Below are 66,899 nucleotides of genomic sequence, written 5' to 3' on the forward strand. Positions count from 1 at the left end.
ATTATTTTAGTATATCTATAAATAATTTAGAGTATGTATAGATAGCCTATTTTTGAGCTTATTTACAAAAAAAAAGAATTCAACATCTATATAAATTGATATTGATTGTGTATTACTGATATAGAAACATGAAATTCGAATGTATTTTTAATGACAAAAATGGTATTACATATGATTACACGCTGTTTTTGCACGAATTTATGTTATTTGATGATTTGCTCAAAAATCAGTTAGTTGATCGAAAATACAAACTATGGTGATTTTAGCGATGGCTTAAAGAAAAATTGTCCATCAGAATGGGCAAAGTTGGTCATTTTTCTACTCTATTAAGTATTAATAAATAACGAAAGCTTATTTCCTAAAGGATGTTAAAAGCAGCCTAAACCCCGGATCATATAAAATTTGTCAATTTTCTACTGCTTTAATAAATAAATAGAATAAATATTCCAATAATATAACACTTATCATCAATTTAATAATTTCCGCACGAATTATAGTGTTTAATAAGCTATATGTTTGTTATTATTTTCGTATTTCGCGTAAATTTTCAACCCTCCCGTATCTAGTTTTAGTGTTTGTTTTATTTTTTTCATAAAATATACTTAATTATCTCCTAACCAAATGATAGCCATATATATATATATGTATATGTTCGTTATGAGTCTAGCCTCGTCGTACAGACAGTTTAACATGAACATCATTATAAATACACGTTTTACATTACAAGAACCAACTACAATATTTAATATTCTGTTGATAGCTAATGCTAGCGATGAAAATATTAAAGGATGATAAATCATTCATATATGTAAGAGAGATAGAGCATTAAAAGCCATATGTACTGTCCATGTTTGATAGAAAGTTAAAGAAAGGAATAACATTAGCATGTATAACCCATGTGACAATATCCACTATATACAGCTTATAAGCAATCACAATTTGGTCGATGTATAAAAACAAAGTTAGTTAAATCGATTGTAAAATCTTAGTTGAATACAACTGAAACCAAGTTCGTCCACTGCCATAGTTAAAAAAGGACGATATACGCATGATGAATCCATCGTATAATTAATAGTACTTCCAATCATAAAACTGCGAATCAAAGATCTAGACTTTTCGACCAGAACAGATTCAATTCTGCATATATATTACATATAATTGAAGAAACAAGATCTAGACTTTTCTGACAAAAATAATTTAAGAGAACTATTATTCATAATTTGTTTTAAAATGAATAGTCTAAGAAAAAAAACCTTATATGCAATTATATATGTCCAAACACCAAAGGAAAAAAAGATTAGTTGTTGGCGAAATCACAACAAAGTTTGTCTCCCCGCATAACCTTATAAGCTCCTTCCATGGACGTCGTTTTCTCTCCTGTCCTCATTTTCCCTTTTCCCACGTCCACTCTATTTAGTCGTCCAACTTTTCCTAAAATGTAATTAATTCTTAATTATAACAAGATATAAAAAGCAAAAATTATGTGTGAAACAATCAAACTTTATTAATAGCTATACTTGTAAAAGAGTAAATGACATATAACGGTATAGCAAAGCAAACCGAGCCGAAGTTACTTCGGTAGGATTTAATAGACTTGTCGAATTCCTCAAGGTTGATGCTATTGGAACGTGGATCATAACCACCTGATGCAATGTAGGAGTCTCTTTCTATCTTCTTTTATCTAATAGACTTGTAGCTAATGTTTTTTCAGCATCCAAATTGCAAAAAGAAGCTAAGTAATTTTAGGTGATTAGCAAGCTTAATCAGTGTTTCAAAACAACATAAGTTTCGTATTAGTTACATATGTTAAGGATGGTTCTTCATGTTATCTAAACCTCAAATCATATGATTAGTCCGTATGACCCATTTCATATTTTTATTCGTTTAGTGAATCTTGATTAGTGCTTCGTTGCTCTTTTGTCATATTGTGTTACTTTAACTTCTTCTTTTGCATGTTTACTTTTTTACTTGGTTTATTTATATGCATTTGGTGATCCAAAATCAAAAGAAACACATTTTCTACCGCTTTACCTTAATTCTTAATCTTGTAATCCCACTGTATAATTGAGTTGCATTGGCATCTAAAGATTCAATATCAGTTATACCACTGCGCTTTTCACTGTGCCGTCAGTTGAGGGTTAGTTCTTTGGAGTTTCAAAACTCAATGCATCATTGCTAAACAAAAAAATTTAGGTGATATGTTCTCTTAGAATGAACAAAATTGGGGATGCTATGGTGGATAAGGATGCAAAATCTATAAAGCATGGATAAAATTTACGGTGTATTAATCATTAGATGAAGGTGAATATGGTGTAATTATGTCTTAAAGTGAAATTTGAGGAAGGAAACAGTCAAATGATACCATGCTTTGTCACCATTTGTGCCTCTTACGTATTCTTCAATATATATACGGTAATAATGGTATAGACATATCATATGAGCTTTGTTTGCAAGGATCACTACTCGCTAGTGTTTGACTAGTTTTTTTGGGTTAAAGCAATGACTGACGAGTTCGATATAAAAGATAGATTCATGTAACTTCTGATAACTTCGGCAAATGATTCACTAAAGAGATAGAGACTGTTCCAATTCGAATAAAGTGGCATTTTGTTTTGGTAATAATTTTGCCATTTTTCACTAGAGGTTGTGTTTTATGTTATATTTTCGTAGAAAATTAGGTCATTAAGTAATTTTTAAATCATCCCATTAAAAAAAAATGTCGGTGTCCAAATTTTTTTTGTCCAATATAGTATAAAGATGTTCTATCTGTTCAAATAATTACAATCTTTTAATACCCGTTTTGTGGTCACTCCCTTGCTTAAAACCAAATTTGGACCATTTGTCATACAAATAATTTGATATAGTCGCCAAGTACGTCATCATCAGTTCTGGTTTTGTGTGTAATGAGGTTGATGTAATGAACATATGGTGGTATAAATAATTGTGGGAAAGAGAGAGAGAGAAAAGAAAGAGGAAGAAACAACATAAAAGTTGTCCTCTCATGAACTGTCACTACGGCTAGCGACATAATCACGTTGCAACCGGAACCCTAGCATTCATCATTCATTGTTTGTGTTTTGGACCCTATCTATCTAATATCTATATTTGTACATTATTCATGTCTCCACCTCTACATATATACCCTCTCTTCGTATCTCTGTCTCTACTCATTTTGTTTTCTTCTACAACTGTCTATCTACTTTACTATGTATTAATTTCACTTCGATCGGAACTAACTAATTTACTATTTCGATTTTAGTTAAACATCATTACCTTTACATATATTCTGCTAAACTTACTTTAACTTTTTTTTTATATGATCTTCTCGGTGGATTAACCTATACCATCAAATTAACAAGTTTAAAAAGATGTGTATATATATATGCACTCATGATACATATACGTATATCATTCTAAATGTGTAACTTTATACAAGCACATGTGCGTGTACGTTATTGCAAACAGCATGCATACGTACATGTAAAAAGTTCCAAAAACAAGACAAGAGAGTGATTATTTAAGTTTCCCTTGCTTGTACCTCATCTGATACCGATGTCTCACCTTCTCTTCTATGTTTCCTTCACTTTTTAGTTTTTTTCTTTTGACTCTCTTTTGTTAAAATTATTTTATTCGAGTAAAAAAGTTAATTTGACTGGAATGTTGGTCATTATTAAGGTCGATTTTGTATATCTATATACTGATTCTATAAATAGAGCCGATTAGTGGTATATGGCGCCTGTAAATAGAGTTTAATGAATTATTCTTAGCTAGCATATAAAACATCTATGAGATTCCGAGAAGTATACTCATTATGATTACTTAATGTTTCGTTAAGTGGGCATATACGTACGTATAAAATATTACAAATAGTGTCTCTATCACTCTATGGTATTAAAGACTTGTAGAAACTTACTTGCATGATCTCTATTCTGATTGTACATGTTTATACGATTGATTGTTGAAATTTAATTAATATAACTAGATACAATGTTACATAATGGAAATTACAGTCAGAAAAAAGGCGAGCACTAACATGTAGATGCTAGAAGAGGAATGACATCCAACTAAAAAAGAAAGACAACAACTCGCTCTACTGTCAAATTAATATCTCACACAAGAAGCAATAACTCGCTCTATCTGCCTTTTCCCTTACAAATTATTTAAACTAAATCAAAAGTTATTTTCTAAAACTCTGCAATCTAGTTTGGTTTATTATAAGAACCTTTCACACTATCATGTTTCTAAATGTGTATCTTACTTCTCTGGGACCTATAATATCCTCTCTTTTTTGGGTGAAATAGACCTAAAATATCCTTTTCCACTGATAATTAGAAATCTCTTACAAATCTTTATTCCAAAACGACCCAAGCTCGACCTCTTGACGTTAGTTTGGCTATGCTATTGGCTAATATTTATTTTTTGTTGTAAAAGTTCTAGTTTAATTTTATTCATTCCAATGGACTTTACATAAACTATTGCATGGCTAATATAATATTAAAACACGAAACATAATATCTTATATAGCTTTATTCTAAATGAAAGAACATTAAACTGAGGTGAATTATATAAAAAAAAATCTAAAAGAGGACTATACAATTTAGGTAAGAAAATAAATTCTATCAATATTTAAGGTTGTCTAAGTTTTCTTCTTGTGGGAATTACCATTTTACTCGGTTGGATGAAAATAAATAAATATACCTCACACTTAAAGGGGACAAGAGCTGCCAAGGTCCCAATGGTACATTTTCTTCATTTGTTTTTCAATTATTAAAGTAAAATGCTAACACAAAAAAAATGTGTGTAGTTTTCTATTTCTTCAATACCCCTCGAAAACAAGTAGAGAATTACGAGAAATGCCATGAAGTGATTTTGAGGAAGCCTCAAGTTTCTTTCAGTCATTTTCTTGCTCCATCTCTCATTGACCTGAAGCGTATCATAATCTATACTTATTTAGAAAATTGCCCTTTATGATAATCTTATAAATCTAGTTTTACAAATTAAACTGGTGGTCACACACACCACCCAGAAGCCTATCAACATCCGTGTCGGCAAACATTCACAAAACGACCCTTTTTTTCCTTCTTCTCGACGTGTAATGTCCATAAAAACACATAATGTAAACTATACAGTTACAACTTTAAAAGCTGTGTAAAATTGAAATTAATTGCAAATAATTAAATACGGTAGAAGCTTTTTGTACGTATATCAAAAAATATATCGAAAATCTGAAATGTACGTGAGACAAGTTTAGTGGAAACTGGAAAAGAGGTCCATGGCGGAGTTGGTGCGTGCGCTAGGCTGACAATGCCACGTCACTCTCCGACGTCCGTATTCTCGTTTCCCGATTTATACTAGGGCTGACGTCATCCTCGCATCTCCATTCTCTTAAAATAAAGGAAGAAAAGTCAATCGGACAAGTTCTGTAGAATATTGCGTGTCAATAAAGATAATGTACCATTTTTATCCCAAAAAAAAGATGATATATATGTAACAGTTTTTATATAATAAAAAGTATATCATGAAAGGAAATAAAGAAAATTAAACAGTGTAATTCAGTGGACTTTTCGAATGAAAGAGGACTTGACTCGTGTGCTACTTTTTGTAATAAGGTCGAACCGTCCAAGTTAAACCACGAGTCAAGTGTATGTTAATTACTTGGTAAACAGTAAACAAAAAAAAATTGTGTAAGCGCTTAATTTGAACTAAAAAGGAAGGAGGAACCCAATACATCATCATCAATCATCAAAAATTCAAAACAATAGATAATGGTTCTCTAACGCACTGATCATTTCTACATGTTCACTTTTGGATCGCGTTAGAGACGTGCATGGGCCTAGGCCAGCGTTTTTTTTTTTATAAAGAAAATGCTGTCATTATAATTCTGCTTAAATTTTATTTTATTTAAAAACCAATCATTAGGTGGTTTGTTTGCCCAAGTTCAGCTTTTGCATGTTTAAGGTTTTGTATTTTGATTCGTTGTTACTTGTCTTGGCCAGTAAAGATAAGACTACATTTCAACCCCAAAATAGTTTAAGAAAATCCACACGTGATGTGATGTAATTAATTATTGCATAACCTTAGTATAATTTTTGCTCTTACTTCCATATAGACTAGACTAGAGCCTAGTGATCTACCTCTTGCTTCATTGGGTCGACCCCAATTTTCCGACAAGATGTCACTTGATTAGAAATTTATTAGAATAGAGAATTGAAACAATAACAAAAGCTTTTTAATAGTAACCTATGAGGCTATGAGGCATTGATGGGAAGCTTACTACAAGATTCTTCGATCAAAACCTAACTATTTCCTAATTGTCAAGCCTAATAAATTATAAATGGTTTTGCGCTCCTACCATCTAGAAATAAGAAAGAATGATCAACCCATGAAAAACAATCAACTGAATTATAGTTATTTTCAATGATATAGTATATATAACTGATAGAAGTATTATCACAAGACAAATTATTGCTGTAGTTTTTTTTTTCTTTGATTGAATATATTTTTGATCGAATAAATCAATTCTTTATTTTTTTCAATTGATAGAAAATTTAGAAGAGAATTTCGTCCCTATTATTATTTATTGTTATAATCCGATGGCGTAATTACGTAAATTAACAGCTTGGTTTGGTATTTTTGATGCAAATATAACACAAAGGTACTACGAAAGTTACATTTTGTTTGCCACTAGTTTATGCAGATATGGGAAACCCATATTCAACAAGAAGAAAAAAAATTAAAAGTTAAAAGCAAATTAAAAAAAAAAACAGTGTTACCAAAACTCTTTTAACATGAATTCTTGGATTCCAAGACAAATCCTACTTTTTCTTCTCGAGTTTCTTCTCAATTATTTGCCTTTTGTTTTTCTTAAGAGTTCAACATAATGTGAAGAAACAGGGATAGAGAGAAAAGACATAGAAGCTCTCAAAGCAAACCACTTGAGAAAAACAATCGAGGCCATTTCTTATAAGCCTCATATAAACTCGTTTTATTTAATCAAAAGCTAAAGAAGAATAACAATGCTTAAACAGAAGAACTCTAAACTTAGGCCTCAAAGACTCGACCACTTGAGAAGCTACCTTAACCAACATAAATGAACTTCAAAATTAAAAAAACGAAACCGACATAACAACATCAATTGGCAGATTTTCATCGTTTCGTTTTTGGATGATGAAGCATACACTCAAGCTGAGGAGGAGCCGAAAAGACTCCAGTCATTGACTTTGAAGGTAGAGAGTGACTGTTTAATGACATCACACATTGGCATTATTCCAGATTGTGAAGCTGGCACAGCTAAACCGGCTCCTACAGCATTCGCACTTTCGCTCAGAGGGCTGCAAGAAAAAGCAAACACATGAGACCATAGACAATATCAAACAACAACAAGAACAACAACAAAGCTTTGGATTTTCAACTTCTGTATCAACGTTTCTGGGACTTACTTAATGAGAATAGGTTCATATGCAGTCACTAACGCATCAGTTTCAACTCCCTTAAGACGAAGATTTGCCACATAAACCTGCAGAGGAAAACATCATTATATATAGACCAGTTGAAAAAAAGAGAACCAGATTATGGAAAAAAGTACAGAACAAGGGAAAAATGAAATTACCCTCACTAGGTTTTGTGCTTCTCTTCCCTGTCTTCCTTTGGATATAGCCTGTAATCATCGTTATTAAACAAATAAGAGAAGGTAACATACGAGCAAACAAAAAGGCCAGCATCGAGTAAATGAAATTACCATCTCTCCAACAGCAGTTGTCACAACGGCAGGGATGTTTCTAAAAGACAGTCCAGGCGCCTCAACGACCTCTGATTGCTCAATTAACTGAAATTACATGACACCATTACTACATTGTCTTGGATCATAAAAATAGTTTCCAGGGCATGCACATACAACAATCCTCAAGGATATCAATCAATCTTGGTGAAAAAAAAAACAAACACTGCACGAGTACTAGTCCTAGTTCGACCTGTTTCATAATAAACTTTCTAAACTAGTTATAATTTAAGGCTTGATCTTAGAATCTTGAATCTTGACAATATAGGATCCGGTCTAGCCTCAATAACACACATTGCAACTTGATGAGTTTTCAAAACATTAAACAGGGAGAGGTCAAGTGGTTACCTTGAAACCTTCGGCATCTTGCTCACGAGCAAGATCTTCGAGGAACCAAGAAGCACTGCCATTGTCACCAACCTCAGTCTTGAAATCTAAGAGCTCAAATATCAAACTCTCATCCCTTGAAGGATCCACAAACAATTCCTGCCAAACCAAATAATTTAAAACAATAAAATAACAAGTGTATTAGAGATTCTTCTATATGATCTTTCTAACAATTATGCAAAATTCTTGATAGAGAAGAATCTAACCTGATGATCTGGAACTTGTCGGATATTACTCGCATCCTGAATAATCATGTAACCGTCATTGATTCGAACAACGAATTAGCAGCTAAAAGAAAAAGAAGAAGAGAAAAAAGAAAGGATCACAGACCTGGAATCTTTGAGGGAAGGCGCTGGAAATTGCGCCGCCAAACAAAGGTCTCTCCGGACAAAACTCAAGGGACATGTTTCGGCTACATTTAAAAAGAAAAAAAACAAAAAACTCAGTAAATAATACAATCTACAAACAAAACAGAGAAACCCAAAAAACTACAAATTTGACAATAACTGTAAACACTACGCTGATCGTCTCACAGAAACAAGGATAAAATTCCTGAACTTCGGGATTAAAGAGAAAAGAGAAGATTCGAAAAGAAAAAGAACAAAAGAGCGATTTTACCAATCAATTTGTCTGGCAAGTGAATGCGAAAAAGGATAATCGAAGTCGCAGGAATAAGATAAAACTCAAATCAAATCGAAAATTAAGGTTTAAATAGTTAAATCACTCGACACGAATGGAAGCAAGAACCAAGAAGCGTTCTTTTAACGCGGGCGTTATTTCAACGCAAACGAATAAATAAGCCAAAGGGTTTCGGTTATTCAATATGGTTCGGATAAGAAGACATTTCCGTTCGGTTTTTCGTTTTGAAAATAAATACCGTACCGGAACCGAGCTTCGATTCCGGTTTCTGATTATTTCGGTTTAAAACTTTGACAAACACGAAAGATGTAAGAAGAATCGTAAAATGCGAAGAAATTGAAGAGAAGAGACGGACCTTGAGCTGACGAATTAGAGAGAACCGGCTCATAGGATTCTCCAAAACTCTTTCAATTCAGTGGATTCGCTTCTCAAAGATGTAGATTATTCTCGATTGCGTGCAACTGGGTTCCAAATTCTCCGTCGTTGTTAAAGCTCTTTCTCTTCTCCTCTACTGTTACCAAAGAATCGATTCAGGGGTAAATCGGTTTGTGTAACTTGGGCTACTTCATTTTACTAAACCAAGCCATGTTGGGCTTTTCTATTGATTCGGTTACGGTTCTAATTTTGAACCAACATTCGCAACTAATTTAACTAAACCGGGCCTCCAATATCTAAACCAACTCTTTTATCGTACGTTGATGCAACGCAACGCGCACCCAACGCAATTAATTTTACTTTGATACAACGCTACGCGCCCAAAACGCAATTTTTGCTAAAGCTTAAATATTATTGCGCGCTTCTCGAAGTTGCGTCTTCCCATTCGCGGCGGTGGGGAATATACAGAGAGACCAAGGGACGGCGAGAGGAAAGCGGCAATAATGGCTTCTTCTTCTTCTTCTACATTTTCTTTTCGTCTTTCTCGTCGATTCTCTTTTTTACTTCCTCTTGTTGTCTTCTTTCTCTTGTCTTCCTTGGTCGCATCGCACGCGGCGGAGCTGAAAGGTGTGTTGCGATCTCCTTCTCTGCTTAAATCGTGTGTTGCTCTTTACTTGAATAGAAAGTTTTAATTTTGATCCGTTGCTTAGGTTTAGCGGAAGAATCCATTTCGTGGTATTAATTAGTAATGAATTTTATTTGCTAATTGTGTATTGTAGTGAGAACAATTAAGTTAGAAAACCATCATTGAACCTAGGGCTTGAAGTTCCCTGGGTGATTTTTTGGGAATTGGGTTTTGTTTACTTTTGAAGTTGTTTTTTTTTTTTTACATTTTTAGATGCAAGCTCTGTGATCCTTATATTGAATCAACAAGTTTAAAATTGTAAACCAAAAAGCAATTTGAAGAATGTAACTTCTTGTAGATTGAATCCGCTAATACTCATGTTTTGTATGATGTAGAAATTTAAAATCTATACATGTGTATGTTTTTCTTTTCTTTTCACGTTTTCATGCTTCTATTGATGACAAAATGTTATCAGGGTGTATACATGTTCTTATAGTTGGCACTTGACAGAAAGCTTGAACATTTATGTTTTTCCCCTGCATAGTTGCTTTCATGCTTTGATATTCCTTTGTATAGGATGTGTTTATTTTTGTATTGACATATGGATTTTAAATTTCAGGTGTTGGTCCTGACCATCCATCTCTGAATGTCAGCCTTACTTCGTGTGAGCGTATTCACGTTTCTGGCTATTCGAGAACCAAACTAGCAAAATATGCCCACTCTTATAGGGTAAAACTAGCTCCATTGGTAACTGTCCCAGAGAGGCTACACAGCAAAATTCAGGTTTGTGTTCACCGGTAAGTGCAGGAGCTTTTATATCCATGTTTTCTAGTTTTCACACGTTAATAAGAAGTCAGTTTTGAAAGAGCCTTGTTTCACCATTCTACTATGGTTTTTTCAGGAATGCTTCACTTGGAATGTGCCAGTGTGAGAAAGCTGATTGGAAAAATCTACAGAGGGGGCTCTGGAGCACTGTCATGTCCCCATATGATAAGCAATACATTGATGTGAAGTTCAGTGGTGAATCGTCTGGTTCAGTTACCATCTCTGTTGCAGAAGGTTTGCTCCTTGTTCTCTCTCTCTCTCTCTCTCTCTCTCTCTCTCTCTCTCTCTTTCTCTCTCTGTGTCTGTCGTCTTTGGAGACTTTTTCCTATTCCATATCTTGGCTTTAGTTACTCTTTTTCACTTTTTTGTTATGTCTTCTTTTCTACAGATTTTCAGCGATGGCGTATTCTCTGTTTTGTGGCTGGACTGGTCGTGATCTTGATAGCACCAGTTGTCAGCAGCTGGCTTCCATTTTACTACACCAGTTCTATGGCTGTTGGGGTTTTTCTCGTCGTCCTGATTATCATTTTCCAGGTAAATTATTCTCATTCCACTAAAGTGTAGATTTTTTGGGATCATGATACTAAACTTAAAAATGCCACTCTAGAGTAGAACATGAGATGAATTGTTGAAAGAATTTTACTTGATTTTTTTGTATCGCTGAAGGGTTATGCTAAGATGTTGTTTCTGTAATAAATTCTTTGCAGGTTATGAGGCTATTGCCTACAGGGAAGAAAAATTTCATGTATCTTGCATTCTATGGATCCGTGGTGAGTATGTTTTACCTACCGCATTCGCCTCTGTATTTTTTCCGAGCAATCAGTTACATAAAAAGTACTTACTTTGAAAATTACTGTTGCAGGTAGGGGCTGGATCATTCATTCTACATCAATTCTCGATGATGGTGAACATGATTCTTGTTAATCTCGGGCTGAGTGACGACATGTATAATCCAGTAAGTCATTGTCCCTGCTTCTGCAGAAAACTACAAAACTCTATTTCTCTCAATCTTGCTTTCATAGTTCATCTCTTTACAGATGGGACTGTAGGGACTCTTTTGATAATTTAAAGAGAACAATGTTTTCCATATTGATTTCAGTTAATGTGGTCTGGAAACTGATACATTATGGGACTGTTGCCTATTGCAAGCTAGTTAATGTGTATGTAGCATAAGCATAACAATTGCTACTTGATTTTCCACTCAGGTTGCAATACTCGTGCTCGTGGGAATAGCCATTACAGGAGCTGCTTTCGGATTCTGGACTGTGAGGAAGTTTGTTGTTTCGGAAGATGGAGGTGTGGATGCAAGCGTTGCCCAATTCGTGAAATGGGCTATGCGTTCTGTTGCCGCCACATTTATTTTCCAGGTAAAAATGCATGGCTTTATGCGTATGTTCTGGTAGATTTGAAGTGTTATAGTAATATTCTAATGCGTTACCGTCTCTTTAACTTCAGAGCACCCTGGATGCACCTTTGGCGATGGGAGCTTTCGTTTCAGCTAGCTTGCTCGGTTTTCTTGTCAGCAAAATAATTCACAGGTGGCATAAGTAAGTTTGTCCGGCTTGTCTTTTTGGATCAATTTTTCCTAGTGTTGGAAAGCTTGATCGGTCTTTGAGACTGAACTCAGCTAATTGCATGGTTTGTGATTGAGCTTTTTACAGAACGAATGTTGCATTTACGCAGGAAAAAAAGCGTTGTGGTTCAAAGTCATTGGCTGGTCTCTGCTGGTAAGGGACGTGCAATGCATGGACGAGCTGAGTTTCTTAGCCGCCCTGGAGGTGGACTGTGGAACAGTGCTAGGAGTTTACCTTCATCTTCCGGCTCTCCTTCTAACGGTATGATTTAATATGCTTTTACATTGTTGATCTTTAATGTGAAGAGTCTCTGTTTGTTACAGCTTATTTACTTGGTTTTTCTTTCTTTAACCACAGGTGTTAAACATGTGATGTCACCGTCTTCAGTTGGCCGGAGAATACCAATTGAAAGGCAGGATTACTATTCTACATACCACAGGACGCCGAACCGGAAGAAGTTGTCCAAGGAAGAGTATGAAGAGTTGAGACAAGAAACGACGAGGGAAGCAATGGCAGGACTCGCAGCTTCTCCAGGTTTCAGTGATTGGTTGATTGAGCGTGCTGATAGAATCAAGTTGCTTCCCACTGAAAGTTATGATGACGAATATGGTAGTGAATCAGATTCAACCGGTGAACAATCCTGGACACGATTTTTCTGGTAGACGAGCGTAAACATTAACATGGCATGGGATCAGAGCGTCGTCAGGCATTTTCAGCTTCCTGAGAGTTTAGGGGTTTAGAAGTTAGGAGTTAGAATTAACCTTTGTACAATCATCCAGTTTTTTCAGTTTAAGCAGCTTAGGTTTCTTAGTTGTGTAGTGATGAAATTTGGTTCTTTACCGTAATGGCTAATTCCTCTTTGAAATGGAGAAAAGGACGGATATATTGATATGATCATATATTTTCTCCAAAACATTGGTGTGTAATACATACATAAATAGAAAAACACATCTCTTAATTTCTAAATTCTCCGGACAAGCCATTTTTGTGTTGTTGTATTGGTTAAATTGTACTGGAGATAAAAAGAAGAATCTAGAATTGTTAAAAATCAAACGATGAGATTGTCTTCTCTCGAATACGAAATGCGGATATTGATAATCTAAGTTTAAAAATTGGAAATTTAATTCATTGGGAAGCTAATAAAGGTGAATTTATTCGTCATTCAAATTTTCAAAGTTCTAACACACTAATCAATGTCAAAATGAACAACGGAGACGTAATTAGTAACCTATACGCTAGTAGTGCCAACGCTTGGATTCACGAGTCATGGCTCTTCGTATTCTATTAAAATCCTTTTTTTTTTGTCAAATTAAAATCCTTTTTTTTTGTTCAAATTAAAATCCTTTTTCTTTTTCACTTTTCTTAAAGACTAATAAAATTCATAATGAGACGCTACGTCTTCCCTCACATGTTATTTCCAAGACAACCCTTAACCCTATGTCTTAATAACATCGTTTTAACGGAACACTAATCTTTTTATCTTCAACACCCCTAGATTCCTTTTTATATATGAATATTACATACTTTTTTAGTTAAAGTGTTTAGACTTGTTACTTGCACGTCGTTTGGGTAGAATATTAGAATGGGTTCAAGTTCAGCAGTTTCTACAATTGTTCAGAGCTGGAGAGAGCATCCTCCGTCTTCTTATTCCCTCAAGATTCACAACTTCTCACAACTTGAGAATTCGACTTCTTCTTCTGATCATAAATACCAATCTCGTCTTTTCTCCTCTGGTGGATATAATTGGTACGTACAGATCCTGTATTCATGATTTAGCATTAAGCGCCATATATAGTAACCTAATGCATTCTTCATTCATCATCTTCAGAATTATCTTTATCAATATATATCCAGCTAATGCAATATTATGTTTTTTATTAAAAAAAAAAAAAACAGGAGATTGATCGTATACCCAAAAGGGAACGAAAAGGATAATGGGAGTGGATTTATTTCCATGTACGTGGAAATAGATAGCAAAAACTTGATGATATTCACACCACCAATTGATGTGTTTGCGGAACTCCGTTTCTTTGAAGTAAAGCGTTTTAATGCACTTAAAACGGTAAGGGGGTTGGCGCAAGTTCTTCCGTATGATACATTTAGTAACCCTGAAGATGGTTACATCTTCGAGAGAGACCAATGTGAGTTTGGTGTTGATGTCATCGTTTCTCCACCACTTACCAATTGGGAAGTCCTATCTTTTAATGAGAAGCTCCCTCATCCCAATCAGTTCTCTTGGGCTGTTAAGAATTTTTCTGAGTTGAAAGAGGACAAACACACATCAAACAGTTTTTCAATGGGAAGAAAGAAATGGTGAGTATATACAGCAATACTCTGTCACAGATGTGTTTGTGTGCGTATGAATGTTAACAAGTTTATATTAATTAATGTTCTGTAGGGTTCTATATCTGTATCCGAAGGGTGACTCTAGGGTAAATGGCAAATGGTTATCAGTTTTTCTGTCTTTAGCTGATAGTGATAAACCGAAAGCAGATGAGAAGATTTTCACGCAAGCACATGTGCGAGTTGTAGACCCACATGGATCGAATCACTTTGCACGCAAATGTAATATTATCTAATAACTCAGAAACAGTATTTTTCATTTGGCGTTTCGTCTTTCTCTAATAACCTTGTTTCACATTTTAATTTCTTGCAGTGCACCAATGGTACAATGAATCAAACGTGGGTTGAGGTTATAGTCAGTTTTTATCTTAACTGAACTTCTGAAGCTTTACTTGGATAAGGAAGACATATTGAATGTTGAGATCGAATTCGAAGTTGTCTCTGCGACCAAACACTCTCATGTTATCTAAGCTCTATTTTTTACTCTTAGAATATCAATTTTTTACCATTTAAGGGTCCAACTGGTGACCATAATTGAGGAAAGAAATGATTGAAAATATGGTATTCCTCTTCGTTCCTAATTTTTTTTACCAGTTAGATGGACTATTTGTTACACATAATTCCTTTCCATTCCTTTTTATATGAAAAATTATAGAACAAATATATTTCTCATCAAATTTGATAGGGAATAGAAAGAAAATAATAAAATTTGGTAAAAATATATTGTTTTGTAAATATTTTAAAGTAAATTTACAGAAAATTGACATTTGACTTAAATTTTCCACACCTCGTCTTCTTCTACTTCTATATATGTGAGAGAGATTTTTTTCTTTCTCTAACCTAATACATCGACAAAGAAAGAAGAAAGGATACATAATCTTAAAAATAAGCTTATAGCAAAGAGCATATGTGTGTTTAATGTTTGAATTTTGTCATTGAAGAGTTAAAAGCAGATAATTATCGTAATAGAATGCCAGATGTTACTGCTAGAAAAAGAATTGAGAACAAATATTTTGAGTTGATGAGAGTCAAGATTTTATTATTTTAAAATATTCATTCTTGTTTTTGGTTACTATTTACTGTGACAATTTGTTCCATTCATTCTCTGTATTGATTTCTTTTATTTTTTTCCATATGATTCTTTTTATTTTTTTCCCTTATCATTCCTCTAATTCCTTATCATTCTTCTTATTCCTCAATTTGTTCCTGTCTTTAGTCATTCTTCTACTAGTTTCCATAAATTTATTTTCAAAAGCAGAGAAAAAAAAACTGATTTCCCTAGGGTGTTTTTTTTTTGTTTTGCAAACGGATTTTATGTCGCTTTCCGCCTTTCGCCTTATTTTGTGCAGCCAAAAATTATCGTTTTCCATATACGTAAATATTAATTTAATATTATGAAGACAAAATTGGATGGGAATATGTAACAAGAGATTAGACTTGAGCCGGTAAAAATCTACAGCCGCGGGTAAAAGTTGCATATGTAAGAAAACTTTACTTTGTAAAAATCTACAGCCACTCCACGAGTATATAAAATCTCCCAATCTATCACTAATTGTGGTCGTCTCTAAATTGAAGACTCCAAATCTCCAATGTCCGTTGAGTACTTGTTCAATTGTGTGTTTCTTCTAATTGCTATGGGGCGAGTGAAACAAAAAAGTAAGGTCCAAGCGAGTCGAAAGCCCTAAGGGAGTTAGTTGCAAACACAGCGTTTTGTGGGAAGCTATAAGATGAGAACGAAAAAAAGGGAAACCAAGAAGTCAACTAGGGTTTACCATATCTAGACTTGCATGTTGAGTTAGAATGAGCTCAGCAGCAGTTTCTAAACTCGTGGAGAACTGGAGAGAGCATCCTCCATCTTCGTACTCCCTCAAGGTTCACAACTTCTCACAGCTTGAGAATTCGACTTCTTCCTCCTGTGATGATGATAAATACCAATCTCGTCTTTTCTCCTCTGGTGGATATAACTGGTACAGATCTTGTATTCATGATTCAGCCTTAAAGTGCCAATAACTATCAATACATCGATCGGTCGCTTATTTATAACTAAAGTCAATTCTAATAATAAATGTATGATCATCTTTATCTGCTAATGCAATATTATATGTTTTGTTGACAAAACAGGAAGTTAATCATATACCCAAAAGGGAACAAAAGGGACAATGGGGATGGATTCATCTCCATGTACGTGGAAATAGAAGAGAAAAGCTTCATAGTATCAACACCACTAACTGATGTTTTCGCGGAACTCCGTTTCTTTGTCTACAACAAGAAAGAAAACAACTACTTTACTATTCAAGGTCAATTATTTACACTTATCATGCTCTCTCTCTAGGGCTGGAACAGAGCATGATAAGTGTAAATAATTGGGGTTATCCTCTCTGTTTAGCTTGTGTATACTCTTTTTAGCGACTGTTCATTCTTCTTCTATGACTGAATCAAGGCCTTTTTGGATCCCCAAAACAATCTCTTCACAACTCCACTTGCTTCGATTCTACTTAATAATCTTGATTTTTCAATTTATCGAATGTTTAAGCATGATGAAAACTAAGATAGATTTAACTTTGGTTAAATCTTGGTGTAGGATCATGGATGCACAAAGAAAATATCGTTGGAAAATTGTAGGAAGCAGCCTTTGTAAAATCGGTCGTCAAAATTTGTAAAATGGTAGAAAAATGGTTGGAAATTACAACAATTTCTATCTGCCACTTCAACTTTCTTCCCTTTAGCCCAAATATGTATGAACTAAACCAAGTCCAAGCCCATCATATCTACAAATGACTAGGATAGACCAATAAGTCAACTAGGGTTTACAATAAAAACATTAGTTAATATATGATGTAGCATTAACATAACTTCTTTGCAACAAACATAATTGGCTTTAGTTGCTTTTCTTCTTTTATTTAATTTCCTTTTTCTAGATATAGAAGTTTTCTTAATTTGTGAAGGGAACTTCCGTAGGTAGTGGCCTATATAAAGGCTTGGTGTTGTTCTTTTAACCATAGTTTTTGAAGTTAATAAAGAGAGAATTCTCAGAACCCTCGTCTTGAGTTCCTTTGAATTCTAAATCACTGGGAAACATGGGTTCATGCTCGGCAGCAGTTTCTACAATTGTTCAGAGCTGGAGAGAGCATCCTCCGTCTTCTTATTTCCTCAAGATTCACAACTTCTCACAACTTGAGAATTCGACTTCTTCTTCTGATCATAAATACCAATCTCGTCTTTTCTCCTCTGGTGGATATAATTGGTACGTACAGATCCTGTATTCATGATTTAGCATTAAGCGCCATATATAGTAACCTAATGCATTCTTCATTCATCATCTTCAGAATTATCTTTATCAATATATATCCAGCTAATGCAATATTATGTTTTTTATTAAAAAAAAAAAAAATAGGAGATTGATCGTATACCCAAAAGGGAACGAAAAGGATAATGGGAGTGGATTTATTTCCATGTACGTGGAAATAGATAGCAAAAACTTGATGATATTCACACCACCAACTGAAGTGTTTGCGGAACTACGTTTTTTTGTCTACAATAAGAAAAAAAACAAGTACTTCACTATTCAAGGTCAAGTACACTGATCATGTTCTCTCTTTCTCTTTCCATGTAAAAATATATTAACATATGTCACTTAACAATATATTTTATATATTCATCAGATGTGGAAGTAAAGCGGTTCAATGCACTTAAAACGGTGTGGGGATTGCCGCAAGTTCTTCCGTATGATACATTCAGTAACCCTGAATATGGTTACATCTTCGAGGGAGACCAATGTGAGTTTGGTGTTGGTGTCATCGTTTCTCCACCCCTTTCAAATTGGGAAATCCTCTCTTTTAATGAGAAGGTCCCGGATCCCAAGTTTTCATGGACTGTAGAGAATTTTTCTTGGTTGAAAGAGGATGTTCAAACATCAAACAGTTTTTCAATGGGAGGAAAGAAATGGTGAGTATACATATACATCAATACTCTGTCTTTGTACTATCAAATATTAAATGGTGAGTATACATATACACAAACAAAAATGTTTGTGTGCGTATGAATGTTAACAAGTTCATTATAATTAATGTTCTGTAGGTTTCTAAAGCTGTATCCAAAGGGCACCCAAAGAGCACATGGAAAATATTTATCAATTTTTCTACATTTGGCTGATACTGATAAACCGAAAGCAGATGAGAAGATTTTCACGCAAGCACATTTGCGAGTTGTAGACCCACATGGATCAAATCACTTGGCACACAAATGTACTAATCTCTAAAACACAGCTTTATTTTATATTTTATTTTAACTAAACAACAGTTGATATAGTCTTCTAGATATGTACATAGTGTTGAGTAATGACATTTTGGTCTCAAACCGAACTAAGGGAATCTAATCAATGTCTAGTTAGTTTCTATGTGTAGAAGAGTTGTAGAAGAGTTGTTAAAACAGTGAAGCTGTTGTTGTAAGAACTAGCTATTATCTAGAGCTCTAAGAGAGGATAGTGGGAGTTGGTCGTAGTAGGTGAAATAGAGAGAGAAGTTGTTCTACTTTCTATAAGTCTTGCAGTTGTGTCGTTTTTCATGAGAAATGAATATGAATGAGTTTTAGTTTTCTCTCTATTGCAAATCAAACTCTAAAACACTATGAAAGATTACAAAACTCTGTTTTCTTGTGATAAGTTCAACACATAGACATTCATTTGGCGTTTTGTCTTTCTTTAGTAACAATGTTTCGCATTTTATTTGCTTGCAGTAAGCCTTTGGTACGAGGAATCACACTTGGCTTGGGGTTGGGATCAGTTTTTGTCTTTAACTGAACTTCGGAAGCTTTACTTGGACAAGGAAGACACGTTGAATGTGGAGATCGAATTCCAAGTTGTCTCTGCGACCAAATACTCTCCCGTTATTTAAGCTTTATGTTACACACTTAGAATGTCAATTATCTACCATTCAGGTCATTCTTCTACGTACTATGACTATATCTTAGACCTTTCTTTTTTTCTCTAGGTTCCATAAATTCGTTTTTAAAATCAGAGAAAAACCTGATTCAGTGATTCCCTATGGATGGTCGCTTAGACTTGAGCCAGTAAATATCTACAATTTGTAATACGTCATCATCGTCACTGTTTTGAGTTGCAACAAGCGACCTTCAGAAACCCATTTTTATTTCTTATAATTCTAGCGTCTGAGGCTACATATATAACAATTTGAGATCACAGAAACCCTATTAGAAGATGGGCCAGTCATGGGCTTCACAATCTACTCGGGTATGTAATGGTGTCACACTGTCACTGAATTTCCAATTTCCCCAACAACGAAGTAAGAGGAGCACCATGGTTACATAATGATGTGTATGATACAAAAAGGGTTATCGATTCTCAAGATCATTGTATAAGACAGCTAGTAAGAAATCAAGAAAGCTACAAGCGAAGTTGAGAGTCTGATTCACCCAAGAGGCCAAAACCGAAGCTGCTCATCTGAAGCCACACGAGTACACGACTAAGGAACCCACTCGAAGATAAGATTTAATGTGGAAGCACAAAGTATTATCTCAATTAGAAGTGCTTGGTTTGGATGCTGATCTTGAAGAAATCATATGTTTTCTCCAAATCATTATATGTTTACACATAACCACATGGTTTCACCTTTCATGGACCGTCTTATGTGTTTTTTTTTTTTGTAAATGGTTAAGAATAAGATGATACAACTACTAAAGGAAACCAAAATATCAAACACATTGTCAAAGACATTAAGTAATGTTACAACAAGTTCTTTTTTTTTTTTTTGACCTCTAATGTTACAACAAGTTCGAAAGTTGGAAATTTGTTTACTAGTGATGAAGCTAATAAAGTTTTGAATATTCTAACATTTGTCATTAAATTTTCAATTCAACTTCGACCATACGGTAGGGAACACTCCAACGAGATATTTGTTTTAGAATCCAACGTTAGGAATCGCATCATACGTTACAATCTCACCAGAATACGCCACGTAAGCAGATTCACTGTAGATCTAACACAGCAGATAAACTTAAAAGATATTTAATTTATTTTAATGAGTACAGTTCAGCCACGTCTCTCTCGTCCAGAAACGCGAGTGTCGTTTTCTCTCTCCATCATTTTTGTTTCCTTCGTTGATTTGTCAACTCAAAACGCAAACCCTAAAACGAGCCCAATCATCGATTTGAAGCAAAAATCAAACCTTTTTGGAAAATTTTTCACGGTTTGATTCTGGGAACCTTCCCAATTTGTGCTATTTCCTCCGCGTCATTTCCCCTTTTTGGTCACTTTGGAAAACCCAGAAATTTGCGTTTCGGTTGATGAAGGATCTGAAGCTGTGATTAAGGAAATTAGGGGTGATGGGTTTTGCTGTCTCCGACGAATTGCTGGGTACTGTTGCTCCGATTCTGGTTTATTGGCTGTATTCTGGGATTTACGTGGCGCTCTCGTCTCTCGAAAGTTATAGATTGCATTCTAAGGTCGAGGAAGAAGAGAAGAATCTCGTCTCGAAATCTTCCGTTGTTAAAGGGGTTCTTCTTCAACAGCTCGTTCAAGCTGTTGTTGCAATCGTCTTGTTCACGGTAAATTTTCCATTTTCAATCAGTTTTTTAAAGTTTAGTGAAAAGTGGAAAACAAACGGAATTAGAATATGTTGGGGAATTTTGCTATCTGATGCTGACGTTTATGGTTGTATAGATGATTAAGATTTGTTTAGCAAAAGTTTCGAACCTTTTGTGTTGCTCTAGTTTCCACTTTCCACCCAAAAAGAGATATCTGCGTTAATGATTTGATAGTGGCTGCAAAATTTGTCATATATGCATCATTCTTTGACCAAATATAAAGTTAAGAAGGTAGAAGAAATGGTTTTCATGATCTGAAAGTTTAGATCATAGATTGGCTCTTCAGTTCCCAATAGTTGAATGATTCTCAATCTTCATGACACTTGAATCAGTCTGTTCATATATCAGTGTTAGGAAGATAGTTAAAGCTTTGGAGTAAAGCATGATTATAAACAGGGTTTTTTCCTCTGTTCTTCCATTGTATTATGATTCAGAGAAGAGCAGTGGAAGATATCGGTCTGCTTCTTACTAGCTTACAGGATTAGAAATTTGTAAACACACATTGCTAGTTCTGATATTTCTGTTTAAAGATATTTTCTTTTTCGAATAGCAAATTCCAACGAGCTATTAGGTGCTGATAGTAGGAATGCTGTTATAATACGTGGCGCATGGCTTGATAGACATGTCTTTTGCTAAATTTACTTTGCTTAGTTGACACGCCTCTGATAGATTGATTCATTAATACCTTGGAATATACAGGTGACAGGAAGCGATGCTGAGGCAGACAAAGCGCGAGAGTTCTCCCTTTTGGTCCTAGCAAGACAGTTTGTGACGGCCATGATTATCCTCGACACATGGCAATACTTCATGCATCGATATATGCATTACAACAAGTTCTTATACAAACATATCCACTCTCAACACCACCGTCTTATAGTCCCTTATGCATATGGAGCTTTATACAACCATCCAGTGGAAGGGCTTATCTTGGATACAGTTGGAGGGGCCTTATCTTTCCTAATCTCTGGTATGTCGCCAAGAACTTCAATCTTTTTCTTCTCCTTCGCCACAATCAAAACCGTGGACGACCATTGCGGTCTCTGGCTTCCCGGAAATCTGTTCCATATGGTCTTCAAGAACAACTCGGCTTACCACGATGTGCATCATCAGCTATATGGAAGCAAATACAATTTCTCTCAGCCTTTCTTTGTTATGTGGGATCGGATTCTTGGAACTTACATGCCTTATTCGCTTGAGAAAAGAGAAGGTGGTGGATTGGAAGCACGCCCGACTAAAGAATTTAAAGACGATTGATTTTGTTGGATTTTGGGATTTTTGGTAGTGTGTTCTTTACCTGCCTGAGGATGGATAATGGATACTTTGTGTGGTGGAGATGTAGTTTGAAATCAGAAACAGAACTGGTTTGCATTGTGCCTTTTTTGTTTCTCACGAGGGATTTAGCTGGAGTTTGAGATTTGTATATAAAACAGTATTGAGTTGTTGTTCTACTTTGGATTTTTTGTCTTGCATGTAGTATTGTACAACATACTTTTATTTATTTATTAATCTACGAGTTCATTCTTGAAAGTTAAGAGTTTAATTTACAGGACACTGCATCATATTTTTAATAATTAAGTTTAAGAAGTCATTCAAAACATCTGATGTTTACTGATGAATCATAAATTACCGGGACATAGTGAAGTGTTACCAATCACAAAAAGGATATCAAAAACCAAGGCTGGTTCTAAGGGGTAAAATCTCTAGTAAAAGAGTCCCAACTTTTTGATTGGACTAGTTTGTCAAAAACGTCATCTAAAGGGTTATACTCAGTTTTTTTTACCGCTTACTCTTACCATCACTTCTTCTTAATTTGACAATTTTGAATTATGTCTTAACCACTTACCATTTTCTCTAACCATGTACAACAATCGAGCTCTTAGCCATGGTTACCAGCTTCAATCAGAAACAGACCGATTAAATCTACTGATTAACCAACTCTTACCACATCTTTAAGCTGATCATTAGCTAATGTACCAACATATGAAACTCTGTTACTCTACTAATAAATTATTAAAATATGATAGTGGAGAGGGACTAGACTTTGATGTATTATGAATATGTTTTCTAAAGACCAAGCCAAGGATGCTTACAGACATTATTAATACTCGTACATTATTTTTGCGAAGACAGAGGTATGGGTGCTTGGGCTTGAAGACTTTTAAGTTTGACTCCAAAATTTTCATAGTTAAATACTTTTTTTTTAAAGATACTTATGTAATACTCCCTAAAAACAATTGACTAAAGATAATTAGAAAGGGATTAATGAGGCTCTAAAATCAAGTACACACGTTTAGGAAGTAAAAAAGCAATTTGAGTCAACACAAAAACTTGAAGACACAAAATGGGTATTAACCGAGGAAACTTAGCTTTTTGTGATCTCATTGATTTTGATGTATTCCTAGAATTTAGCTTATAATGTAATCTGGTTTAATGCCGGTAACAAATTAAATCATTAGTATAAAAATGATGAAAATTAGTTATATGAGACTGTTTGCTGGATCCACAGTGCATGATCTACTTTCACCATTCTAACTCTTCGTAGAATTTTATGGACGTCATTTGATAACTAAATATAAAAGTAGACACCAATTTACTAGGTAAACATCAGTTTCAACTAATTCTCTTCTATTTGTCTGGATCGTTTCACTTTTTAGCTAGTATGTATTACAGTAATTACTATTTGACGGTGTTGTAAATAAATTAGTGGTAATGGTACTTGTAGTGAATAAATAGTAAAGAAAACACATGGTTACTGTAAATTTTTAAACCTCAACCACAATTTACTAAAAGCAAGAAACTATTGATAAATTCTATACTTTGGTATTCGATATTTTGCCAAAACCCACAAGATATGAGAAAAAATAAAAAAGTAGAGCAGATTTGACTTTTGCCCTGCAAATGTTTCACGTGCCCTTTTTTCGTCAATTTGTTCTATTAGATTGTAATACTACTATGTATATCAGTATATGCCATAAGTGATTTTTCTTATTTTTCATATGTAATTAATTGCATTGATTTTTTTTTTTGGGTCGAATTTATTGCATTGATTATAATGTTATTTGCACCAAGTCTCGAATTCAATCTGTTCATGAAGCCTGTCTTTAATAAGAAATTATTTACGATTGAGTTTTAGAGATTTGGTTAGTGTCGAAGCAACTGAACGTATCCGAGGTAATATATATGCACATTTAAACGTCCATAAATTCAGTTGAGATTTTGAAAATGTCCATCACTAGGAAAGATCCGGTTCAGATACCTGATCAGATCACAAAAAGGGTAAAAATTATGAACATTCCATTGTCAATCACATACGTTGACTTTGTCTTTAAACTAACTCAATCGATTTTGCCATGTCCTGACAGAAATCAGTGGGAATAGAAGTTAAAGAGGAATATAATACAAACGTTCAGAAACTTTGGATTTTGAGAGACAGTTCTTTCATTTATACTTAATACATTTTCATCATACATTAGAAACCTCAATTCATTTGACTAATGCTATTATAATTTTAATTGCGAATCTTTTGGTTCGCGTTACACACTTCAAACAAGAGGGACATTACGCATATCTTAATTGCAGTTCTGGTCCGTGTCGTTAACATGTATCGATAGAAATTATATACAGAACAAGCTAGATACAATATATAGATTATAGAAAATGCGTAGATTCATACACATCCATATATGTTTCAAACATGATCGTCTTTAAGATGTGTAACTGTAGTATTCGAAGAGATCATTGATTCAATTTTTTTTAATATATTTATATAATCAAACATAGATTTCTCTTAAGGTAAATTTTAACACATTTTAATTAAAAAATTGCACAAAAACTTCAAATAGTTTGAGACGGCCTGACAAACATATACACGATGAATTTCATGTAGACGCCATTGCATTTATTCGACTACAAGTAGAAACTACAATTACGTCATACCATAGTAGAGTAGATAGTCTATAGCTAGTTCACTAGGAGAAAAATAATATTTAGTCTTATGTAAGCATATATAAATATGTTTATATGGAAAACATTTTTGGTTAGAACTCATCTTTAACCATATCATATCCTCTTACATTTATAAACAAAGACTTAAATCAGTTCAAACAAAATGTAAATTTTGTATTATATGAAGAATTAATATCCCATGAAACTCATGATACTAAATGCATGGACTTACACTTTTGCTTTCAAACAAAAGTCTCTCTCTCTCTAAATATAATTTGATTTTCTTATAATGATAATCAGCAGAAAAGGCGGCTGATACTTCGGAGCCAGACCCCTCACAGGGCAGCATATATTGTGTTCAAACTAAGCAAAGAAACTTCACTCTTATAAACTCTCTCTCCCTCTCCTTTTTTCCATTTAGGGCTAAAAACTTTCTCATTAGTCACCTTAATATCTCTTTAGGCTAGGTTTATTTTAGCTATACAAGAGGTTTTCCACAATTTGTCTAAACTTTCACTAATACTTTGTAGTATATGGTAGAGAATAACGAAGAAGCTAAGAAAATGGAAGATGTGTTGTTGCCTGGATTTAGGTTTCATCCAACGGACGAAGAGCTCGTGAGTTTCTATCTGAAGCGGAAGGTTGAACATCGACCACTCTCCATCAAGCTCATTACACAGCTCGATATCTACAAATATGACCCATGGGATCTTCCAAGTACAATCTTTTTTTACTCCCACTATATATCCCTCACCTTCTTTTTTTAATAACTTGGACTGAAAATTTGGATATTCTTGACAAATGGATAATTAGATGGTTTATAGATGTTTTAATTAAACTAATTATTTAATGAAATGCGTTTGATGAGTGTAGAGTTTGCGATGGCGGGTGAGAAAGAATGGTATTTCTACTGCCCAAGAGATAGAAAGTATAGGAACAGCACGAGGCCAAACCGAGTAACTGGTGCTGGATTCTGGAAAGCCACGGGAACCGACAAGCCGATATACTCGTCCGACGGAAGCAAATGCGTTGGTCTGAGGAAGTCACTTGTGTTTTATAAAGGAAGAGCTGCTAAAGGGATTAAGACAGATTGGATGATGCATGAGTTTCGCTTGCCTTCTGCTTCTTCACATACTCTCTTTGATACTCAAGTCTCTCCCAATGTAAGCAATATCTTTATTAATGCTCTTCCACGTCACGTTATTAGCGGTTAAGCTAAGATTAGCATTTATTTTGGTTATAGCTTAAGATCGTATAGATAGAAGATTTGAATGCAAGACCGTTCGTAATGATTTGACCGATAAAAGACTATCCATAATGTACTTAAAGATAATACTCTCCACTTGTTTCATATTATTGAATGTTTTTAGAGTTTTTTTTTTTTGTTTCAATAGATAAGATGTTTTCACATTTTAGTATTTTAAATATTTAATATATTATGACTAATTTTGTAGTTTCATGATTAGTTAAGTTGTTTTAAATTAACTGGTTGTTCAAAAAAAAAAAACAATAAATGGATTATCTTTATGTTGTTGCTCAAAGCATCTCATATTTTGAAACAGAGTAATTTTAAAATTAACTCAATGAACTAGAGTGCTTCTCTCGCCTTTTTGTGAACTATTTATATATTTAGTTGGCTTAATAATGTTATGAATTATGTATGTGGAATTGCAGGATTCATGGGCTATTTGCAGAATATTAAAGAAGACAAACACAACGACCCTTAGAGCCATCTCTCACTCCTTTGTTTCCTCATTACCACAAGAGGCAAGAACCAACACAGCACCCTACAAAAAACCAATAAACACAGCCCAAATTTCTTCAGAGAAGATCCTCAAAAACAGTTCTTGCTTCAAATATTACTATGAAGATATGAATATTGCCCAACCGCATTCATATTTTGATGATAAAGAAACTACTACCAATACTCATTTCACTGATTCCTCAAACAATCCAGGTCCGTGTCTGGACCAACAGTACCTGAAAAGCCTCTTGATTGCCTCGCAAGAAACACAACCACCTCAGTTTCCAAAGTTCATCAACAACGACATGATCTCGTCGTTTCTGCTAAACATGTCATCATCATCAGAGTCATCTATCCTCGGAGAATACGCAAATCATGTAGACTCAAACATCGACATCGACGCAATATTGGCGCAAGAGAAGTGTCCTGCTCTTGTGAGTCTGCCGCAAGAGTACCATGAGACCAGTTTTGAAGGGAACAAGAGTGGTGCGAATCAAGATCATCATCGTGCTCTCTTTCACACATTTCGGTATGGTGACTTGACTTCAACTTCAACTATTATTGGAGATCAACATCAAAATCAGAAGCATCACATGTTAATGGAGAGTTACTATTCCTCGATTGATGAAGATTTGCCTATTTCGTTATCCACTACTTGATAAGTTCATAGATTTTTCTCAATAGTTAGTTGTATCAGCACAGATGTCTTTTGTTTAGGGTCTCTTGCTTTTTGAGATTGTTCGTTAAAATTAGTGTGTTTACTTTTTTCCTCCTTTTTCTGTATCAACTGCCAAAAAAAAAAATATACAACTAAGCTATACAATTGCTAAGTAATTAGAAGTTATATGTATTTCGACATTAAGGAATGTTTCGATAGAATCAGTCATTCGGGATTAGGGAGACGAATGATCAACTAGTTGGCTTAATATGTGTATTAACGACTTGTTAATCAGGCAACTCAGAAACTAAGTACCCAAGAACTTTCTTAATGTTAGTTTAGAGGGAACTATTTTTCTTTTTGTTTTTTCATTTCTTACATAGAAGCGATGGAACATGAGTTCCTACAAAGTTGGAAACACCAAACAACTAACAACAACATTACTGGAAATTACAGATGGTGAAAAGGAGAAAAGAATTTTGGTTACTTGACTTTGTCTTGATACTTGGAATTAGCCTTCCTCTCGCGAGTTGACCTGCGAACTTTGTCACAAGTTTCATTCTCATCATGTTCTTCTTCAGCTTCATTATCCTTTTTCTCTACTTCTTCTTCTTCTTCTAGCCGGCGGATGCAAATGTTCATCTTCAAGGCATAGGGATGTTGAAGCAAGAAATAGCGAGGAATAAGCATAAAGTCCTTCTCAGGAGGTTGGAAGCTCACTTTCTGAATCCTCTTCATCTTCCTCATCTCATCCGACTTTCCATCACCATGATTGGACGAGGTGAGCTTATAAGAGAACTCCCCAACTCCTGGAGCAGATGGTGGTGCTATACAGTTCACAGTCACATACACTCCTTGTGACTCCTCGAATCCTTGTATCTTCTCGAAACACTGAACCACAACCAATGGACCATCTCTGTATTCTTGAAGGACTGTTATCATTTCATTGGAGTGAACCCATGCGTCACTGGTATGGCCACACCTGAAATGTTCCTTACCGTGGTTAGCATCGTAGTGACGGTAGAGATCCTTGTACTTGCCTGTGTAGCTGCACTGTGGTGCAGGGCAGTAGCATAGAGCGAAACTGCATTCCTTCTCATGGGCTAATTCTTTGCCATAAGAGAACTTCTTGGTGCAGCCATGTTTACCGTTTGGACATGGGAGTGTGACTGCTTCTAGAACTCTCTCCATTCCTCGGTTTCGAATGTTACCAATGGGCAGAGTGCAGGAAGGGCATTGGTTCCTCAGTTTAGTACAGCAAGAAGAGCAAGCTATATGTCCATTGTCACACTGAGATGCAAAAATCCCACAAAAGATAGGTTACTTATAAGTCGTAACTGAACTGAGTATTCAGAGATTTGAGGAATCAGATTACAAATATCAACGAAACGGAAAACCAAATATAAGCTTATACTAATCTAGAGTGGTTGTTTTCTTGAAGAAGAGAATCATCCATTATATTCACAGGACTCATTTGCTATTCAATCAAAAGGGAACAAAAAAAAAAAAAAAAAGGTGTTCTTTACGAATCATGATATACGCATGAACACATTTTTATCCTAAAAAGTCTCTCTTGTATATTTCGTTGATCAGCAAAAGCTAATGCTCCTCTCACACATAAACGATTAGGTTCTTAACTAACATCTTCCAAATGCTGCAACATTTTTCCCCAAAATCATGTATAAGCATAAACCAACCATGCGATTATTAACCACGAAAGAGGAGCAGTTCTCGAAAGTAGAAAGAGGTAAGAAACAAAGACCTGAAAGATAGGAATCGTCAGGGCGTGAAAGCAAACGGGACAGTCGAGAATATCCAGATCGAGCAGTCCCTTTCGTGCCTCTGTTATCACCCCATCACCGGCTATATCCCGATCTCCACTCTCCGTTCCTTCTCCATCATCCTCACTTTCTTCTTCAACAAGTCGTTGCCTCTTTCGACGGCTGCTCGACGCTTCTCCGGCCAAGACTTGCTCCCCGTTCGTCTCTTTCACCATCGCTATCGCGCTTCTGTATTGACCCTAATTCCCTCTCTACTTTATGGTCAACTTTAGTAGAACAGAGTGTGAAAAGTTCTTACTTTTTAAGAAAGTTTTCACTTTTTCTTAAGACAAAAAGTAACAAGTTTTTCTTAATTGCAGCTAAACATTTTCCTCAATTATATAACTCTTTGAAGATAGAATCAGGTCAATTATACAACTCAATTGTCGTTGATTAAGCTCCAAACAGATTTGCATTGTCAATAAAATGAGTATCGATTTACTCAGAAATTAAACGAGAAAGCAAAACCGAAGGGCAAGCGAAATGTCGGCAGAGTCAAGAAGGAAAAACGAATACAAAAAGCTTAAGAATTTTGGAACGAGTACACAATGTTTCTCCCAAACTTTGCAACCAGTAAACTATTCGCTAGAGAACAGAGCGCCACAAAAACATTTTTAAGAAAAACTATTAGGAATCTAGCTCTTGGGAGCAACCTTTTCCTTGGCCTTTTGCAGCTTCAAAACCTTCTTCACAATCTTTTGCTCCTCCACAAGGAAAGCACGGATGATTCTGCAACACAAGCCATCAAGAGCAAAAACCGTCGTTAGAAACATAAAATTTGTATATAGTGAAAGATCTATACTTGTAACAAAACGAGCTCAAAGAACTAACCTTTCTCTAACAGCAGAGGCGGACAAAACTCCACCATAAGCACGGTTCACGGTCCTCCTGTTTCTGGATAATCGGGATCTCTTGTACTCAGAAGGCCTCAAGTGTGGGATCTAAAGAAACAAAGAAACATGAGTTTAGAATCAGAACAAATTACAACCAAACACGGAGAGAAATGACTAAACATTAACATATCAATATACAATTCGAATGCAAAACGAAGATACTATGAACAATAATGATCAAGATGATTATAAATTTATGCCACCAAGTATAACAGTGATTTCCTTACAAACAAAAAGGAGAAAACTTGAAAAGACAAGGTGGCACTAAATCTAGCTTATGATAAAGTTATGCACTGATGTGGATTCATCTAACCAGCACAAGACCGTCAATAAGCACCAAGATACAAACTTTAGCATATAATCCATAACTACTACATTTGAATCGAGCATTACACAATAACCTCAAAGAACCAATCTGATTTTCATCTTGTAACTTGGGCACATCAAAGATCAAAACACAGCAATCGAATACAAAACTCCTAAGACTCAAAATCACACTTGAGAGATAAGATTTATGAATGTCTCAAAAGACTTACACCCTGAATACGCTTGCCGGTCACGGGGCATTTCGGTCCACTGGCTCTCTTCTTCGTGGTCTGGTACGTCAATTTACCACCTGCGAATCAATCAAGCAACGCAAACCATCAAATTTTAAAATACATTACAAGAATTCGATAGATCGAGAGAGACAGGCTTCGATTCAGCAAATGGAATTATAGAAAGTAGACGGAGAAATCAGACCTGGGGTTTTGACGATCCTGTGCTGGTTCGATTTGGTGGCGTAGCTGTGACGCGAACGGTAAACAAGACGCTGCACCATTTTCGCTACTTCGCTTGCTCACACACTCCTTTCTCCTCCTATGGGTTTTATCCTCCTCAGCTTGACGGAGCAGAGAGGAGGCTTTATGACCTAGAATATCTATTTAAAGGCCTTCCTACTTCCAACACCCTATTGCCCTAGATCGGACGGATCAGATAATATTTTGGAACATCGTAATCAACGGAGGAGATTTGTTAATCGCATTTGTTGGGCTTACATAGTAGACCATCTTCTCTTAGTTATTATAACAAGCCCACATTCGACTCGGCTTAAGGCCCGCCTGGATATATTATTATATATTTTTTTCCCGAATATATTGTACTTGACAGTTTGACACTTGACCGTTTATTTCCCATGTATTTTTGCTGGTTGGATTCTGTTGTACAATTAGAATATTGAAGATTCAAGAAAGTGATTTCCTATGTATTTTGAATTTTCTTTTCTAATTGAGGTCTTTGATAGTGAAAAAACCAATGTCTTTGTGATTATTAGTATAATATAACTATTAATACTATTCACTTTTCAGCCTTATTGGTTTCAAGTTTTAACTGATCTTAGATTAATTAACTGGGAATAGTAAGACAAGATTTTAGTACAAAATTAGGATGAACACAGAACATTCATAAGCTCTACATTCTTTCTCAGGAACAAAGAAAAAAAAACATCTTCCTGGATCTGAAGCTATAACAACATCTTATAATCTAACCTAATCTTTAGGCAGAGACTCTAACAAGGTAACAATGAGAAAGATGGTTCCATGTGAATCCTTCGACCGTTGAAGCTGATCCTGTTAAGTTTCTCTCTACACCAAACCAACTTATCAGTCGTAAGCTTTGACATGTTCATCACTCTTGAAACCAATCTCACTTCGATTTGAGCTATCAGCAACTCATCCTTTACACCAACACTACTCTTTGACTCATTCTTTAACTTCTTCACTATACAGCTTTGGCTTCTCAATATTTCCTTTACCCTCTTCTCCTTCTACATGTATATATGCCAAAATCAGGTTCTTGAGTGGAAAGAAAAACGTTGACGTGATCTGACAAGATGAGGGAAGAAGTAATTTACCTTTTGGAGATGGATTCTGATATCTGTCAAGAGCTCAAGGTCTAGAGGATCTTGTGGAGAGACCTGTGTTTGGTGAGAAACTTTCATCACTGAACTAAACTCATCTTTGTCTGCACAAAGAAACTCCCAGAAAATACGCATTGATTCTCGGATAATCTCTCTCAAAGTTCCAATCTTTACAGCGAATTCCCCTTCGTTTCTACATTTCTTACTACTCTTCGAAGAACGATCATCTGAAAACATTGCAGAGTTTGGTTTTAATAAGATTAAAAAAAAGGTTAGAAAATTAGCTGAAGAATAATAAGAACATGCATTGTTTATTGTTACCTCTAACACGTGGAATCTGAAGGAAGTTATGGAAATGGCGACGGTTCTTTAAGTAAGTCTCAAGTCTAGAGGAGTTTTGAAATGGTTCGTTCTCCACAAACCGTTGAAGAAGAACTTGGAATAGCTGAAACTCTCCAGCTACAAAATTGTATTGATAATGCGTAGTAACCTGAGAATCAAATTCCAAGACTTTGGTGTATTGCCAGTGAAGCATCTCCCACGAGAGACAAACTTGGCCTACGTAGACAGTCTCAAAGTCTTTGCTCGCTTCTTTCACAAGTCTCTCGATCGGGTCACATTCAAGCTTATGTTTCTTGAATGGCCATAGATTCTGATGCAGAGAAGATTTAGGTGCTTTAACAGTGTTTTTGCTCGGTTTAGATGATTCTTTTAGCTTTAGCAAACCTGTAAATCAAATCCAAATTACTATAGACCCCACCAATAATATATTGAGTAGGTGAGACAACATTCAAGAAGGAAAGAGACATTCTTCAACAAAATCAGACAGAAATTAAAATCTCTGTATATATGTAAAATAGTAAAAATGTAATAATTTGCATTTGCTGATTAAAAATTGGAACTTTTGCATTGAAAAGAGATGGGATTAATTTACTTACTGATGGAGTGCATTGTCTGAGAATCGATGACATCGAGTTTTCGCATTTTGGCTGCATAATTCTTGTAAACTTTGTCAATTTCAGAGATTTTGTCTCTGAGCTGATCCGGTTTTGGTTCGATCTTGAGTGGTTTCAGCTCTTCTAAAGGAGTCTCTGATTCCTCAAGAATGGTGCACAATCCTCCTGCTCTCGCTGTCCTTAGTTCTGTTTTCAACCTCTCAATCACATCACTATGCTCAAACTCATCATCATCATCTGAACCATCATCATCATCATCATCTAAATCATATACTTCTTGTTCTTTAAAATCCAGCTTCAAATGTTCTTCTCTCTGCATAATAATATCTTCTTCTTCCGCCTCTTCTTGTCCATAAGCAATATTAGAAATTTGGAAACTTGGGTTGAGTTCTATAAACCCATCCTCATCGAACAAGTTTTCTTCACGACCAACAAAATCCTCGTGAGCTAATAATCCTTTTAAAACACCACAACTCATAAACTCATAAACCAACATCTCTTCCTTCACGTGTTCCTTTATGAAAAATACTTCTGATTGTGATTTCTCCAACTCGTTCTCAACTACAAACGGTTTCTTCTCCAAAACGATGGAACTCGTGTTCGAGTCATCGGAGAAAGTCACCATCTTTTTCTCTTGAGCAGCAGAGGAAAAATCATGAACGAAAAAGCAAACAGCTTTAGGTTCTTCTACAAAGCCAACGATACTTTTGTCGGAGAAAAATTCGCATCTCTTGCTGATCGAAACCAGAGAACTCTCATGGAGAATCGAACTCGCATCGTTCTTGTCAACATCGTGGAATCCAATTTGCTTCTGATCTCCGTAAACAGAGGACTCGTTTGAGTCGTTGTGTTGCTTAACCACGACCAAGCTTGTCTCTTTGTCTGAATTAACAGAGGACTCTTTTGGGTTGTTGTGTTTCTGAAAAATGACCAAGCTTGTCTCTTTGTCTGAATTAACTCTACAAGAATTTATAGAAAGCAGACCCTTTAATCAAAAACAGAGAAGTGAGAAGAAGAAACGAAAGAAAGAAGCAAAAACGTACCTGAAGATGAAGGAAGTAACAGAGACGAGAAGGAAGAAGAATAGATTACAGAGAGAAACCCAGAAAGCATCGAGAACTGTGAAAGTGTTTCCGTACATAAACTGCTTCAAACCAACAAAAGAAACTTTATTGGAGAAATCGAAGTAAGTCTTCGTTGTAACAAAATTTCCGTTGAATCCCATCTCGTTAATTTCAACGCGTTTTGTTGTTAAAGTAGACTAAAATGTTTTGTTTTTCTAGAAGTGTAGACATGACTAATGATTTTTCTGCAGAGAAAAAATCCAAGAATTTAGTCAAAATCTCTCACTATTGGAGACAACGAAAGTGAAGAGTCATTGGAGAAGGAGAGAAGAAAAAAACGAGAAATCAATGGAATCAGGTGCGAGATTTGTGGATGGGAAATTATCTCACCATTACACGGCAACTCCTTCAACTTTCTCGTTGGATTTTTAAGTTTTTAGAGTTTTTTTTGTTTCTTAGAAATAATCAGAAGAAAAATATTACATACTCATATTTTTCCGTTGAGGATTGGTTTGTGCTTAGAGCATACATCAGTAAACCTTTAAGAAAGGGGTTCACTAGAATAGAATAACATTTTTTTTTGTTTTAGTTTTGTTTTTTTTTTTAATTCGAAAATTATAATTTTCGACCAATAAGGATGCTTCATTTGGAATGATACCGTCTCTTCAAGTTCGTCGGGATGATACTGTCTCTTTAATATTAAGATTTTTTGTTTCAAAAACTGTGTCATGAACCCCTCATGATCCCCTGATGTATATGCTCTTGCTCTTAAGATGTCCAAAAGACAGAATAAAGTTGTTTTTTTTCTCGGTCAATACGTTACTGTTTCAAATTTATTATTCTAATAACTCTACTCAAATTATTTACCTTTTATATTTTTTAACTTTGTTTCGGAGAACGGCCAATTGTTCAACATGGGAGGACTCAAGAGTCAATATTTGCATTGCTTTTCGGGTTCTTCTCCATTTGTCACTTTGCTTCAAATGCTCTTTTTTCTTGGAGTTTTAACTATTCATTTAATTTACTTTAAATAAAGTTTTTAATTAAAACCATCTTTAACACAATTTTGTTGGTAACTTTGCAGATTGTACGTTTGGGCGACCAACACAAAATATCAGCAAATTTATTTTATACTTCCTCTGTTTATTTTATTACTAATAGATTTTTTAACCTTTTTCACATAGTTAAGAAAACATTTTAAGTTTACAAAAGCATTACTTTTTTGCAATTAATAATTATCTATAAATCAATAGCAATTCAATAAACTTAATTATTTTTGGGAAAAAATTTACAATCCATCATCACTAACTAATAAAATGCATTAAAAACTTAAAAATCTATCTTTTAAAAAACTATTTATTAATATAAAAACAGAGGAAGTATATAGCTTTCTGATAGACAGTTGCAGGTGTATCAATCACTACAAGAAAGATCGGGTTTTACGTCGGCAGATATCGACGTAAAATCGACGTAAAAGAGCATTTACGTCGAATTAACGACGAAAAAAATCGTCGTAAAACAGAAATCGTCGTAAAATCGTCGTAAAATCGTCGTAAAATTACCAACCTACGAAAATCGTCGTAATATCGTCGGAAACTATTCGTCGTAAACGCGACATAAATTTTCCAACGAAAATACAATGAAATAAGTCCATCATAAGAACGACGTAAAATCGATGTAAAATTACATCGATTTAACAACAATTAGGAGACGAATAATTTCAATTAAGAGAAACTAATTTTTTAATTGTCGATGTTAATTCGTTGTAAAGTTTCGACGTAAATCCGACGTAAACATATTCGACGTAAATCCGTCGTTAAATATTCGACGTTAGATCGACGTAAATTTACGACGAATTTAGGTCGATTTATAAATTAATTATTTAATTCGATTTTAATTTAATTAATGAATTTTTAAAATAATCAAAAAATTAAAAATAGAAAAAAAACAATTTAAATTGAAATTTAAATTCGAAAATAATTTATAAATAAAAAAAAAATTAATACAAATTGTTTTTTACAAAAAAATCTAATCTACAATGTGATTTCGTAATCGTCGAGGTTGAGATCGACGTCACGAGGAGGCTCTCCGTCTTGGCCGCCCGTCGCTGCTGGACCGTCGTTTCCCGTCTGCACTACCGGAGCCGAAGACTGACCCTGCGTCTGCTGGTCCGATGGTCCAGTACCGGAAGTACCACCGGTCTCAAAGACCCCTCGTGCTCGCTGTTGCCTTGCTCGGATTGCGGTGGCCAACTGCGGAACCGCTTCCGCAATGATGTCGAAGAGACCATGCATCTCGGTGAGCTCCTGCTTCTGGTCCACTTGCTCATGCCTGAGAGTGGTGATCTCAGCATTGGCCGTAGCAAGCTCCAGGCGAAGATCACTCGGATCCTCCTGCGTGCGAAATCTGGAAGCCGAGGCGGCAGAACAGTCTTTAATAGAGCCCATCCCTAAAGTTCGGCCCTTCTTCTTCGGAGCAACCTACAAATGAAAAATAAAAACGTTAATTATTTATTAAGTAATAAATATAATAAATTTTAAAAAATTGAAATAGATCATACCTCCTCGAAAATCTGGTCTTGCTCAGCGACGGTCAACGGTACTTGGATAGTACCGTCAGGTGTGGTCTGGGTCTCCCGCTCGGCGATCCGCTGCATAGCGGCATTGTAGATCTCCTCTGACCGAGCGTCGACAAAGCTTCTGTCCCTCTTTCGGTGAGTGGTCTCGAAGAGCTTCGTCATTGGAGGTAGTTCTCCTCCGTTCTCCTCGGCCTACCAATTAATAAACATTAGTCAAAAATATTTAATAAATTATAGCAATAATTAAAAATGAAATAATAATGAAATAATTTATATTTAATTACTTACCATCATGAGACGTCTTCCCGCAAAAGATATTTGGCCAGAAGTGTGCGGAGTCACTAACTTCTGACCGTTAGGACCGACCCAGTTTCTCACGGCCGAACACTTAGTCGCAGTGGTTTGGGCATGCGGGTCCAGCCAATACGCCTTCAACCCGTTCCAACAGAAAGTGGACATGGAGCTCGGCTTTGCGTCGTCTCCATCGGTCTCCCACTTCCGCTTCCAATCGGAAACGGTGTTGACTAGGCGTTTCTGCGCCTTCAGCCGGAATGCTTCGCGGACCGTCTCGTTGATCCCGATGTCCCAGTTCCACCGTTGCTGCAAAAGAAAACAAAAAATTATATAAACAATATAAAGTAAAATTAATTAAATTTAAAATAATTTAAAATGATATAAATAAGATTTAAAAAACATTACCGCGAAGCACTTGTACCAGGTGTCGAACGTCTCTTGCGACACCTTGCTCCAGTTGTAGTGCGGCTCAACGAAATGACTCTTAATTGTGTCGGAAACGCTCCGACCGACACGATTATCCAAGTCAAACCTATGAAACCAAAAAAAAAACATTACATTAATATTTAAGAAAATTAAAGCATTAATTTAAAACAATATAAAAAACAAAAAAAATTTACTTACCAATAAGAGCCTGGTTCCGCTTTTCCGGGAACCAGACGTCGTAAAGCCCCCCGTCCCGGTAGGGCTAGTAAATCCTCAACCGTAAATTGGGCATACGGATGAGGAGGGTGGGCCACCGGTTCGAGAGCCGGCGGTGGAGGTGGTGGTGGAGGTGGTGGTGGAGGCGGTGGTGGAGACTGCTCCGCTACGGTATTCGGAACCTGGGAGGCTCCGGAAGATGAAGGGACATCGGTCCCGGTGTTTCCCGAGGCAGACGCCCGGGAAGAGTGTTCGTCCGCCATAAAGTTGATGTAGTGCGTCCTCCGTCGAGTCATCGTCTGCAAAACCGGAAAATTTTTATTTTTGAAATTACAAATTAATTTTAAATTATGATCCTAAATCTAACAAACACCCTAAATCCTTAATCTAACAAATTCCGATCCTAAATCTAATAAATTCCGAGCCTAAACTAATTTCCGACCTAAACCGTTTGTATTTCTAAACTAATTAAAAATAAAAATTAGATTTTAAGTAAAAAAAAAAATTACCTGATTTTTTGGGTTTGCAGGGAAGCAACGAAGTGAGGAGGAAGCAGGGAGAGGAAGAAGTTGAATGAGCGACGAAATGAGGAAGGGGTGCTTCCATATATATAGAATTTTTATTCGTCGTAAATCCGACGTAAACATTACGACGGATTTTGTACGATTTCGTCATAAATTCGTCGTAAAGCTGCAACCGTACAACAAAGCGAATAAGACACACACACGTGGCTGTATCTGGACTTTGCGACGAATTTACGACGATCAGGGTTATTCGTCGTAAAATCATCGTAAAATTACGACGAATTTACGACAAATCCTTAAAAATCATAAAAATTATAACGGCTATGTATTTACATATCGTCGTAAAATCGTCGTAATATTACGACGATTTTACGATGGTATGTACAAAAATGATGAATTACAAAAATTGAAACACCCATAAGCACATACAAGCATGCCTATACATGCTAAATGTGGTCTGTATAAGTTTCTAGCATGTTTACATAACATAATGAAGAATTTGGTTTGATCTAAGATAAATTCTTACATCTTTTCTAAATGTATATAACACCTTAAGATTACTTGATAAACACATATATTTCAAATTTTGAAATTTTTTTTTTTTGTTTAGAAAGTTGTTTTACCTTATGAGATGGTAATCCATATCATTATCTTCATCTAAATCCCTCCGAACCCCAGAAAAGATTGATTATAAGATTTAGGGGTTACATTTCGTCGTAAACTCGATGGTATTTTACGACGAATTTACGACGAATGGGTGTGATTCGTCGTAAATTCGTCGTAACATAAACCACATATCTACAAGTTCTTTAATCTTATACTACAAAACCTTATATAATACATTAGTTTACTCAGGAAAATGCACCCAAAAACCATTCTGTGAGTTGGGAAAGCTAAACCCTATAGGGTTTAGGGTTTACATTTTACGACGAATTTACGACGATTTATAAATAATCGTCGTAAATTCGTCGTAATAGTCAACATATGTCCAAGTCAACACTTAAGCAAATTTTCTTTTCATTAATTGTCTTTCATTTTTTAAACATTTAAATTTAAACAAATTTATCAAATTTGACAAATGTTACATTTAAACGTTCAAAGCATGCAATTATATAAATGCCAACATCATACTTAATTAGTCTTCAACATTTTCCTCGTTCTCCTCATCATCATCGTCATCATCACTGTTTGTTTGAAATTCGTCAGCACCTTCTTCTGTTTCGTCCCCATGTAGATCTTCAACTTCTCGATTACGTAGATCAATTAAAAGAATATTTTCTTCAACATCAGGTTCTGTAATGTCGATACAATCATCTTGTTGCATTGGCGGTATATATAGATTTTTTTTGTTTGGTTACCAACATATTACCATTGCATATTTACATCAAATTTACGTCGAAATAAAATTTACATCACATTTACATTGATTTTACGTCAATTACAAGATAGAGGACAATTAGTCGTATTATCGATGTAAATATTACGATAATATTACGACGAAATAAAATTCGTTTTTCATTCGTCGTAATATCGTCGTAACATTACGACGATTTTACGAGGATCATTTTTACGTCGAATTTACAACGAAATTTTTGTCGTCGTAAATACGATGACTAAAAATCGTTGTAAATAATTCGACGGAAAAGCCCATCATTCTTGTAGTGAATGAGTCTGGTATGTTACATAATTACGTGCGAGCTTAGCTTTTCGACCGTCCAAACATGGGCAAGTCACGGTCCAAAATGTAATTAATTGACAATGTATTTGGCAGATGCACACATTTTATGTTTTTTTCAATATTCCATTTTAATTTCGATGTGGCTGGTTTATTGATCCTTAATTTTTTTTTTTCTGTGAAACAGCAAATTAATTAGCATGTTGGGTTATTGTTCATTTACAACGTGCATGAAAATGCAGAGCTACACGTGTCACCAATAGACATAAAATAGTCCAGTGATGTTGACATATCCAGATTTCCTCAGTCCTTTTGATAACATTTGAGTCGGTAAAAATAAAATATAGGAAGAGAAACCGTAAACAATATGGGAATAAAAAATAATAATATGAAAGGACGTAAATATCATGTTGTTATCGCTATTATGATTAATAACTATTAAAGTGATAAAATGTTATTAATCAAGTGCAAAGTAAGATGGTTGATATTTTGTTTAGTAAAATACTAAAATCAATGCAAGTGTATGTGTATATATTAAGAGGCTGATAAGACCAAAACAAAGTTACGAGTTAAAGATTTGAACAACAATAACCAAAGCCCAAATAAAAAATAAAAGCCTAACAACCCATTCCAAAATTTGAAACCCCTGCAGCCCAAATTAAAGCTAAAGAAGAAATCGTTTTTTTATATTTGGAACTTTATATAGAAGAAGAGTTTTAACTTTGTTCCTGGAGTCCTACTCAAAGAGAGTTGGAGAAAATTGAGCGGAAGAATTCTTGTTTGATGATCACATTCACGTATTTACATACCAGAGGCATGTCAAGTTGACCTAAGAGTTAATCCAGTGGGCTTGGAACTATACAATATGGGTTTTATTCCAATAACAAATAACCATGGTAATACTATAGTTTCGCCCTGTTTCGAATATATTAGTTTGAGCCTTTGAGGACCGTATTGAAATTTTTGTGATCGCAACGCATTCCATTAAGTTCTCTCTTTTACGAATAGCATAAATTGCCTTTCTAGAAAGATAGATAGATAGTGTAAACTCCGATTATGCATTACTGTCAACAAAAACTATATAGAACTTTAAGATAATATTATAGGCAGTTATATATAGTGTGCATGGTTAATTCGGCAGCAATAGGATAATAGCCATATCCCTAGAAGCGAGAGCGGATTAACGACATAATTGAGACGAAATTTCGTCATTACATAGCTACGAGTAAACAAAAGACAGTTTAAAAGAAAAGAAAAAACAAAAATGATTTTCCAAATGCAATTCGCATATTTTGTGGATCAAATTATTCAGCACTGTCAGTCTGTCACAGAGGATTTAAAGACCAAGACTATATAAGTTGCTACTATATCGACAAAGTAACAACGAATTCAACAACTAAAATAAAGTAACAGTGAATTTTACATACTCGTAAATTTCACAACGATTTGACAACAACTTTTCTTAATAGGTAACTAATAATGGATTACTGACGGATTTGCTCATTGTTGTTATGTTGGTAGGCCTTCGTTATCCGTTGTTATATGAGTCATGGCATGATTTTGTTTGTAGTCTGTATTTGAATTTTAATCATTCATTCGTTATATGTACATGCATTCATCATACAAATAAATTCGATATGATATATTTGACTGTCATATTGGAATCTAAATTAGTAGCATACAAATTGTTCATTTATCCGACCATAATTAAGCACGTACCGGCCTTCCATTTCTATGTATATGTAGCGTCTTAAACACTTAATTTACCCCCAAATATGCATTGTTGCAAATATATTGTGCATCAAATGTCCTTAAAAACGTATGCAATTGGTTGTTTACATAATCTTTTCACATACAATAGTCTCTGTCTGATATTGGATCGTACTGGCTTGTCTTTCCCTTGTGCTGGGATATATTTGTCTTCAGCATTGAGCTTAGACCAATTTATATATACATGATAATTTCTCTTGGTAATAAAGAAACAACAGTACCAGTGTTTTGCCAAAAAAGAACAAAAAAAGAACAATAGAAAGACGAGTTTCTTTAATATCATTGGACAAGCGCGGATCAGTGGTGCAGCTAAAGAAGAGCCATGTATTTAAATAATTGGAACATCTGTATTATTCTTAATTAGGATAAGTAAGCGAGTTTGCTGTTGCCCCAAGCTTATCCTTAAATGGAAAGGTGAGAAGAAAAAGAGATAAGCCCGCAATTTTATAACTTTAAATATAAATTAACAAAATGTGCCGCCCAGATGACCTAATTATATTCGGCCACGACATAGTTTGTTGCTTTCTTAATAACCACGTCGTATCTCATAATTAAGCAAATTCTACTTACTTTTTCTTAAAAGCTCAGGAGATTATTTCCAATTCTACAGAAGATAACATTGAATAATACTAGTGTCGAATTTTAATATAAAAAACAAATAAACGAATCTTGAGATTTTTTTTTCTTGATCACAATCAGGGCTTATGCACTTACTATAAGTAGAATGATAGATTTTTTTCCCCCGGCTTAACTCCGACTAAACATTCTTTTATATTACCAAACCCATTACGATCTCTGAACATCTCTGTCAAACAAAAATAGTAAGAAACGGAAAAGATCAATAACATTATAAAAACTCTCATATATATATATTAATCAGATTACATGTTAGAACTTACTATTATAAGATCTAAAAACGGTTAATTAATGCTCATATTTCCCCCAAATTAAAAGTATCCTAATTTGCTTCACCAAAAGATTTCATCTTTATCAAGAAGAATAAGACCCATCAACGTTATCTCCTTCATCGCCGCCATTGTTAAAGCTGCGACTGTTCAAACAAAGACGACTATGATCCATCGACGAGATCTCTCTGTTCTTAGCGCTGAGAAGTGAATACTTATTATTATGCATCCACACTTTAAGAACTCCTCTCTCGATCCCAATCTCGTTGCAAAAACCTCTCACCGACTTTTCATCGCAGCCGTTGATCTTCCACCCTGCTTTCTCGGCGAAAGCTCTCATCTTTGTTTTCTGCTCCGGCGTGAACTTGGTCCTCGTCCGTTTCCTCATTGCTCCTCGAGAGCTGTTCTCCGATCTAAAACCCGTCGGATCTTGATCTGACGGTCCAGGAAAGCCGGAGCTGAGAGAGAGAAGCACGTGGTGTGGAGCTGAGGTGTAGTAAGAGCAAGGAACAGGGGATGCCACGTGGTGAGATGACGGCGGCGATTCCGTGCCGGAGGGAGAGGAGGTGGGGAGGAAATTAAGGTGGTCGGAAGGGTCACGGCGGTGGAAATTACGGTGGCAGCCACAAGCGGCGCACCGGAGAGAGGAAGGATCGGTGGATGAGGCGGTGGGGCTCGGCATAAACTCGCCGCAGCCGTCGAGCGCGTGGCCGCCGAGGTTGGCCGCGTGGTTTTTCAAACACTCTTTGTAACAGACACCCATTTCTCCGGCGACGGTTAGATTTCCGGCGAAAGGAGAGTTGTTTGTTAATGGGAGTTTGTGTTTTGAAGACAAATCCATAGGCTTTAGTTTACTTGTGTCTTTATAGTGTGTTTACTCTTTTCTGATTAAACGTAGTTAAAGAGGAGATTAGGTTTTGTGGGTTTTTATTTTGGTTTTTTTATAATTAAAACAAAAAATAATTAAGTAAGTGCATGTGACGATGATGTAATTATATCGGTAAAGAACATGGCAGTGATGAAATATAATTAGGACTTGAAAATGTAATAAGTGCTTACTCACAAACGTCCAAAACACACACACAGCAAAAAGAAGAACACACTCACTGTATATCAAAATGAAAACTTGCAACTCAATTTTTTCTTTTCTTTTTCACTTTTTTCTTATTATGGTGAAACATAAAAAAAAATTTCTGAATATTTTAGTCACTAGTTTCTTGATATCTATTCATACGTTATAGACTGTATAAAGATATATTTTTTTAAAAAAATTGGGTCCTATCACAAGCTTTTTTTTCTTGAATGATTTTACGGGACATTTGTATTGTAAGGTATGGGTTTTCACTTTTCACCAGTGGGTAACTTGTTGGTGGAGAAGAAGAAATGTGTATAAAAAATATACAAATAAAAAGGAAATTAAATAGGAAGGAATATATTCGAAGGAAGAGGGAAGGATTGAGTCCAAAGTGTATACGTGGCAAATGCCCATTACATGCATCGTACTAAAGGACAATAACAGCTGCCCTGCAATTTCATATTCCACTGTACAACTTACAGTTTTATCATTTCCAAAAATTCACGTCAGAGCCCCATATTTTAGTAAACTTCGCTATCTCGCCCCACTACATTTTTACCTGCTTCATTTGAACCTTTCCTAATTTGTTTGTTTTTTTGGTTTGTCAACGGTCAAAAATTAGGGACCATTTTCTTATTTACATCTTGCAATATTCTGTTTTATATAATGAAAATTATTGGTTAAGAGGTCTATTAACGGTAAGTTTTCATAGTAACCGCTTAATCTAAATATTTCTTTCTAATATAGGTATTACGTGTTCTGCAAAAACTTTGACTTGTACCAATGTGCTACATGTCTTTAGTAGAAACAACGCTCCTTGAATACTCTTGTTTTGAATGAATACTTTATACTTAGCAATAGTGGAGCAATTGAAGACTTCATACTTAGCCCGTGTGACAATTGCCAAACTTCATTTTGTAATTTAATCATACAAATAAAATTTGTCTAATTTCCTTAACCACTATCTTAGACTCTTATCTCTTTACCGACCTCTTCTCCTCACTTCTTGTCATTACTGTGGCGCCGCAATTTAGTCTTGCTTTTGCATTTTGCTTACGTTATTGATTAGCGTTGGGTCGTAATTATGGTTGTGTGTCCTCTTCTAAACACCCTTCAATTATTATTTCTTTTAGTTTACTTTTTGACATCCAAATTTTTTAAGTTTCTAATCAGTAATCACCATGGTTCCCCCATATATAGGCCGAGCATCTCCTTTAAACCCTTCGGTTCCGGCTACATATCGATCGTATCTCCTTTGTTTCATTATGGCTTGAGTTAAATTTACATGTAAATGATGTAACTTCAGTAACATACTAGTTTTGATGGAATATTTATAAATGCGGTTTAACAGTACAACTAATTTATTTTTTTTCACATACACATTCCAATAAAAATATGAGTGTGTAGCTACATCACAAGAGTGTAAAGAATATGATTTATTCCAACAAGTAGAAAATGTATTGTAAATTATAGTTTTCTAACTCTGTCACAGCTTCGTATATCTGCGATAATAACCTTAACTTTAAAAATATTTGTCAACTACACGAACTAAGTTAGACATGCACAAACTTAACAAAAGTGTGACTAGTTCACATCTCTCTAACTTTCTAGTGGTTTCCTTTTAACCGTGATAGAATCCGTTAATTTCAGTTAAAAATCAATTACGTAAAACAATAAATTCCGACATAAAAAAATCCCTACCCAAACGCTATGAAAAAGAAACCCCGACTTAATTACATTAAAACAAACGACCTAAACATAGGCATAAGCAACGAAGCTTGTCTTCTTCTCCTTCAATACAGAATTTCAGACTTTCCATACCTGAATTATCTGTTAATGGCCTCCTAAATCCTGGCTTAATTCCTTTACCCCATTCACAAGATCCATGTCATAGCTCACTCGTCGTCGTCGTCTTATTCGAAGCTGATCCTTTTAATCTCACTAGCTTAGGTTGTTTGTTTTTAGTAGAATTTTTATTTTTCAGCTATGAAAGCTTAGAACTTTGGAATTTTAACCTTGAGGTCTCAATCGTACTTTCCAAATGAGAATCAAAACGATGAATTATTTATTCTAAATTAGAGTAACAAAAACATTTAGACAACATTCAAATTCATTCATGTAAATTTGTGAGCTAATTAACTAAAAACTTAATATAATTAATATAGATTCTAATTCATTGATGTTTAGTTAAGACTATACTCTCTTAAATTACTAGAAAGATGAATTAATTTATCATACATTGTTCAGTAATACCACGGTCGATAAAAAGTATTCTTTGTGTGTGCAGACAGAATAAAAATGAATAATTCCTGTAGGTTTTACGTTTTGTCCTTTATTCCAAAGCCTAGTCACCAATCACGCTTGATTAGAATCCGAATCCCCCAACTATCGACGATATTTGACCACACAATACTAACAAATTAAACAATCGCGTGTATAATTTTGTTAATAATTTCGTCGATAGGACATTGATTGAACTATTATTTTACTTAGCTTTTTACAATTATAATCTTATAAGTCGAATAAAAAATCGTGGGTCAAACAGCATCATAAATACGGATTAGAACAACGTCCTAATTGACGATCTTATCAATGACCAAAATGGCACGCGCATCATGCAATTCGGCCACTAGGGTTGGAACAGAAAGTTAAAGTGTAGCCGAAATTTTAGATCTCATATAAATCATGGAGGCATTTTGGCGTAACGTTTCTATTCTATCTATAATTCTATATATTCATGCAAATATTTTTTAATTTAATAAATGGATTCTTGTTGCACAAAATAAATAAATATGTACATGAATTGTTTTAGGAAAATTGGCTTTTTCAGATCTCAACTTTCAGAAAATATTAAATTTATGTCTAAACAATTTTTTTTGGCTAAAACATACTTAAACTTTATTTTCATTTGAATTTCATACTTAATCAATCTACTTTGTGCTAAATCCAATTTCGGTCCAGTAGCTGTTAAGGATCCGTCAAATCATGTATGTGTGGCATCTATGTCAGATACGATGTTATTTTGTTCCATCGAAATCATTTTACTAAGGAGAAACGACGTCGTTTTATAATTTAAAAAAAAAACTTGTTTACTGTGGTTCTTTAATCTCTCGACTCTAGATGACTCGATCTTGGGATTTCAAATCAAAGTGTTTAGTGTTGGTTATGACTGTTTTGGATGTTAATTAGATCTCCAAATTATTATTTTGTCATATGATTTTGATTTTTAATCTCTCCATCATACAGACATTGTGTTTCCTCTCATGTTTGATGTCAGATGAAATTTGTGAATGGATTTGGAAGCTTTAGTTCATTGGATGATGGGAAGTAATTGTTTCTTTTTTTTTTCTTTCTCTTGGGGGAATTGCAGACGGAGAAAACTGTAGTAATCAAGAAGATAAGGCATGGAAAACAAAAGGAAGTTGTAAATATTACGGCTCTCAGGAAAATCAAAATGCTCAAAGAACTAAAGCATCCCCATATAATTCTGTTGATAGATGCATTTCCTCAGAAAGAAAATTTGCATCTTGTATTTGCCTTCATGGAAACTGTCTCGAAGGAGTCATTCGCGATTCAAATATATTGCTCTCACCTGCCGACATATAATCTTACCTCCTAATGATGCTAAAAGGACTTGCTTATTGCCACGAGAAATGGGTCTTACACATGTAGTTTTTTATCCTAAAGAACTTTTTTTTTGGTCTCTGTAATGCTTCTTGGTCATCACTGATTATGTTTCGTTTGACTTCAGGGATATGAATCCAAATAACTTGTTGATAGGACCTGATGGACAGTTGAAGCTTGCAGCTTGACATGTTCATTGTTTCCTTGTTTTGGATATTAAGTCTTCATATATATCAAGTGTGTGTTTGAATTTAACCATTTGATTTGGAGTTTAAGGTTGTGCTCCACATATATAATGAATTATTGAGGAGCCTTAACTCACCATAGGCCTGAGCTTGTTACGGTGGAGCCTTCAGTAGGCTCCCGAAATCGATTAGGTCTGAGTTTTTTTGTGGATTGTGATGATGGAGCTTTGATTGTGACGGTGTCTAAGTTGGTTTCAGAGGAAGAAAAAGAAGACGATGGTGGTTGAGGTTTTGGACAAGGTATGGGTAGTGGGAGGCAGTGGCGGATCTAGGAAAAAAAGAATTGGGGGCATAATTTTATAAATAAGGAAAAAAAAATTTGTTAGAGACACATTTTCCTTTTTACCACTACATTAAAAAAAAAATTTTAATTTACCTATATTATTTAAAAAAAACAGTTGGAGGCACGTGACCCCGTTCCATCTAAACTACATCCGCTCCTGGAATTGGGAGGCTAGTTTTTGTTCAGTGAGAGGATCAAAGTAATGTTGGCTTGAAAAAAAAAGCAATTTGTCATATGCTTTTTTGAAAACGACGTCGTTTTCTCTTTGATAAAATGATATCGTTTTACCAATTTTTTAGAAACTTTCGATGGAACAAAACGATAACGTATCTGATGTGGATGCCATGTATACATGATTTGACGGATCTTTAACATCTACTATACGAAAATTGGATTTAGCACAAAATAGATGGATTAAGTATGAAATTCAAATTAAAATAAAGTTTAAGTATGTGTTAGCCAAAAATTGTTTAGGCATAAGTTTAACATTTCCCCAAGGTTGAGGTCAAAGCCAAATTTTCGATTGTTTTAACTTTAATCGTCGAGCACTATCGAAGAGACGAACAGTCATCGAGCGCAAAAAAAACATCTTAAGTAATAGGCCCAATTAATTTGAATAAAAGATTGGGCCTAATAACTAAATTATAGACTGGGCTTAACAACTAATTAGGCTTATAGGCGCTCGGCGACTGAACCGTCGTGACTGGCGGTTACTCGCGGCGGCTTCTCCTCCTCCGTAAGAGGACATGCTGAGTCGGCGGCGGAGTTTAACTTGTCGGAAGATATATTCAGAGTAGAACATGTAAGTCCTCGTTTTTACCACTGGGTTTTCACGGCGCCTTCGATTTTAGGAGTTTCAGCTACCGATTATTGGTTGGATCGCATCGCATGTAGGCTTTTAGTTCCAATAATATATTCAAGTGTGAATTGCGATTGCTTTAAGGTTGATTTTACGGCTTTATGTCATAAATGTTCATCCATGAGTAAGTGAACATTCAGAAGAAACAAGGAATTCACATTCTTGGTTCTGAAATTTTGTGACAATTCTGAAAGGCAAATATATTGAATTGTATTTTAGATTAAGGAGATTGGTAATCATTTTCTGTCAAATCTTTTATCTTCCTAAATGATTGAGCTTGAGGGTATAGCTTTCATGAGGAAACAGTGAAATTGTAGAACAAATCAAAACCTTTGAGATACGAGTATATACATAAGAAATGTTTTTTGGTGGAGTCAAAACAATGCAGAAAGAACAAAACTTAAAACAATTGCAAACAAAAGAGTGAAAAGACTTAGTCAAGAAAATATTTTGAAAACAAGTATGTATTCTCCTGATGATGTATCTGAACAGAGACAATGCTGTTCTGTGCGTAGTGATGGCTTTTGAAGCCAATATTTCTGTGTTTTATCAAACCTATACTTGAAACCAACTAACCTACCTCCAGCTTGATAAGGTTGATCGTTGCGCCTTTGTTTCTTCTTCTTTCTTGCATTTCTATAATAATATATCGCCTTTTTCTGTATTTGATTGTTGTTGTGTCGCCACTCAAGTAAATGGCTGGGATTTGTTGTGGATGGGATCTGATCCTCGTCTTACACGTCTCTTGCTTGACTGGAATGTGTCTTCTGTCTTATTCTTTTGTTCTTGCGTCTTCTCAGCTCTGACTTTATTCTTGTTAACGTCCTCAAGAAGAATGCGCCGGTTTTCGCTGAGCGTTCCTTGATCTTCACCGTTGTTCCTAGAATGAGAACCGATGCTTCTTAGCTTAGCAATTTCACCTGGCTGAACTCTAGCTTTGTCTTCTTGTGTTTGTCTGAGGAAAATCTCTCTACTTCTCGAGGCTGAGACCTTATATCTGTTGTCTGCTAGTAATCCTATGCAGACAAGAAGGAAAAGGATGAATCTTGTACTGGAACCCAGCATTTCTGCTCTTAAGCAGACAAGAAGAATCAGAGAATCTATTCTTTTTCTTCAAAGAAATGAGAGGTGTTAAGGGGTTATGAGATTGTAGACCCTTCTGAGTTCTGATTTCATGTGTGTTCCTTCCTGTAGATATAGTCCTGTTATATATCAGTTATTGGGATTTGGAGGGAGCTTTAAAGTGTAAAGCGCACAGTGGGGTCCCTGGGACCCTGGGGAATTCAGATTCACTTAAAAAACATTGCTTTGGAAATCTAAGTAGATTAAGGCTGTTACGGAAGAATCTGACAATGATTGTACAAAAGAGTTTGGTACACGAAAACCGCTGGGAAGTTAAGTATCTTTCTTCATTGGTTTCTCTACAACTCTACACTTGTCATTTGGTTTTTAAACCATATCCTTTGCCATTGCTTCTAATCTTGGCTGAAAATTTGGTGTTTTTGGAGACCTTACTAACTAGCCATGTAAATCTTATACTTTCATGAACATGTTTAGTGAGTTCTCTGTATCCACCAGTGACAAGCTTCCCTAGCCTAATCAAGTGATTTGTTATAAGCTGGTTCTTATATATTGATTATTTGCTTTCTTCTTTTCTGAATATATTGAAGATTAGTTTTAAGAGACAGCATGAAAAAGTTAAGCTACGGTTCAAATTTCAATGGTTTCCTTATCTGCTTTCTAATATGGCACATTCACCGAATCGAGTGCTTTTTACTTGATTTCACAATTTCTACTTGGAAATATACAGTGCCTTTAACTTTTAGAGACAATGGGTTCTATACTAATCATTCAAGTTTATACGCCCTTTTATGCTGTGGATTCTGGTTATGTCATAATTCCTTTGTTGTTAAGGAAAGTGGTTTTGTTGAATGGCAGAAGAAACGCAGAGGACCGGAGCAGCCGTGGGCCACTTGCAGACCGTTGTTACTATTCCATTGCTACAGCCTACAGGAACAAGCTACTCATATAAAGCATTAAACTTTGGAAAAACAAAGGTACATACAACATAGCAACCCTCTTCGAAAAGAAACAAATACATTATTTATTATTTTCTCTCTTTAAGAATGATTCTTTATATTATTCTAAGATCTTCCTCCTCTACTTTAGGATCCCTAGCTCACTTTTTTAAGTAACAACATCATCTGCATGTTTACTTGTGCTACTTCATCTTTATCTCCTCACTAACATCACACAATATTGAAAAACAACCATAACGTAAGGCTTCATATTCGGTTTGGCTTGTGATACTATGTAGTAGTTTACTGAAGTTATGCATTAAAGATACATTTAGATCCCTTGATGAATAATAAACCATGTGATTTGACGACCTCTGTACTGTAGAAAATATAAACCATAGTCTCTACTCTCTACTATAGAAATTACTATTAGATCTTGAGAGATTCGATATTTGCTTGCCAAGTTTAAGAATCACCGATGCTAATGATCATTTTGTATGTGTTTGTTTATGCTAATTATGCCTCTTAATGCTTTTTTTTCCCCACCTTGTTGATTCATCTTCAGATCTTAATCCTCAATGCAATGATTCAAAAAGACCCACTTTGGTTTCGATATAGTTTCCCTTAATTATTATTTTATGTCTTTTCCTTACCTCATTGATTCATAAGGAACGATCTTTTTCTTTATCTGACTTCCCTTTTCTTTACTGTTGTCATTTAAGTTTCTTTTAATTTTGTTTTAGCAAATTTTATTTATTTATTTATCACATGGTACTTGGAACATTCTGAAGCATCAGGTTCTGTCTCAAAGTAACTTAATTTAAAAACTGAGGATTGTATATTTACTTGCAGGCTCAAAAACAAAGCAGGGGGAGACCAGTCGTTGGTCCAAAAAACAAAATACCCATTTGCTGATTTTGAGTTTCCCCTTTGCTTTTCTCTATTCTCGAGGTTAGTCCTAAAGTTGCAACTTTTCCTTTACTTAAAAACCCCAAAACATACATTTTTAAAAATAAGATAACGAAATCTTGAATGTTGATCCTTATAAGAGACTGTTTTGTATTGTAATTTTTGTTTTGAATTTAAAGTAGTAATATTCTTTTTTCCCGATTGGGGTCTTTGATGTGAGTTGTGACTAATGAGATCTCTGATGAGAAGAGGCGGCCTCCATGAGATGAGAAAGGATCTAAAAGAAGTTAAAAGCAAAGCAAACTTGGGTTATAATTGAATTATAGATATTCTCTCGGTGGATAAAGGTCTAATGCACAATCATTAAAACAAATGGCTGATGAGATTAGTTTCTAATGGAGAGATGTTTAGATGGACTAATCGAGTCAAGCTGCATTCAACCGATCTTGATTTAAACCGGGTCCTAATTTGGTCCTGATTTTGACGGTTAAGGCTTTGGACCGGCTTGTGTCTACTGCTAAATGAAAGAAAAAAAAACAGTGGGCTTGGCCGATTCGACCCTGGCTGGCATCCGGTTTAATTTGCAGTAACTTAACCGAATCCAGTTTGGAAAACTATAGAAAAATAGTCCTGGTTTCAGTACTTTCATAGTTTATAATATAAATTGATGTCCATCTTAGCTTATCTTAACTCCCTCTATTTAAATTGTTATTTAGTTCCTTGATATTTGAGATTTGCAATCGTGAATTCTTGATTAAGGTATGGATTAGAAATTCAGTGTTTTAAATGGGCATGTTCTCAACAATATTGGGCAAATACGGGCCTCTATATGAGATGGGCCTGAGTATGAAATTCTGTCCTCGGCCAGCATAATTTGTCTGAGTTCATGCGTAAGTAAAAAAAAATTGTGACATTAGCACCTGAATCATTCTTTTATTTTAACCTTTGAGATACTTTTGCGGGTAAATTCGAATAAATCAAACATAAACATGTGAGCAGAACGTTCCTGAAGTTGGACCCAAAACTCTACATAGGATGCGAATAGGTGGTAGTATCATGTGCATATCAGATCTCTTTACACATCAATCAAGTACAAGTGATGTATAACGTTGATCCTTAGTACCAAACTAAGTTCGGTGATGGTTAATCTTAGTTTGTGTAATTAGAAGTCAATAGCTCAACTTGAAAATATCTTGAATTAATTCAAGAGATCACAAGATCGAATGACAGATACGAGATGACTAATAATATTAAAAATCAGTCTGAATCTAGGAAAATATACCAATTTTGGTCCAAGATCTCCTAATTATTAAAAATAAAATTCCTCATAATGTATAATAATGATTTTGTAATATAAGATTCCATCACTAATTTAAGAAATGCTTGATCGGCCAAACAAAGTTTGGTCTTTGATATTGTCGCATCGACATCTGTTATAGCTCCGGAAAATATTTTGAAAAATCATTTGTGATCTTTCAATCACTAAAACATGAATTGAAATTAGCTTTAACCAAAATTTTCCACATTTATTTACCCATTTTATTAGTTGGTTTCAACTTTCAACTACACCGACCGTATTGTTGCAAACACTGCATATAACAGAGCCATAATTTACATGACTTGCTAGATACCAAGAACGTTTTCACACTAAATTTGGGACAATGTCAAAACAAAAATAATTGAATTCGGACAAAATAAGTTTTTGGCTACATAGATATCACGGGTTCTAAAAACATATGCTTTGGATAAGACAATGAAAAAACGTAATAGTTTCAAGTTTTCAACTTATATTTCTCTCAAATTATTTGGTGCCCGTTTTTAATTGTTTGTATGCTCCCATGGATCAAGTACGAAGTATTTCTCCCTTAAAATTGTGCACAATGGTTAGATTATATATTCTCGTTACTTTCTACTCATGATGGGTGAAATAAAAAGGAAAAGCTAGGACTTATAACTCTTTTGGTTTTCTAATTTACTCAATAACATTTCTTTTTTTTGTAAACTTAAAAGTCAAAATGAGTCAACTCTGAGTTTAAGTCAAATAGATGTAAAATTATTGTGGTACCACATAAAGAAAAATGTCAAAACAAATTTGTGGTTGCTATTTTTAAAAAGAAAATATGAAAAATCAGGTCCCATGCCCCCTACTCTTTTTTTTTTGTTTTATTAAATAAATCTTAAGAAAATTGATTTAGAATGGTATTGAAATGAATTTATAGAAAAGTGCCCCCAATTATATAAAAAATAATATGTATTTTATTGAAAATGTCTCTAACTAAAAAATGTTTTACATCCGCCACTGTGAAAAATGTAACTCTTTCAGAGAAAAGAAACATGAAAATGTTATCTAATATATACTCCGCCAGGAAAATATCCAAACGACTATCTTTCCTCGTTTAATGGGTTATATAGAAAGCTTATCTTCATTTGGTCGAAAAAACTGCTAAGCCTCGTTTTCATGAACACGTGATTATCTTTCCTCTATGTAATACGTGATTACAAATATTACCTTCTTCTCATGGGGTTCCAAAGAAAACTTCAAAGTATTAAGTAAAATAATTACGGAAGATATTCGAATTTGTTCGGAGGACTCAAGTTATATATATATATATATATATATATATATATATGGTTTGTCTTGTCATAAAACAACCACTGAGAAGCCAACATGCTTATCATAGTCGGGACATAATGATGAAAGCTCACTCTAATTTAATCATTTTGCTTCTTTCATTGATCATAAAAAGTTGCCCTCAAATTCGCCTTTACCACATCCACAAGCCTCTCCCTACCTAATCTATACACACATATCACACATTTTCTATATAGTATATATAATCATGTTGACTCATATAGAATAGTCTCATGCGTTCTTCACCACGCGACTTACTCACAAAATCTCTACAATATTCTATGGAAATCTACGCACATATATTTGATTTTTTAAAAACATTTTTATATATATCTTTTTAATAATATAGGCGTCTTTTGTTCTTTTTAATTAAGCCCTAGTCCTATGTTCGGACACGTCCCCATATCTTTCTTGTAACTATTCAAACTTAGCCTCAAGTGCTGCTCATCATCAACTCCAAAATCTCTCTTCTTTATAGGCTGTTGTTCCATGCAAACGACGTCGTTTAAGCTTCTCTTCTCCCCTATCCTTACTTCAGATTTGATCTCCATCAATGGAAGCTCCATCGATTTCCTCTCGTCTTCATTACTATTCAGCTTGGTCTCTGAGCTCTCTGAGGATGTCAACGAGCTCTCAACCGAATATCTTGGCAGCCTAATTCCTCTGTTTTCTGGTTTCTTGCACCACAAGAAACCTTCTTCCACATCCTCTGCTTCTTCGTATCCTTCCGCTTGCGTTACCTCTGATAATGAAGAACTCGGATTCACCAGTGAAGCTAACCTGGAGAGCTCGGTTCTCGCAAAGTCCATGCCAAGAGTGGAAGAAGTGTAGCCAGCGAGAGTTTGTTGAGCTTTCATTAAAACTGACTGTAAATACTTCCCTTGTGCCTCAATCTTTACTTGCAAATGCCTCTGAACCTAAAACCAAAGCATTTTTAAGACCCCAAAGAGAGTATTTCGATGCTTATAATTCAGAAGATTCAATTGATGTTTATTACTTCGATTTGTTCATGGAGTTTCTTCTGCACTTCCATCTGCAGTTGTAAAGCCTCCGTGATTTGCGAGCCTCTGCTTAAACAAACCAAAAGGATTATTTTTCAATTTTTTCAAATAATCTATCTATAGATGATATTATTGTTTTCATGCTCTGATCATTACTCGTTAGCTAGATTGTTGTTTTCTTCGTTTACACTGCCTCTGAACTCTCTAGAATCATTTTTACTCTCAGATTCTTGGGTTTCTGAAGCAGAAGAAACTGCAAGACCAAGAAAGAAATCATAAATAAGTATTTAAATGTTTATTAACCCAATTTGGTCAGATCAACTCAAGAATCTGTTTAACTTGTTTGTCACAAGAACATTATCAATGTTAAAAATTAATGGAAGAATCTCAAACCTTCTAGCTTGTTATCGTCGAACTTCAGGCTCTTCCCTAGCCGATATTTCTGCAGAAAAATAAAATGAAATCAGCCAAATTTGATATTCCAGAAACAAAAATCGAAAAATAAACATTGATCCAATCAAAGATTGTGGTGAGCATGATTACCTGTAAATGGCTCTTGAGGTGATATAAGGTAAGCCCAGGAATCTCCATAGCCTTCATCAAACCCTTGGGTGTTGCCTCTGCAAACACAAAGGAACAAACAAACAAAACCAGTCAAGAATTGGTGAATTAAAAATCAAAAACATTAAAAGAAGATGAAGATTAAAGTACTGTTAGGTCCTCCGAGTTGAGTAACGGCTTCGATGAATCTTTGATGAAGCTCACAAGTCCATTTCAATCTGGGTTTAGCATCCGTTGACAATACAAGACTCATCTTTGTCTTCTGATTATTATTTACATTATTAGTGTTGCTCTCCATTAACAAACACATACAAAGCTCTCTCTCTAATATACAATCAAGAACGACTCCAAGAATTTAAATAAGAAACGAAAGGGTTATTTGTCTTCAAAGATTGTTGGGTTTGTTGGCAAAGATATGGAGATTTATAGATATATATATATATATATATCTATATAAGTCTTTGTAGTGGTTGATGTTTTTCTTTATCTTTCTTCTCTCACTCCATATCTGGAAACATGAGTGGGGTTCTGTTGGAGAAGGGAATATATGCTCTCTTGACCCTTTCCTCTTTCTTTTATTTTTTCTTTCTTTAAAAAATATTTTTAGTAATTCATATTTTTTTTCTTTTCTTTCTTCGATCATTTCCTGATTTCACACCGCTTTTTTGTATTTGCTGGCTCTTTGTAATTTCGTGTTACTTTTTCTACGATATTGAGGCAAAAAGCTCAGATAAAAAAAGGTTTGTACATTTCGTTTTTGGTCGTATAGGCATCGATCTATCCTTATGGACACATATCGTATGTGCAGACCTATTTTTATTTGTTTGCAATTATTATTACCGTTTTCTATTTTGTTTTTAATATGGTCCTAATTTTACTTTCCTCTCTTGTTTGGTCTTCTTGTGTATAAATGGGTATCTTTTTCTTATATATGATTAGGTGAGGACTAAAGGAGGGTCCATAATTTTGACATCGTCTTTAGAATTATGCACGATTCGTAAAAAAATTAGTCTTATAACATATAACGTTTTTAAAAAGTTTGATGAGTGATTATAATAAATTCTATATAATATTATATATATAGCTTGTCTCTTGATAATTCGAATAATATATTTTTTTTGTTAAAAAATATATAAGTAATATCTTATAAGTTTTCTTTTATCTATGGAATAATAAGATATATATTTGTATCCATCCCAAGGATTGTATATATATTAATAATCCAGGATAGATAGTGATGCATTTTATAGTTAAGTAAGGGTGTATAAATACAAGAATTGCTCCTAAAAAGAAGGGTAAAGAAAAAGTGTAAGGTTTGTTGTGTTGTGTCTCATCTCTATCTTGGCTTGCTCTTCGGTATTGTTGCCCCCACCATTGTATATATACAATATATGTCCCTTCATATACCATATTTCAGACGAAGAAATAATATATTTATTCACCGATGTCGACGGGAAAAAAAATTTAGACTTACCTAGTCTATGGTATACCAAATTATATGTACGCATGATCGTATCTTTGCAAATATACTAAGCTACGTACCATGCATCGTGGTATTCATGACGCGCATGATCATGAGTTAGCTTACTTGTAATGTAACTATGTGACAGCAAAAAAAATATTGTAGTATAATTTGATTTTTTTTTTTTTTGTTGGGCATGAATCTTTTTTTATCTTCTCGTCAAATTTTCTTATCAATTCTTGAAAAAAAAAATTCACGTTCTTATTTTTATCATTACTAAACCACTTGCATTTTGAAATAGTTGTTATCCTTACCACTTGTAGTTTGAAAGAATCTTATTTTCAAATCAAGCTTTCGATAGACACAACAAAATATTGTTGAACTTCTATACCGACAAAATAAAGGATGCCACCATTTGATTTTCACAAATTCTCAGTCTGATCACTTGATCAGTATGTGTACGTAAGACATCGTATTTGAAAAACCACACTAAAAGATAGCCAAATTCCACTTTCCAATACATGAAACTTGAATTATAAAAAAAAAAGAACAACCTTTAAATAAACTATTAATATTCAAGAAACATATATACAAATCAAAAGCATGCTTACAAAATTCGAAAGAAGAATTATTTTAAGAGTTAGGGTAATTGGTACGTCACATATAGTTTAAGAATATATTGATACATGTTATCCGATACGAATATAACTACAACGTTTTTTTAGTTAATACGAATCGGATAACGGAATCAAAATGCATACTTAGTAGTTAGTACGTATATCTGTGCTCAGTCCTATGTAAAAATATTGTTTGAGTAGATATAATTTGAACGTTTAAAATTGTTATATGTTATTGTAAAGCTGTATAGCACACACATGTATATATCCTGTTAAAGGAAAGAATAGATGTGAGTGATTGGCGGATTCTCTTGGTTGTATGTAGAGGTGAGGGAATCTAACCTCAATATAACTTTAAAAAGAACAATCCCTTCTCCTGCCTTAATATTTTCTCTTTATAACCACCCACACAAAGATAGTGAATCCAGACAGATTTCGTATAATTATTGTATTAATAAATAATTTTTGAAAAACAAAAATAGATTTGAGTGAGAAACAGTAGCAAAATAATTGAGTTATCTAACAACTCGATGCATGGTCTTGTCAAAAAAAATATATATATACAAATATATATATATATATAACGCATGGTCCGTAAATTTCCACTACAACAAGATATGATGAGGCATAAAGATGACACCCCAACACTATGCTGAAGTTTCATGATCCACTTTAGAGGAATCTCTCAGGTGTTCTCGGATCTGCATTTCTTGCAAGGTTCTTAAAAAATGTATATTTCAACATATTATTCAAGTGTTATATGTGAGAAATTATCAAATTAAAATACTCCACAAAAAATAGCTATTTCGGTGACTTAACCCACACATACATACAATATTTTACTTAAATTTTGAATTTTAAAAGGAAAAATAATGTTTAGTATCAATGCATGCTTGATGTGTGTAATTTATCCAAATCAAAATGTTGATAATCTTTTATGGTAGTCAGATTTTTTAAAAAAATTAAGATAGCCATATTTATTGATCGAAATGTAGTGTTTGTCTTCTAATGCCGTAAAATCTATTCATTAAAAGCTTGAAATTAAGCAGAGTTGTTTTCGTGAGTATATAAACTTAAGAAAAAAGTACAAAAAGTACTGAAAGACTGAAAGTAATTTTTTATTATTATTTTAACATCATCCTCAAAATATACGATTAATTTACATTCAACCATTGAATCATGAAAGATATCTTAAATTCTATTGAAATTTGAAAGATAACCCTTGCGAACAAAAATTAAGATTCGTTTTTTCTTCTTACATATAGATGTTTTGGTGTTCTGTGTAGGCCGTAGGGACACTATACGACAATAATTAGTTTTAGGCTTTAGCCAATCAAACTACAAGTACTGAAAGTGGACTCCATCAGAAACTTACAACTCTCAAGACTCTCGTAACGTAATATACCTAGTAAGAAAATCTTGTTTTTACGGTAATATATTACACTTTTCTCTTTCGCATAAGTCTTTTCTCAACTCTGCATGTCTTGTTGTAGAAGCAATAAATAATATATTTCAGGTAAAATTCTTAGAATAGCTTGAGGGGAAACAATTCAGAAATGCATGCAAAATATCATTCCTTTATCAAAACTGAAAATAAGAAAAGAAGATGGGAGTTGTTAATTAGTGATGGCCTATAGAGAGCCGTCGGTAAAAGCTGAGAATCTGATCGAGCTTTAATTTTTTGGGGTTTGGTCTTTAGAATCAAAATCTAATGATTATTCTTAATCCATCTTTTCTTTCTGAAAACAACATTAATGTTTGTACTACGCTTACCCTTTTTGATACACACTCACACACACAGACACATTAATATAATTCATGTCTTCATTTTTAAAGTAAAAGGATGTAATAATTTAAACATTTATTTATTTTTATTTTCTAAAACATTATGTTTATTACTTGATTTAACATACTCCCAAAATATATACGAAAATGAAATATAAGAAATAAACTATTTTTTTTTAGTGAGGAACTCATTGTTGTTTCATAACAAAGGCTTGCAATGGGCAATGGATTCATAGTGAAAGGAATGGATTCATTCGCTGCTGTGATTTAACTTTGCTATGATTCTTTCTCTGATGAGGCATAATTAGAAATCGTAAATTCTTGTAAATAATAGATATAAAGAAGGAGAAAAATAAGAGAGAATTGTGGGGGACCCAATGGGGTAGCTTGATGTCGTGGAGAAGCATCTTCTCCTACTACGAGTTTATGTTTTAGTGGACACCTTTCATTTGTTCATTTCTTAAAGAAAGGAATATTAATAATCATTCAATCCAACTTCGCACACACACATGCATGCATAAATGCATACCAATGAGAGAGAGATGATCATATGTACCATATATTCATATGTGTGGCCCGAATGTTTGAAAAACAAGCAAAGAAATTCAGCAAAGCCAAGAGAGGATAATGATCATAAAACTTTCTCTTTAACCACCTATTTAATATACGTTCTTCTTCTGATGCTAAAAGAAACATATTCTATAATAACTTGTGGAAAACCATTTTCTAAACCGATGAAGTAAATGGAATCAAGCTTTATATACATCATATCATATGATGATCGCGTTTACGTGCTATCTAAATAAGAATCAAGAGCTACATGATGTTTAAGAATGATAGTGACAAGATCAATTATACCGTCGAATCATAGTCTTTGGATTGAACTTATATAGCATCATACTAAACCTAATTTCAAATGTATAGAGAATTAGAGATGAGAACAAACGAACCATATATATATACTTAGATGTGATTATCTTACAATCAGTTTGAGATGATGGTGTGATGAATACGATAAAGATATATAAGCCGTGAAAATATAATATACACAGAATTAATGATCTTCGCTTTTTTGGTGTTGATAAATTTAACAATCTGGTCATGTTAATTTCTAGGGATTGTAGACCGATCACTGTCTTCGTCTTTACTAAGATATACACACACACAGAAAAGCACTTTATTATACTTATCCCACGGATTAATCTAACGTATCTTTTCCTCCATTGTAATGAAGTCATATGAGATAAAATGAATTAATGATAGTTGGACGAAAGTAATTAAAGAAGAAACAAAAGGAGATTCTCGTATAATGTTGAAATTGGATCTAAAGCAGTTTGAAAGAGAGATGCCTCATCGATTATTATTCTCCTAAAGCTTTAAGGGGCCCAATTTTAATCGAATGTGCTTGTAATGCACAGATCCAAATGCGCAAAAAAGAACATCTAAATTAATAAAAGTATTTTTAAAAACCGTAAATCCATTGTCGAATAAAAGTGACATCATTCATGTGTCATTTGACGACAATAACTCAATGAAAATTTATATCTAAACTTGTAAAAAGAAAGTTGTTTTATTGTTTCTAAAAAGAATGATCATTTTAGAATTTCAATTTTATTTTTACACAAAATATATCAATAATAATTTATCACTCAACCTAAAACAAATAAATTTGAAGACCACAAACCTTCCAGTACTCACAATTAGCGGCGTAGGCTCAATATAAACCGTTGGAGCCCTTTTAGAAATGAGAGCTTTGACCACTTCTTCCATTTTTGAACTTCCTTGATGGAAGCTTAAGTAATTGAATTGGAATAAGATAATAGATGACCTTTCCAGACGCTGTCGTTATAGCTTAAGCCCTTCAAACTTCAATGGGCCTATACTGTGCCTGCAATGTACAACACAAAACTGTCAGATTGGAGGCCGCGTAGTTCAGTCTTTTTCATTTTCAACTTTTGTTTATACGGGCCTATAAGGCTATAACCTCAATCCCTCCCAATAGATCATGCCCAAATTTATCCCATTAACAATGGTTTTGGAATTTGGAGTCCGTCAACAAATAAGAGAAGTTTTGAAAAAAATTATGAACATATGTTTCTACAAAATCTGATTACAGTGTTCACTATAATTTTATCGTAATGTTGTTTTTTTTTTGGTAACATAGTATAACCCCAAAAATGTAAGTTCAGCTCTAGTACATGCTTAAAACATATTGTTCCAATTTTTCTAGGGAAAATGGTAAATGAAATATGATTAAAAAAAAAAACCTAGTTATATTTCCCTTTTCCCTCGATCAAACAACAGAAACAGAAAGGAATCAAAAAACTATTAATGAATCATTTCACCAGAAGGTTTTCCATATAGTCACAACTATATAGCCTTGTAGTTTTCAAAAATTCTTTTGTTTCCAAAGTAAAGCACAGTCGTATTCACGACTATACGAACATTTGATCTCAAAATAGTTATTCACTTTTATAATGTCAATCATATTCATCGATCACTAGTATTTGCTCCACTTTTTCGTCATTCCCGTACAACGAAAAAGTAGCACGCAACTTTCGGCATAGTTGAAAATAAGTAGGGATATATTTGCAAAATACGAAAAAACAATGTCATAAAAAAACGATCGAAAAAGAGTTAATGGGATAAGAGAAAAAGATATGGTCCAGCCTTATCTCATACCTGGGAATGCCACGTGTCAGACACTACCAGAACATAGTTTCTCTGACTACCACAACTTTTTCCAAATTTTGTTTATGTTTTGTAATTACTTTACTTTCTTTTATTAACGATGCTGGATACGCTACTTGCTTACCCTACACAACATATATGTTCCTCTACTACTAACACGTGTTGAATATTTATTGGCTACATGCGTGACTAACAGCTAGATTCTGTCAGAAGAACCTTTTTAAAGATGGATGGACCAATCCACACGTGCTTTATTACAGCTGACGTGGGCAGAGTGTGTAGGATGTTTCGGAGACGAGGTAGGCCCTATGCCACGTGGTTTTACAGCCTGGCATTGACAGGTTATGCCTTGTCGGATTATATCTACGATCTAACATCTTATAATCGATACATATATACTGAAAGAATTATAAAATCTTGTCGAAAAGGGGTATAAAATTATAGATGTTGATTAATTGTTTAGACATCACGTAATATTTACGATGAATTTGAGAAAAAAAAACACTTTAAAGTAAAACTGCCAAATAAATATATTATTAATAGCTAAATTCCACTTTTGAAAAAAAAAATTCTACTTTTTTATAACGACAGATAAAAAATAAACTAGTTCTGGTATTCGATAAAAATGTTATTCTATATGATAGTACAATATCATTATTAATTCTTAAATCACATATTAAAAACACAATTTTTTTGTTGTTCTCTATTGATTCACTTATCCTGATTGGAACAAGATATTTTTTATAGAAAATAAACTGATTTCGGTTTGTAAAGTAGTATTAGAGTTTTCTAAAAGTAACAAATTGTATCGATTTCATTTATTTATATACCTTTCAGAGAAATTTCAAAAAGTTCAATGAACGTATTGGTGTTCATTGAATTTTCACAACGTATTGGTCGAATGAAAATTTTAATGGTTAACAAAGACTTATACATCAGAGGAAAAAAAACGAAGACTTATACGTACCGACATACGTGAAAAATGGTTTTGTACCATCAAAGTTGGATTAGTAAACTAATAATCGAGTTAACGAACCACCAGTCAAAACGGATCATAGTTTAAAATCCTTTTTCTTCAAATGATTTTGTTTCTTAGTAAGACTTTTCATGTGCGTACATCTTGACTTTCATATGCTAAGGTTTTTCTTTTTTTCCTTTAAATGCGTTTACATTACTTACAATTCCGGAGATGATTTTGATAAATGCCTTTTGTTAACAGACACTACGAACCAAGTGTTTCTATTCTTCTTTTAATTAAAAAAAGGAGGAAAATCCGACGTGGCAATAAAAGAAGATGAGAAAATCTTTTAGCGGCACTAGAACGGGGAATCAAAAAGAGCGTGAAAAAGATCTCATCTGCCCACTTTCTAACTTCATGTGGCTCTCTATATTTCTCATGTCTCTCTCTCTCTCTCTATATATGCTGACGTGTCATCTTCCCTACTTTTTCTCTTTCTCTCTCTCCTATGCACTATCGTCATTAATACCCAACCTAAGCTCCCTGTATTCTTTCCTCTTCATGGTCTTTTTTCTTTCTCTGATCTTTCAAATTAAAGAGAAAGAAAAAAAAAACAGAGGAAACGATTTAGACCTTCAATATTTCTAAACAGGAATTTGGTATATTTAAGTTGAAAAATTAGTATGTCTAAATCTGGAGATACAGAGATAAAGTTGTTTGGGAAGACAATTACATCTCTCTTCGCTGTAAATCATTATGATCCGTCGTCTTTGTCCACTGTTCACGGTGATTCCGACCAGAGCAAGGGGGCTTCTTCGTCTTCCTCTTCTTCTTCTCCCACGATTGGACCAGACAGGGTATGTCACGCGAATCTCAATCCTTTTTTCCTCTCTCTTTCTCTCTCTTCTGTTTTTGTATGAATTATTCCGTGGCGGGTCAATTTTTTCGGTTAATTTGAGATTCCGAGAGAGACCCATTTCTGAGCTGATGGAATCTGGTTATGGGTCGATCTCGATCTCGAAAAAAGTTTCTGGGTTTGTTTAATCTTCTGGAATTTGAGTCGCCGTAAAAATAGCGACTTTCTGGTCAATATATCTGTCTCTGTTCTCTACTGGTAATCATGTATGATAAATAAGAGTTTTGATTTTTCCGAATTTGTTCGTCTGGTATTACAATTTTAATCCCACTTTTTTTCCCCATAAATTATCTACTGAGCAAATATTTGCATACTCTAAGGAGCAAGAATTTAAAATTCGTAATTAAAAAAATGGACTTTTTGTTTATTTTGGATTAGCAAAAGCGATATGCCAGACTCAAGACTAGCAGTTTAACAGCTTTCAACATTGTTACCTAGATAATTACTAACAAAAGCTCAGAGTTGGTTATTTGCTTGACTATTGCTAATTCTAATCAAAATTATGCAAAATTCCAGGTTCCAGCTAAGAAAATTGAGCAAGACACTAGCAGATTCAAAGATCCTTACTACATATTATCCGATCTTAACGAACACCCAAAAGCAGCATCTGAGATTTCATCACCAAGAAGCTCCAAGACCAACGGCGATCAACAGAGCGAGATCACAACAAGTACATCAGAAGATAAACCAACAACTCTCAAGAAACCGGACAAGATTCTTCCGTGCCCGAGATGCGAAAGCGCAAACACCAAATTCTGTTACTACAACAACTACAACGTGAACCAGCCACGCTACTTCTGCAGGAACTGTCAGAGGTACTGGACAGCTGGTGGATCCATGAGAAACGTTCCCGTGGGCTCAGGTCGACGCAAGAACAAAGGATGGGCTTCTTCAAACCATTACTTGCAGGTCACTTCTGAAGATTATGAGAACAGCAACAATAACAACAATAACTCTGGAACGATCCTCAGTTTCGGTTCTTCAGAATCTTCGGTTACCGAGATTGGTAAGCATCAGTCAGGAGATACAAAGATAACCGCTGATTCACCTTCTCAAGAACATAGAACCCACCAGGGGTTTCTTCCTCCGCAAGTAATGTTTCCTAGTAATTCTTCTCCTTGGCCTTACCAATGGAGTCCAACGGGTCCTAATGCTAATTTCTACCCTATCCCTTTCTATTGGGGCTGCACGGTTCCTATATGGCCTACCTCAGAGACTTCACCATGTTTAGGGAAACGATCAAGGGACCAAACTGAAGATGCTACTGATCTAACAAGAGCAAGATTGGTTTCAGAAGCTCTTAGAGTTAATACCAAACCAATTAACCAAGCTGCTACGAGCGTGGTGTGGTCTAAGTTGCCGACAAAACCCGAGAAAAAAACGGAAGGATTCAGTTTGTTCAATGGTTTTGAAACAAAGGGTATCAACAGAAGAAGCTTGGTCCCTGAAACGTCTCTCAATCTACAAGCAAACCCTGCAGCGATGTCTAGATCTATGAACTTCAGGGAGAGCACACAACAATAATCAAAACACTGATATAGTCATATAGAATATATACGTATATATAATATATTCATGAACTGAGAGATTTGATATTTTAGCTAATTGTTACCTTGTGAAAGAAGGGAAAAGCTGTGTAGATATTTTGTTGTTGTTCGAACTAAGAGACTAGATATATAAGTAGTGCTGTGTTGTACACAAATAGAAATATTTTTTGAGAGTTGTAGATATTTCTCTCCATTGTGCGATGAAGTTGCAACATATATAAACTCTTAGATTAATATCTCCCTGATCTATCTGCCACGTTGGCGCAGAACACGAACTTTCAATTACGTTTTTGTCCATGATTCCAACAGATAAATATACCATTAACTCCAATTGTCCTCTCTGTGCATGTGAAATATCATAAAGGTTTCAGATTATTAGCTTCAAAGTTTTTGGTATTTAGTGTAAATGGGTCGAGTTAATTTAGGATAAGGGATAAAGAAAAATGGAATATGAAAACCAAACAAACAAGAAAGAAGTGGAGCATCTTTCACTTTCATTCTTGGATTAAAGAAAAGAATACAACCACTAACACTTGGAGAAAAAAAGCCTAAAGACGAGCATAAAAAGCCTAAAGAAGAGTATAAAGTCTCCTTTTTCTAAAAAAAAAGCTCTTTTTCTTTTCCAATGTCCTTTTCGTTTCTTTTTGCATCTTCACTACTCCTTTAGACTAGTCATTTTGGTTAGCAGTAAAACTACATTCCAAGCATTACCAATCAAAACATCTAACTCTATTCTAAGAGACAGAAACTATTTAATCTCGATTGAGCAGGTAAAGGGTTCCCACTTTTTTCTTAGCTTTTATATATTTATTTAATAGGTGGGATGGTTCTTTAACATAGTCACGGCCAAAACAATAATTTCACTCCATTGTCACTAACAAAACACTTTTGTGTTTAATTTAACAGCGAAATAGTACAAAGCGAAGAGTTGTTTTCACTTCCCATTGATCAGGAGCTCTGTTTCGATCTCTTCATAAGCTCTATGAACTCTCTAAACGCTGCAATCACAAATAAACAAAAAAAATCACACATTACTACTCTTCAGGTTTTTCAATAAAACTGTAACCAAAGTGTCTTTCGCTGAGCTCGGGTTCAAGGGCAGTTACCGTTATCAGAGTCGTGAGGTCCAGGGGAGGCTTCAGGGTGGTACTGGAGAGACATGACATTCATCGCCGGGAAAGATAGACCCGCACAGCTTCCATCATT

At 34.6% G+C, this 66,899-nt stretch overlaps 14 protein-coding genes, 1 long non-coding RNA gene and 1 other non-coding gene across 19 annotated transcripts in view; 7 read left to right on the forward strand and 9 right to left on the reverse strand.

The window, feature by feature from the left end:
- Nucleotides 1–6,628: 6,628 nt before the first annotated feature.
- Nucleotides 6,629–9,340, reverse strand: LOC18008184 (ran guanine nucleotide release factor). Of its 3 annotated transcripts, none has more exons than XM_006390922.2 (8): nucleotides 9,159–9,340; nucleotides 8,495–8,576; nucleotides 8,371–8,406; nucleotides 8,126–8,263; nucleotides 7,739–7,825; nucleotides 7,610–7,657; nucleotides 7,440–7,516; nucleotides 6,629–7,331 (listed from the first exon to the last, which is right to left on the reverse strand). In XM_006390922.2, the coding sequence occupies exons 2-8, from the start codon at nucleotides 8,567–8,569 to the stop codon at nucleotides 7,181–7,183; spliced, it is 612 nt and encodes a 203-aa protein (XP_006390984.1). In that variant the 5' UTR covers nucleotides 8,570–8,576; nucleotides 9,159–9,340; the 3' UTR covers nucleotides 6,629–7,180. The 3 variants fall into 3 exon arrangements, with proteins under 3 accessions (XP_006390984.1, XP_006390983.1, XP_024007949.1); XM_006390921.2 differs by lacking the exon at nucleotides 9,159–9,340 and adding an exon at nucleotides 8,783–8,948; XM_024152181.1 differs by lacking the exon at nucleotides 9,159–9,340 and adding an exon at nucleotides 8,672–8,777.
- A 292-nt stretch (nucleotides 9,341–9,632) lies between these two features.
- Nucleotides 9,633–13,141, forward strand: LOC18009292. The gene is made up of 10 exons (XM_006390924.2): nucleotides 9,633–9,805; nucleotides 10,423–10,600; nucleotides 10,705–10,862; nucleotides 11,017–11,162; nucleotides 11,336–11,398; nucleotides 11,491–11,583; nucleotides 11,834–11,995; nucleotides 12,084–12,175; nucleotides 12,312–12,463; nucleotides 12,560–13,141. Exons 1-10 carry the CDS (start codon nucleotides 9,682–9,684, stop codon nucleotides 12,862–12,864), a joined length of 1,473 nt encoding a protein of 490 aa, XP_006390986.1. The 5' UTR covers nucleotides 9,633–9,681; the 3' UTR covers nucleotides 12,865–13,141.
- A 643-nt stretch (nucleotides 13,142–13,784) lies between these two features.
- LOC18008181 (TNF receptor-associated factor homolog 1a) lies at nucleotides 13,785–15,015 on the forward strand. The gene is given in 6 exon segments (XM_024155719.1): nucleotides 13,785–13,938; nucleotides 14,113–14,282; nucleotides 14,334–14,515; nucleotides 14,601–14,767; nucleotides 14,859–14,909; nucleotides 14,912–15,015. Coding segments are annotated over 6 exon segments (828 nt in total).
- A 2,607-nt stretch (nucleotides 15,016–17,622) lies between these two features.
- LOC18008183 (protein roadkill) lies at nucleotides 17,623–19,437 on the forward strand. 2 transcript variants are annotated; one of them, XM_024155718.1, is made up of 6 exons: nucleotides 17,623–17,779; nucleotides 17,954–18,115; nucleotides 18,208–18,260; nucleotides 18,312–18,490; nucleotides 18,623–18,789; nucleotides 19,280–19,437. In XM_024155718.1, the coding sequence occupies exons 1-6, from the start codon at nucleotides 17,623–17,625 to the stop codon at nucleotides 19,435–19,437; spliced, it is 876 nt and encodes a 291-aa protein (XP_024011486.1). The 2 variants fall into 2 exon arrangements, with proteins under 2 accessions (XP_024011486.1, XP_024011483.1); XM_024155715.1 differs by having other exon boundaries at nucleotides 17,623–17,789; nucleotides 17,940–18,115; nucleotides 18,208–18,490.
- Nucleotides 19,438–20,658: 1,221 nt separating this feature from the next.
- Nucleotides 20,659–22,672, forward strand: LOC18008182 (sphinganine C4-monooxygenase 1). Its single transcript, XM_006390927.2, has 2 exons — nucleotides 20,659–21,106; nucleotides 21,845–22,672. The coding sequence occupies exons 1-2, from the start codon at nucleotides 20,885–20,887 to the stop codon at nucleotides 22,397–22,399; spliced, it is 777 nt and encodes a 258-aa protein (XP_006390989.1). The 5' UTR covers nucleotides 20,659–20,884; the 3' UTR covers nucleotides 22,400–22,672.
- Nucleotides 22,673–25,623: 2,951 nt separating this feature from the next.
- LOC18008063 (protein FEZ) lies at nucleotides 25,624–27,493 on the forward strand. Its single transcript, XM_006390928.1, has 3 exons — nucleotides 25,624–25,807; nucleotides 25,964–26,253; nucleotides 26,765–27,493. The coding sequence occupies exons 1-3, from the start codon at nucleotides 25,624–25,626 to the stop codon at nucleotides 27,491–27,493; spliced, it is 1,203 nt and encodes a 400-aa protein (XP_006390990.1).
- Nucleotides 27,494–27,812: 319 nt separating this feature from the next.
- On the reverse strand, nucleotides 27,813–29,525 carry LOC18008185 (E3 ubiquitin-protein ligase SINA-like 2). The gene is made up of 2 exons (XM_006390929.2): nucleotides 29,255–29,525; nucleotides 27,813–28,782 (listed from the first exon to the last, which is right to left on the reverse strand). Exons 1-2 carry the CDS (start codon nucleotides 29,486–29,488, stop codon nucleotides 27,976–27,978), a joined length of 1,041 nt encoding a protein of 346 aa, XP_006390991.1. The 5' UTR covers nucleotides 29,489–29,525; the 3' UTR covers nucleotides 27,813–27,975.
- A 196-nt stretch (nucleotides 29,526–29,721) lies between these two features.
- On the reverse strand, nucleotides 29,722–31,098 carry LOC18009019 (60S ribosomal protein L34-2). The gene is made up of 4 exons (XM_006390930.2): nucleotides 30,947–31,098; nucleotides 30,742–30,821; nucleotides 30,144–30,253; nucleotides 29,722–30,041 (listed from the first exon to the last, which is right to left on the reverse strand). The coding sequence occupies exons 1-4, from the start codon at nucleotides 31,023–31,025 to the stop codon at nucleotides 29,948–29,950; spliced, it is 363 nt and encodes a 120-aa protein (XP_006390992.1). The 5' UTR covers nucleotides 31,026–31,098; the 3' UTR covers nucleotides 29,722–29,947.
- LOC112087189 lies at nucleotides 30,396–30,480 on the reverse strand. The gene has a single exon (XR_002899952.1). It is a non-coding gene; the product is annotated as a small nucleolar RNA snoR110 (small nucleolar RNA).
- A 471-nt stretch (nucleotides 31,099–31,569) lies between the features above and the next one.
- LOC18008187 lies at nucleotides 31,570–34,338 on the reverse strand. The gene is made up of 5 exons (XM_006390931.2): nucleotides 34,102–34,338; nucleotides 33,041–34,017; nucleotides 32,424–32,828; nucleotides 32,097–32,329; nucleotides 31,570–32,009 (listed from the first exon to the last, which is right to left on the reverse strand). The coding sequence occupies exons 1-5, from the start codon at nucleotides 34,281–34,283 to the stop codon at nucleotides 31,752–31,754; spliced, it is 2,055 nt and encodes a 684-aa protein (XP_006390993.1). The 5' UTR covers nucleotides 34,284–34,338; the 3' UTR covers nucleotides 31,570–31,751.
- Nucleotides 34,339–42,321: 7,983 nt separating this feature from the next.
- LOC18008192 (zinc-finger homeodomain protein 11) lies at nucleotides 42,322–43,454 on the reverse strand. The gene is made up of 2 exons (XM_006390932.2): nucleotides 42,505–43,454; nucleotides 42,322–42,410 (listed from the first exon to the last, which is right to left on the reverse strand). Exon 1 carries the CDS (start codon nucleotides 43,349–43,351, stop codon nucleotides 42,596–42,598), a length of 756 nt encoding a protein of 251 aa, XP_006390994.1. The 5' UTR covers nucleotides 43,352–43,454; the 3' UTR covers nucleotides 42,322–42,410; nucleotides 42,505–42,595.
- Nucleotides 43,455–48,426: 4,972 nt separating this feature from the next.
- Nucleotides 48,427–51,724, forward strand: LOC18009414. The gene is made up of 3 exons (XR_002898242.1): nucleotides 48,427–48,539; nucleotides 50,535–50,653; nucleotides 51,467–51,724. It is a non-coding gene; the product is annotated as an uncharacterized LOC18009414 (long non-coding RNA).
- On the reverse strand, nucleotides 48,963–49,772 carry LOC18008190 (CLAVATA3/ESR (CLE)-related protein 45). The gene has a single exon (XM_006390933.2). The coding sequence runs from the start codon at nucleotides 49,659–49,661 to the stop codon at nucleotides 49,284–49,286; it is 378 nt and encodes a 125-aa protein (XP_006390995.1). The 5' UTR covers nucleotides 49,662–49,772; the 3' UTR covers nucleotides 48,963–49,283.
- Nucleotides 51,725–54,252: 2,528 nt separating the features above from the next.
- LOC18009197 (myb family transcription factor PHL8) lies at nucleotides 54,253–56,166 on the reverse strand. The gene is made up of 6 exons (XM_006390935.2): nucleotides 55,868–56,166; nucleotides 55,700–55,776; nucleotides 55,550–55,598; nucleotides 55,313–55,409; nucleotides 55,153–55,222; nucleotides 54,253–55,072 (listed from the first exon to the last, which is right to left on the reverse strand). Exons 1-6 carry the CDS (start codon nucleotides 56,025–56,027, stop codon nucleotides 54,521–54,523), a joined length of 1,005 nt encoding a protein of 334 aa, XP_006390997.2. The 5' UTR covers nucleotides 56,028–56,166; the 3' UTR covers nucleotides 54,253–54,520.
- Nucleotides 56,167–63,735: 7,569 nt separating this feature from the next.
- Nucleotides 63,736–65,927, forward strand: LOC18008193 (cyclic dof factor 5). The gene is made up of 2 exons (XM_006390936.2): nucleotides 63,736–64,087; nucleotides 64,663–65,927. Exons 1-2 carry the CDS (start codon nucleotides 63,914–63,916, stop codon nucleotides 65,668–65,670), a joined length of 1,182 nt encoding a protein of 393 aa, XP_006390998.1. The 5' UTR covers nucleotides 63,736–63,913; the 3' UTR covers nucleotides 65,671–65,927.
- A 515-nt stretch (nucleotides 65,928–66,442) lies between these two features.
- Nucleotides 66,443–66,899, reverse strand: part of LOC18008198 (carbamoyl-phosphate synthase small chain, chloroplastic) — a 2,829-nt gene continuing 2,372 nt past the window's right edge. The window contains exons 9-10 of the mRNA XM_006390937.2: nucleotides 66,800–66,899; nucleotides 66,443–66,691 (exon numbers count right to left, since the gene is read on the reverse strand). The exon at nucleotides 66,800–66,899 is cut by the window's right edge and continues 66 nt beyond it. Coding sequence (XP_006390999.1) covers nucleotides 66,642–66,691; nucleotides 66,800–66,899 — 150 coding nt within the window. The 3' untranslated portion in view covers nucleotides 66,443–66,641. The remainder of the gene's footprint in view (nucleotides 66,692–66,799) is intronic.

This window comes from Eutrema salsugineum, unplaced genomic scaffold (assembly GCF_000478725.1).
Source record: "Eutrema salsugineum unplaced genomic scaffold, Eutsalg1_0 scaffold_9, whole genome shotgun sequence".
Lineage (NCBI taxonomy): Eukaryota > Viridiplantae > Streptophyta > Magnoliopsida > Brassicales > Brassicaceae > Eutrema > Eutrema salsugineum.

What these genes read in the sequence shown, in the direction of transcription:
- LOC18008184 (XM_006390922.2), bottom strand. Translation starts at nt 8,569, where the DNA reads ATGTCCCTTGAGTTTTGTCCGGAGAGACCTTTGTTTGGCGGCGCAATT. An exon ending in AAGATGCCGAAGGTTTCAAG is followed by an intron (nt 7,826 to 8,125) that starts GTAACCACTTGA and finishes ATGTAATTTCAG; the next exon opens with TTAATTGAGCAATCAGAGGT. An exon ending in AAGCACAAAACCTAGTGAGG is followed by an intron (nt 7,517 to 7,609) that starts GTAATTTCATTT and finishes TTTCCTCTGCAG; the next exon opens with GTTTATGTGGCAAATCTTCG.
- LOC18008063 (XM_006390928.1), top strand. Translation starts at nt 25,624, where the DNA reads ATGGTAGAGAATAACGAAGAAGCTAAGAAAATGGAAGATGTGTTGTTG. An exon ending in TGACCCATGGGATCTTCCAA is followed by an intron (nt 25,808 to 25,963) that starts GTACAATCTTTT and finishes TGATGAGTGTAG; the next exon opens with AGTTTGCGATGGCGGGTGAG. An exon ending in ATACTCAAGTCTCTCCCAAT is followed by an intron (nt 26,254 to 26,764) that starts GTAAGCAATATC and finishes GTGGAATTGCAG; the next exon opens with GATTCATGGGCTATTTGCAG.
- LOC18009292 (XM_006390924.2), top strand. Translation starts at nt 9,682, where the DNA reads ATGGCTTCTTCTTCTTCTTCTACATTTTCTTTTCGTCTTTCTCGTCGA. An exon ending in TTGCATTCTATGGATCCGTG is followed by an intron (nt 11,399 to 11,490) that starts GTGAGTATGTTT and finishes TTACTGTTGCAG; the next exon opens with GTAGGGGCTGGATCATTCAT. An exon ending in ATAATTCACAGGTGGCATAA is followed by an intron (nt 12,176 to 12,311) that starts GTAAGTTTGTCC and finishes GCATTTACGCAG; the next exon opens with GAAAAAAAGCGTTGTGGTTC.
- LOC18008182 (XM_006390927.2), top strand. Translation starts at nt 20,885, where the DNA reads ATGGGTTTTGCTGTCTCCGACGAATTGCTGGGTACTGTTGCTCCGATT. An exon ending in TTGCAATCGTCTTGTTCACG is followed by an intron (nt 21,107 to 21,844) that starts GTAAATTTTCCA and finishes TGGAATATACAG; the next exon opens with GTGACAGGAAGCGATGCTGA.
- LOC18008190 (XM_006390933.2), bottom strand. Translation starts at nt 49,661, where the DNA reads ATGCTGGGTTCCAGTACAAGATTCATCCTTTTCCTTCTTGTCTGCATA.
- LOC18008185 (XM_006390929.2), bottom strand. Translation starts at nt 29,488, where the DNA reads ATGGTGAAAGAGACGAACGGGGAGCAAGTCTTGGCCGGAGAAGCGTCG. An exon ending in TGACGATTCCTATCTTTCAG is followed by an intron (nt 28,783 to 29,254) that starts GTCTTTGTTTCT and finishes TTTGCATCTCAG; the next exon opens with TGTGACAATGGACATATAGC.
- LOC18008192 (XM_006390932.2), bottom strand. Translation starts at nt 43,351, where the DNA reads ATGGATTTGTCTTCAAAACACAAACTCCCATTAACAAACAACTCTCCT.
- LOC18008183 (XM_024155715.1), top strand. Translation starts at nt 17,623, where the DNA reads ATGGGTTCATGCTCGGCAGCAGTTTCTACAATTGTTCAGAGCTGGAGA. An exon ending in CAAGTACTTCACTATTCAAG is followed by an intron (nt 18,116 to 18,207) that starts GTCAAGTACACT and finishes TATATTCATCAG; the next exon opens with ATGTGGAAGTAAAGCGGTTC. An exon ending in TCAATGGGAGGAAAGAAATG is followed by an intron (nt 18,491 to 18,622) that starts GTGAGTATACAT and finishes AATGTTCTGTAG; the next exon opens with GTTTCTAAAGCTGTATCCAA.
- LOC18008187 (XM_006390931.2), bottom strand. Translation starts at nt 34,283, where the DNA reads ATGGGATTCAACGGAAATTTTGTTACAACGAAGACTTACTTCGATTTC. An exon ending in GTTACTTCCTTCATCTTCAG is followed by an intron (nt 34,018 to 34,101) that starts GTACGTTTTTGC and finishes AAATTCTTGTAG; the next exon opens with AGTTAATTCAGACAAAGAGA. An exon ending in TCAGACAATGCACTCCATCA is followed by an intron (nt 32,829 to 33,040) that starts GTAAGTAAATTA and finishes TTTGATTTACAG; the next exon opens with GTTTGCTAAAGCTAAAAGAA.
- LOC18009019 (XM_006390930.2), bottom strand. Translation starts at nt 31,025, where the DNA reads ATGGTGCAGCGTCTTGTTTACCGTTCGCGTCACAGCTACGCCACCAAA. An exon ending in CAGGATCGTCAAAACCCCAG is followed by an intron (nt 30,822 to 30,946) that starts GTCTGATTTCTC and finishes ATTGATTCGCAG; the next exon opens with GTGGTAAATTGACGTACCAG. An exon ending in GCCTCTGCTGTTAGAGAAAG is followed by an intron (nt 30,042 to 30,143) that starts GTTAGTTCTTTG and finishes CTTGTGTTGCAG; the next exon opens with AATCATCCGTGCTTTCCTTG.
- LOC18008193 (XM_006390936.2), top strand. Translation starts at nt 63,914, where the DNA reads ATGTCTAAATCTGGAGATACAGAGATAAAGTTGTTTGGGAAGACAATT. An exon ending in CCACGATTGGACCAGACAGG is followed by an intron (nt 64,088 to 64,662) that starts GTATGTCACGCG and finishes GCAAAATTCCAG; the next exon opens with GTTCCAGCTAAGAAAATTGA.
- LOC18009197 (XM_006390935.2), bottom strand. Translation starts at nt 56,027, where the DNA reads ATGTGTTTGTTAATGGAGAGCAACACTAATAATGTAAATAATAATCAG. An exon ending in CGACGATAACAAGCTAGAAG is followed by an intron (nt 55,410 to 55,549) that starts GTTTGAGATTCT and finishes TTGGTCTTGCAG; the next exon opens with TTTCTTCTGCTTCAGAAACC. An exon ending in AACAACAATCTAGCTAACGA is followed by an intron (nt 55,223 to 55,312) that starts GTAATGATCAGA and finishes TTGTTTAAGCAG; the next exon opens with AGGCTCGCAAATCACGGAGG.